The following is a 72089-nucleotide window of genomic DNA, read 5'->3' on the forward strand; positions in this document are numbered from 1 at the left end:
GCGTCTCCTGGCAAGCTCTGGAGCCCTGAAGTACCTGAAATAACCGTAAGTTAAGGAAAAGAATAAAGCTCAATGATAAAGAAAATCTCTATCATTTTATTCATCGAATAATGTTTTTTATGTTTAGATATAAAATATGCATATCTGTGTGCATATGCATGACTATATTTTGAGTTTTTATGTAATAAAATTACATATTAACATTTTATTTCTTTAAAACATTGAAGCATTGTGGCAAAATGTTAGCATTTAAAATCTTTCTTTTAAGAAATCAAATCATATACAAATGCTTGAAGTTTCTTTTTCACCTTTCCTTTATCCCATTCCCTTCCTTCCATCCAAAGACGTAACCGTTATCGTGAAGTCAGTGTTGTTTTACTTTCCCAGCTGTTTTTTTTTTTTTTTTTTTTTTTTTTTTTTTGCCAGTCCCGCGGCCTGGGGAGGGTGGGGCTCCGGCGAAAGGATGAGGGGCGGGTTCCCCTCCCGATCTCAGAGAAGCTCCCAAAAGGGCAGCGGCGTGCCCACCTGCCGCCACCTCAGGCGGCCGCGAACCATTCAAATCGCCCGCGCCAAGAGGTACCCGGCGCTCGCGATTGGCTGAGCCGGACCAGCGCCCCTGGGCGGGGCGGGGCCGGCCCCCACGCAGCGGCCGCGGGTCCCGCCCCGCTGGTGCGCATGCGCGCAGTCCCCAGAGGAAAGAGTCTGCGCACACCCCCGCCCGGCCTCCGACTCGCGCCGCGGCTCCCTCCCCTGTCCGCGGAGGCTTGTCGGCTCGGCGAGACAGCAAGAGCTGCGGCCGGCAGGGGGCTGTGCGGACCCAAGGCGGCTGCGGTGGCGCCGGCCTGTGGAAAATGCCACCAGGCGGCGCTTCGGTTCGTTGCTCGTGTGACGGCCGTTCCCCGCCCCCGCACCCCTGAACCCCCTGCGACCGCCGGGGAAGAAGCCGCCCGCGCAGGGAGTACCGCACCGAGACGCTTCGGCGGGAACGAGGCCGACGGCCGGCTGTGCCGGTTGCGCCCCTGAGGTGAGCTCGGTCGGCGGCGGCGGCGGCGGCGGCGGCGGCGGCGGAGGGGCGCGGGCCCCGGGAAGGATGGGGGTTGCGGCGGCTGCCACCCCGGGTCCCCGCGGCGGAGGGAGGCCGCGCGGGCCTCTGCGGGGCGGGGAGGGCCGGCGCCGTCAGTGTTTAGTCTCAGCTATTCTGATGTCTAGTTTTGTGCCCTTTGCTATGTCAAATCCTATATGAATTTCTGTTTTTATCTGATCGAATGGGACTAGCCCAGTGGTTCTCCAATTGGCTGGACATTAAAATTGCTTGGAAAACTTTTGAAAAACATAGGGGCCTGCAGTCTTCCCCAGACAAGTTAATTCAGAATTTCTGAAGGTGGGGCTGAGGCATTAGTATTTTCTTAAGCTCCCTGTGTGATTAGAATGAGTCCGACAATCACTCCCAACTCTAAAACGTTCTGACATTTTATAAAACTTGCCGATTGAGAACCTCAGCATGTGTTTCAAATGAGTTCAGAGGAGAGAATTTCCAGTGTTAGGTGTTGGTGTTTGTTCTATCAGTTGCATTCACAGTGTAGGCTGACAAGTGGGAAAAAAAACAAGAAAAAAAAATTAACAGGGAAGGTAGACAGGCCGTGCAAACGAGAGCTCAGTCACAGAAGAGCTGTCTCCAGGAGACCAAAGTCATGCTCTTTAACATTCTAAGTGATTGGTTTGTGCAGTGAACCAAATCTGAGCAGTTCCAATGTTTGAAAATGTAACGACTGAAATAGAAATACTAATATGCCCTTCAAGGTCACGAAACAGTTCCTTGGCCTTAGGAAACGTGTAACTTCTGTGAGCTCATGTAGGTCAATTTGATGGGCCTCTTATAACCTTAAGATTCATCTTGCTCCTTATCTTTCCTCTGCATTAAAAAATGTTAATACCAGCTTTGGAATCAAATCAATTCTTTTCTTTTTAAATCTGCCTTTTTAAAACGTCCTTTTTATTTGCAGAATTACCAAGGAGTTGTTAAAAATTACCATGTTTTCTACCTCTGAATGAAATTAAGCAAAGACCGAAGTACGAAAAGGTCATCGAAACAAGAGACTATAAAAGAAACCTGAGAATAGCGGTACATTGCTAATGATAGCCTAAAATTGAATTTAAAGTCAGTCCTGAAAATGGGTAATGGTTAAGGATTGAGTTTCTATCCTCATCCACGTGTTTAAAGAATCTTCTGTATTGGCTATCTCTAACCAAATTAGTGGGAATGGGAGAGGGCGGGGAACAACTCACTAAGAATCTACCCATCTATAGTCCTTTTATCTTTTCATTTACAAGGGTAAGCTACTGAATATCATATATATAGTGCGGTACATAAAATGTGATAAATGCTGCACCTAACACACAAAGTCTACAATAGACCATAGATCTACAAAGGACTATGATCTATGGATCAGAACTAGCAGAGTTAACATCAACCCAGCTCCTAGCAAACGTTGCTAACTTATGGCCATAGCTATCATTTCAGACCCAATACCCCCTTTATAAAAGCAGATATTCTGTAGACCCCCTTCCCTTCCAAATGAGGCACTCTATCTTCAACTATAATTTTTAAGTAAATTTAAATCAATTTACAATAATGGAATATATGTTATTGTACATTCATAACTATACTATATTCCTATTCCTACACCCCACTTAATTAGAATAAGTAAGTTAGGATCAGGGAAAGCAATATGAGAAATTATCCCACACGAGAAGTTCAGGAAAAATGAAAGAGCAAAGGCAGAGATGGACTCTAAGCTAATAGCAGACCAGTTTTATCTGTAGACGATCACAGATAAAGGGGGAAACATACTTCATTGAAGTATGTATAACATGCTAAGATAAATTACCATCTGTCAATGTTGACCAAGAAGGAGGAAGTTTGATATTCTTGTGAATAAGCTATTTATAAACGTACTTATAAAACAATTCAGTGTGTTATGACACGAGTTAAGAGTGCCAATGAAGTGCCCTGGAAACATTTCATGCCAGAGCCAGCCACATGTCCAAAGATGCATTCAGTCTGTGGTGGGAAAGAAAAGTGGGCCGGGGGCTCCAGACGAGGGGAGCCGTGTAGCAACTTGGGGCAAGGACGCAGATGCCAAAGCTGGGCCTGTCCGACAGGGAGCTCAGGAGGGACTCAGCTGCTGCTTTGGGAGGTGGCAGGAGGTGGGGGGAGGGGATACCCCGACCCTGGCGCCTGAAGCACCCCTCCCCTCCCTCCCTACTTGGGTCCCACACAGCGCCCCTCACCCCATCCTGCCTTGGCCTACCTGTGCCCCACATACACCCCGATGCTTCCCTCCCCGTTGCCTGACCCCGAGCCCCCCTGCCTGCCTTCGACCATCCCCAGTACCCCCATCCTGCCTTGACCTACCTGCACCTGGGGCTCCATCCTGCTTCCCTGCTGGGGACTGGCCTTCTTGGACATGTGCGTCTCCTGGCAAGCTCTGGAGCCCTGAAGTACCTGAAATAACCGTAAGTTAAGGAAAAGAATAAAGCTCAATGATAAAGAAAATCTCTATCATTTTATTCATCGAATAATGTTTTTTATGTTTAGATATAAAATATGCATATCTGTGTGCATATGCATGACTATATTTTGAGTTTTTATGTAATAAAATTACATATTAACATTTTATTTCTTTAAAACATTGAAGCATTGTGGCAAAATGTTAGCATTTAAAATCTTTCTTTTAAGAAATCAAATCATATACAAATGCTTGAAGTTTCTTTTTCACCTTTCCTTTATCCCATTCCCTTCCTTCCATCCAAAGACGTAACCGTTATCGTGAAGTCAGTGTTGTTTTACTTTCCCAGCTGTTTTTTTTTTTTTTTTTTTTTTTTTTTTTTTGCCAGTCCCGCGGCCTGGGGAGGGTGGGGCTCCGGCGAAAGGATGAGGGGCGGGTTCCCCTCCCGATCTCAGAGAAGCTCCCAAAAGGGCAGCGGCGTGCCCACCTGCCGCCACCTCAGGCGGCCGCGAACCATTCAAATCGCCCGCGCCAAGAGGTACCCGGCGCTCGCGATTGGCTGAGCCGGACCAGCGCCCCTGGGCGGGGCGGGGCCGGCCCCCACGCAGCGGCCGCGGGTCCCGCCCCGCTGGTGCGCATGCGCGCAGTCCCCAGAGGAAAGAGTCTGCGCACACCCCCGCCCGGCCTCCGACTCGCGCCGCGGCTCCCTCCCCTGTCCGCGGAGGCTTGTCGGCTCGGCGAGACAGCAAGAGCTGCGGCCGGCAGGGGGCTGTGCGGACCCAAGGCGGCTGCGGTGGCGCCGGCCTGTGGAAAATGCCACCAGGCGGCGCTTCGGTTCGTTGCTCGTGTGACGGCCGTTCCCCGCCCCCGCACCCCTGAACCCCCTGCGACCGCCGGGGAAGAAGCCGCCCGCGCAGGGAGTACCGCACCGAGACGCTTCGGCGGGAACGAGGCCGACGGCCGGCTGTGCCGGTTGCGCCCCTGAGGTGAGCTCGGTCGGCGGCGGCGGCGGCGGCGGCGGCGGCGGCGGAGGGGCGCGGGCCCCGGGAAGGATGGGGGTTGCGGCGGCTGCCACCCCGGGTCCCCGCGGCGGAGGGAGGCCGCGCGGGCCTCTGCGGGGCGGGGAGGGCCGGCGCCGTCAGTGTTTAGTCTCAGCTATTCTGATGTCTAGTTTTGTGCCCTTTGCTATGTCAAATCCTATATGAATTTCTGTTTTTATCTGATCGAATGGGACTAGCCCAGTGGTTCTCCAATTGGCTGGACATTAAAATTGCTTGGAAAACTTTTGAAAAACATAGGGGCCTGCAGTCTTCCCCAGACAAGTTAATTCAGAATTTCTGAAGGTGGGGCTGAGGCATTAGTATTTTCTTAAGCTCCCTGTGTGATTAGAATGAGTCCGACAATCACTCCCAACTCTAAAACGTTCTGACATTTTATAAAACTTGCCGATTGAGAACCTCAGCATGTGTTTCAAATGAGTTCAGAGGAGAGAATTTCCAGTGTTAGGTGTTGGTGTTTGTTCTATCAGTTGCATTCACAGTGTAGGCTGACAAGTGGGAAAAAAAACAAGAAAAAAAAATTAACAGGGAAGGTAGACAGGCCGTGCAAACGAGAGCTCAGTCACAGAAGAGCTGTCTCCAGGAGACCAAAGTCATGCTCTTTAACATTCTAAGTGATTGGTTTGTGCAGTGAACCAAATCTGAGCAGTTCCAATGTTTGAAAATGTAACGACTGAAATAGAAATACTAATATGCCCTTCAAGGTCACGAAACAGTTCCTTGGCCTTAGGAAACGTGTAACTTCTGTGAGCTCATGTAGGTCAATTTGATGGGCCTCTTATAACCTTAAGATTCATCTTGCTCCTTATCTTTCCTCTGCATTAAAAAATGTTAATACCAGCTTTGGAATCAAATCAATTCTTTTCTTTTTAAATCTGCCTTTTTAAAACGTCCTTTTTATTTGCAGAATTACCAAGGAGTTGTTAAAAATTACCATGTTTTCTACCTCTGAATGAAATTAAGCAAAGACCGAAGTACGAAAAGGTCATCGAAACAAGAGACTATAAAAGAAACCTGAGAATAGCGGTACATTGCTAATGATAGCCTAAAATTGAATTTAAAGTCAGTCCTGAAAATGGGTAATGGTTAAGGATTGAGTTTCTATCCTCATCCACATGTTTAAAGAATCTTCTGTATTGGCTATCTCTAACCAAATTAGTGGGAATGGGAGAGGGCGGGGAACAACTCACTAAGAATCTACCCATCTATAGTCCTTTTATCTTTTCATTTACAAGGGTAAGCTACTGAATATCATATATATAGTGCGGTACATAAAATGTGATAAATGCTGCACCTAACACACAAAGTCTACAATAGACCATAGATCTACAAAGGACTATGATCTATGGATCAGAACTAGCAGAGTTAACATCAACCCAGCTCCTAGCAAACGATGCTAACTTATGGCCATAGCTATCATTTCAGACCCAATACCCCCTTTATAAAAGCAGATATTCTGTAGACCCCCTTCCCTTCCAAATGAGGCACTCTATCTTCAACTATAATTTTTAAGTAAATTTAAATCAATTTAGAATAATGGAATATATGTTATTGTACATTCATAACTATACTATATTCCTATTCCTACACCCCACTTAATTAGAATAAGTAAGTTAGGATCAGGGAAAGCAATATGAGAAATTATCCCACACGAGAAGTTCAGGAAAAATGAAAGAGCAAAGGCAGAGATGGACTCTAAGCTAATAGCAGACCAGTTTTATCTGTAGACGATCACAGATAAAGGGGGAAACGTACTTCATTGAAGTATGTATAACATGCTAAGATAAATTACCATCTGTCAATGTTGACCAAGAAGGAGGAAGTTTGATATTCTTGTGAATAAGCTATTTATAAATGTACTTATAAAACAATTCAGTGTGTTATGACACGAGTTAAGAGTGCCAATGAAGTGCCCTGGAAACATTTCATGCCAGAGCCAGCCACATGTCCAAAGATGCATTCAGTCTGTGGTGGGAAAGAAAAGTGGGCCGGGGGCTCCAGACGAGGGGAGCCGTGTAGCAACTTGGGGCAAGGACGCAGATGCCAAAGCTGGGCCTGTCCGACAGGGAGCTCAGGAGGGACTCAGCTGCTGCTTTGGGAGGTGGCAGGAGGTGGGGGGAGGGGATACCCCGACCCTGGCGCCTGAAGCACCCCTCCCCTCCCTTCCTACTTGGGTCCCACACAGCGCCCCTCACCCCATCCTGCCTTGGCCTACCTGTGCCCCACATACACCCCGATGCTTCCCTCCCCGTTGCCTGACCCCGAGCTCCCCTGCCTGCCTTCGACCATCCCCAGTACCCCCATCCTGCCTTGACCTACCTGCACCTGGGGCTCCATCCTGCTTCCCTGCTGGGGACTGGCCTTCTTGGACATGTGCGTCTCCTGGCAAGCTCTGGAGCCCTGAAGTACCTGAAATAACCGTAAGTTAAGGAAAAGAATAAAGCTCAATGATAAAGAAAATCTCTATCATTTTATTCATCGAATAATGTTTTTTATGTTTAGATATAAAATATGCATATCTGTGTGCATATGCATGACTATATTTTGAGTTTTTATGTAATAAAATTACATATTAACATTTTATTTCTTTAAAACATTGAAGCATTGTGGCAAAATGTTAGCATTTAAAATCTTTCTTTTAAGAAATCAAATCATATACAAATGCTTGAAGTTTCTTTTTCACCTTTCCTTTATCCCATTCCCTTCCTTCCATCCAAAGACGTAACCGTTATCGTGAAGTCAGTGTTGTTTTACTTTCCCAGCTGTTTTTTTTTTTTTTTTTTTTTTTTTTTTTTTGCCAGTCCCGCGGCCTGGGGAGGGTGGGGCTCCGGCGAAAGGATGAGGGGCGGGTTCCCCTCCCGATCTCAGAGAAGCTCCCAAAAGGGCAGCGGCGTGCCCACCTGCCGCCACCTCAGGCGGCCGCGAACCATTCAAATCGCCCGCGCCAAGAGGTACCCGGCGCTCGCGATTGGCTGAGCCGGACCAGCGCCCCTGGGCGGGGCGGGGCCGGCCCCCACGCAGCGGCCGCGGGTCCCGCCCCGCTGGTGCGCATGCGCGCAGTCCCCAGAGGAAAGAGTCTGCGCACACCCCCGCCCGGCCTCCGACTCGCGCCGCGGCTCCCTCCCCTGTCCGCGGAGGCTTGTCGGCTCGGCGAGACAGCAAGAGCTGCGGCCGGCAGGGGGCTGTGCGGACCCAAGGCGGCTGCGGTGGCGCCGGCCTGTGGAAAATGCCACCAGGCGGCGCTTCGGTTCGTTGCTCGTGTGACGGCCGTTCCCCGCCCCCGCACCCCTGAACCCCCTGCGACCGCCGGGGAAGAAGCCGCCCGCGCAGGGAGTACCGCACCGAGACGCTTCGGCGGGAACGAGGCCGACGGCCGGCTGTGCCGGTTGCGCCCCTGAGGTGAGCTCGGTCGGCGGCGGCGGCGGCGGCGGCGGCGGCGGCGGAGGGGCGCGGGCCCCGGGAAGGATGGGGGTTGCGGCGGCTGCCACCCCGGGTCCCCGCGGCGGAGGGAGGCCGCGCGGGCCTCTGCGGGGCGGGGAGGGCCGGCGCCGTCAGTGTTTAGTCTCAGCTATTCTGATGTCTAGTTTTGTGCCCTTTGCTATGTCAAATCCTATATGAATTTCTGTTTTTATCTGATCGAATGGGACTAGCCCAGTGGTTCTCCAATTGGCTGGACATTAAAATTGCTTGGAAAACTTTTGAAAAACATAGGGGCCTGCAGTCTTCCCCAGACAAGTTAATTCAGAATTTCTGAAGGTGGGGCTGAGGCATTAGTATTTTCTTAAGCTCCCTGTGTGATTAGAATGAGTCCGACAATCACTCCCAACTCTAAAACGTTCTGACATTTTATAAAACTTGCCGATTGAGAACCTCAGCATGTGTTTCAAATGAGTTCAGAGGAGAGAATTTCCAGTGTTAGGTGTTGGTGTTTGTTCTATCAGTTGCATTCACAGTGTAGGCTGACAAGTGGGAAAAAAAACAAGAAAAAAAAATTAACAGGGAAGGTAGACAGGCCGTGCAAACGAGAGCTCAGTCACAGAAGAGCTGTCTCCAGGAGACCAAAGTCATGCTCTTTAACATTCTAAGTGATTGGTTTGTGCAGTGAACCAAATCTGAGCAGTTCCAATGTTTGAAAATGTAACGACTGAAATAGAAATACTAATATGCCCTTCAAGGTCACGAAACAGTTCCTTGGCCTTAGGAAACGTGTAACTTCTGTGAGCTCATGTAGGTCAATTTGATGGGCCTCTTATAACCTTAAGATTCATCTTGCTCCTTATCTTTCCTCTGCATTAAAAAATGTTAATACCAGCTTTGGAATCAAATCAATTCTTTTCTTTTTAAATCTGCCTTTTTAAAACGTCCTTTTTATTTGCAGAATTACCAAGGAGTTGTTAAAAATTACCATGTTTTCTACCTCTGAATGAAATTAAGCAAAGACCGAAGTACGAAAAGGTCATCGAAACAAGAGACTATAAAAGAAACCTGAGAATAGCGGTACATTGCTAATGATAGCCTAAAATTGAATTTAAAGTCAGTCCTGAAAATGGGTAATGGTTAAGGATTGAGTTTCTATCCTCATCCACATGTTTAAAGAATCTTCTGTATTGGCTATCTCTAACCAAATTAGTGGGAATGGGAGAGGGCGGGGAACAACTCACTAAGAATCTACCCATCTATAGTCCTTTTATCTTTTCATTTACAAGGGTAAGCTACTGAATATCATATATATAGTGCGGTACATAAAATGTGATAAATGCTGCACCTAACACACAAAGTCTACAATAGACCATAGATCTACAAAGGACTATGATCTATGGATCAGAACTAGCAGAGTTAACATCAACCCAGCTCCTAGCAAACGATGCTAACTTATGGCCATAGCTATCATTTCAGACCCAATACCCCCTTTATAAAAGCAGATATTCTGTAGACCCCCTTCCCTTCCAAATGAGGCACTCTATCTTCAACTATAATTTTTAAGTAAATTTAAATCAATTTAGAATAATGGAATATATGTTATTGTACATTCATAACTATACTATATTCCTATTCCTACACCCCACTTAATTAGAATAAGTAAGTTAGGATCAGGGAAAGCAATATGAGAAATTATCCCACACGAGAAGTTCAGGAAAAATGAAAGAGCAAAGGCAGAGATGGACTCTAAGCTAATAGCAGACCAGTTTTATCTGTAGACGATCACAGATAAAGGGGGAAACGTACTTCATTGAAGTATGTATAACATGCTAAGATAAATTACCATCTGTCAATGTTGACCAAGAAGGAGGAAGTTTGATATTCTTGTGAATAAGCTATTTATAAATGTACTTATAAAACAATTCAGTGTGTTATGACACGAGTTAAGAGTGCCAATGAAGTGCCCTGGAAACATTTCATGCCAGAGCCAGCCACATGTCCAAAGATGCATTCAGTCTGTGGTGGGAAAGAAAAGTGGGCCGGGGGCTCCAGACGAGGGGAGCCGTGTAGCAACTTGGGGCAAGGACGCAGATGCCAAAGCTGGGCCTGTCCGACAGGGAGCTCAGGAGGGACTCAGCTGCTGCTTTGGGAGGTGGCAGGAGGTGGGGGGAGGGGATACCCCGACCCTGGCGCCTGAAGCACCCCTCCCCTCCCTTCCTACTTGGGTCCCACACAGCGCCCCTCACCCCATCCTGCCTTGGCCTACCTGTGCCCCACATACACCCCGATGCTTCCCTCCCCGTTGCCTGACCCCGAGCTCCCCTGCCTGCCTTCGACCATCCCCAGTACCCCCATCCTGCCTTGACCTACCTGCACCTGGGGCTCCATCCTGCTTCCCTGCTGGGGACTGGCCTTCTTGGACATGTGCGTCTCCTGGCAAGCTCTGGAGCCCTGAAGTACCTGAAATAACCGTAAGTTAAGGAAAAGAATAAAGCTCAATGATAAAGAAAATCTCTATCATTTTATTCATCGAATAATGTTTTTTATGTTTAGATATAAAATATGCATATCTGTGTGCATATGCATGACTATATTTTGAGTTTTTATGTAATAAAATTACATATTAACATTTTATTTCTTTAAAACATTGAAGCATTGTGGCAAAATGTTAGCATTTAAAATCTTTCTTTTAAGAAATCAAATCATATACAAATGCTTGAAGTTTCTTTTTCACCTTTCCTTTATCCCATTCCCTTCCTTCCATCCAAAGACGTAACCGTTATCGTGAAGTCAGTGTTGTTTTACTTTCCCCGCTGTTTTTTTTTTTTGTTTTTTTTTTTTTGCCAGTCCCGCGGCCTGGGGAGGGTGGGGCTCCGGCGAAAGGATGAGGGGCGGGTTCCACTCCCGATCTCAGAGAAGCTCCCAAAAGGGCAGCGGCGTGCCCACCTGCCGCCACCTCAGGCGGCCGCGAACCATTTAAATCGCCCGCGCCAAGAGGTACCCGGCGCTCGCGATTGGCTGAGCCGGACCAGCGCCCCTGGGCGGGGCGGGGCCGGCCCCCACGCAGCGGCCGCGGGTCCCGCCCCGCTGGTGCGCATGCGCGCAGTCCCCAGAGGAAAGAGTCTGCGCACACCCCCGCCCGGCCTCCGACTCGCGCCGCGGCTCCCTCCCCTGTCCGCGGAGGCTTGTCGGCCTGGCGAGACAGCAAGAGCTGCGGCCGGCAGGGGGCTGTGCGGACCCAAGGCGGCTGCGGTGGCGCCGGCCTGTGGAAAATGCCACCAGGCGGCGCTTCGGTTCGTTGCTCGTGTGACGGCCGTTCCCCGCCCCCGCACCCCTGAACCCCCTGCGACCGCCGGGGAAGAAGCCGCCCGCGCAGGGAGTACCGCACCGAGACGCTTCGGCGGGAACGAGGCCGACGGCCGGCTGTGCCGGTTGCGCCCCTGAGGTGAGCTCGGTCGGCGGCGGCGGCGGCGGCGGCGGAGGGGCGCGGGGCCCGGGAAGGATGGGGGTTGCGGCGGCTGCCACCCCGGGTCCCCGCGGCGGAGGGAGGCCGCGCGGGACTCTGCGGGGCGGGGAGGGCCGGCGCCGTCAGTGTTTAGTCTCAGCTATTCTGATGTCTAGTTTTGTGCCCTTTGCTATGTCAAATCCTATATGAATTTCTGTTTTTATCTGATCGAATGGGACTAGCCCAGTGGTTCTCCAATTGGCTGGACATTAAAATTGCTTGGAAAACTTTTGAAAAACATAGGGGCCTGCAGTCTTCCCCAGACAAGTTAATTCAGAATTTCTGAAGGTGGGGCTGAGGCATTAGTATTTTCTTAAGCTCCCTGTGTGATTAGAATGAGTCCAACAATCACTCCCAACTCTAAAACGTTCTGACATTTTATAAAACTTGCCGATTGAGAACCTCAGCATGTGTCTCAAATGAGTTCAGAGGAGAGAATTTCCAGTGTTAGGTGTTGGTGTTTGTTCTATCAGTTGCATTCACAGTGTAGGCTGACAAGTGGGAAAAAAAACAAGAAAAAAAAATTAACAGGGAAGGTAGACAGGCCGTGCAAACGAGAGCTCAGTCACAGAAGAGCTGTCTCCAGGAGACCAAAGTCATGCTCTTTAACATTCTAAGTGATTGGTTTGTGCAGTGAACCAAATCTGAGCAGTTCCAATGTTTGAAAATGTAACGACTGAAATAGAAATACTAATATGCCCTTCAAGGTCACGAAACAGTTCCTTGGCCTTAGGAAACGTGTAACTTCTGTGAGCTCATGTAGGTCAATTTGATGGGCCTCTTATAACCTTAAGATTCATCTTGCTCCTTATCTTTCCTCTGCATTAAAAAATGTTAATACCAGCTTTGGAATCAAATCAATTCTTTTCTTTTTAAATCTGCCTTTTTAAAACGTCCTTTTTATTTGCAGAATTACCAAGGAGTTGTTAAAAATTACCATGTTTTCTACCTCTGAATGAAATTAAGCAAAGACCGAAGTACGAAAAGGTCATCGAAACAAGAGACTATAAAAGAAACCTGAGAATAGCGGTACATTGCTAATGATAGCCTAAAATTGAATTTAAAGTCAGTCCTGAAAATGGGTAATGGTTAAGGATTGAGTTTCTATCCTCATCCACATGTTTAAAGAATCTTCTGTATTGGCTATCTCTAACCAAATTAGTGGGAATGGGAGAGGGCGGGGAACAACTCACTAAGAATCTACTCATCTATAGTCCTTTTATCTTTTCATTTAGAAGGGTAAGCTACTGAATATCATATATATAGTGCGGTACATAAAATGTGATAAATGCTGCACCTAACACACAAAGTCTACAATAGACCATAGATCTACAAAGGACTATGATCTATGGATCAGAACTAGCAGAGTTAACATCAACCCAGCTCCTAGCAAACGTTGCTAACTTATGGCCATAGCTATCATTTCAGACCCAATACCCCCCTTTATAAAAGCAAATATTCTGTAGACCCCCTTCCCTTCCAAATGAGGCACTCTATCTTCAACTATAATTTTTAAGTAAATTTAAATCAATTTAGAATAATGGAATATATGTTATTGGACATTCATAACTATACTATATTCCTATTCCTACACCCCACTTAATTAGAATAAGTAAGATAGGATCAGGGAAAGCAATATGAGAAATTATCCCACACGAGAAGTTCAGGAAAAATGAAAGAGCAAAGGCAGAGATGGACTCTAAGCTAATAGCAGACCAGTTTTATCTGTAGACGATCACAGATAAAGGGGGAAACATACTTCATTGAAGTATGCATAACATGCTAAGATAAATTACCATCTGTCAATGTTGACCAAGAAGGAGGAGGTTTGATATTCTTGTGAATAAGCTATTTATAAACGTACTTATAAAACAATTCAGTGTGTTATGACACGAGTTAAGAGTGCCAATGAAGTGCCCTGGAAACGTTTCATGCCAGAGCCAGCCACATGTCCAAAGATGCGTTCAGTCTGTGGTGGGAAAGAAAAGTGGGCCGGCGGCTCCAGATGAGGGGAGCCGTGTAGCAACTTGGGGCAAGGACGCAGATGCCAAAGCTGGGCCTGTCCGACAGGGAGCTCAGGAGGGACTCAGCTGCTGCTTTGGGAGGTGGCAGGAGGTGGGGGGAGGGGATGCCCCGACCCTGGCGCCTGAAGCACCCCTCCCCTCCCTTCCTACTTGGGTCCCACACAGCGCCCCTCACCCCATCCTGCCTTGGCCTACCTGTGCCCCACATACACCCCGATGCTTCCCTCCCCGTTACCTGACCCCGAGCCTCCCTGCCTGCCTTCGACCATCCCCAGTACCCCCATCCTGCCTTGACCTACCTGCACCTGGGGCTCCATCCTGCTTCCCTGCTGGGCACTGGCCTTCTTGGACATGTGCGTCTCCTGGCAAGCTCTGGAGCCCTGAAGTACCTGAAATAACCGTAAGTTAAGGAAAAGAATACAGCTCAATGATAAAGAAAATCTCTATCATTTTATTCATTGAATAATGTTTTTTATGTTTACATAGAAAATATGCATATCTGTGTGCATATGCATGACTATATTTTGGGTTTTTATGTAATAAAGTTACATATTAACATTTTATTTCTTTAAAACATTGAAGCATTGTGGCAAAATGTTAGCATTTAAAAATCTTTCTTTTAAGAAATCAAATCATATACAAATGCTTGAAGTTTCTTTTTCACCTTTCCTTTATCCCATTCCCTTCTTTCCATCCAAAGACGTAACCGTTATCGTGAAGTCAGTGTTGTTTTACTTTCCCAGCTGTTTTGTTTTTTTTTTTTTTTTTTTTTTGCCAGTCCCGCGGCCTGGGGAGGGTGGGGCTCCGGCGAAAGGATGAGGGGCGGGTTCCCCTCCCGATCTCAGAGAAGCTCCCAAAAGGGCAGCGGCGTGCCCACCTGCCGCCACCTCAGGCGGCCGCGAACCATTCAAATCGCCCGCGCCAAGAGGTACCCGGCGCTCGCGATTGGCTGAGCCGGACCAGCGCCCCTGGGCGGGGCGGGGCCGGCCCCCACGCAGCGGCCGCGGGTCCCGCCCCGCTGGTGCGCATGCGCGCAGTCCCCAGAGGAAAGAGTCTGCGCACACCCCCGCCCGGCCTCCGACTCGCGCCGCGGCTCCCTCCCCTGTCCGCGGAGGCTTGTCGGCTCGGCGAGACAGCAAGAGCTGCGGCCGGCAGGGGGCTGTGCGGACCCAAGGCGGCTGCGGTGGCGCCGGCCTGTGGAAAATGCCACCAGGCGGCGCTTCGGTTCGTTGCTCGTGTGACGGCCGTTCCCCGCCCCCGCACCCCTGAACCCCCTGCGACCGCCGGGGAAGAAGCCGCCCGCGCAGGGAGTACCGCACCGAGACGCTTCGGCGGGAACGAGGCCGACGGCCGGCTGTGCCGGTTGCGCCCCTGAGGTGAGCTCGGTCGGCGGCGGCGGCGGCGGCGGCGGCGGCGGCGGCGGCGGCGGAGGGGCGCGGGGCCCGGGAAGGACGGGGGTTGCGGCGGCTGCCACCCCGGGTCCCCGCGGCGGAGGGAGGCCGCGCGGGCCTCTGCGGGGCGGGGAGGGCCGGCGCCGTCAGTGTTTAGTCTCAGCTATTCTGATGTCTAGTTTTGTGCCCTTTGCTATGTCAAATCCTATATGAATTTCTGGTTTTATCTGATCGAATGGGACTAGCCCAGTGGTTCTCCAATTGGCTGGACATTAAAATTGCTTGGAAAACTTTTGAAAAACATAGGGGCCTGCAGTCTTCCCCAGACAAGTTAATTCAGAATTTCTGAAGGTTGGGCTGAGGCATTAGTATTTTCTTAAGCTCCCTGTGTGATTTCAATGAGTCCAACAATCACTCCCAACTCTAAAACGTTCTGACATTTTATAAAACTTGCCGATTGAGAACCTCAGCATGTGTTTCAAATGAGTTCAGAGGAGAGAATTTCCAGTGTTAGGTGTTGGTGTTTGTTCTATCAGGTGCATTCACAATGTAGGCTGACAAGGGGGGGGGGGAGAAAAAAAAATTAACAGGGAAGGTAGACAGGCCGTGCAAACGAGAGCTCAATCACAGAAGAGCTGTCTCCAGGAGACCAAAGGCATGCTCTTTAACATTCTAAGTGATTGGTTTGTGCAGTGAACCAAATCTGAGCAGTTCCAATGTTTGAAAATGTAATGACTTAAATAGAAATACTAATATACCCTTCAAGGTCATGAAACAGTTCCTTGGCCTTAGGAAACGTGTAACTTCTGTGAGCTCATGTAGGTCAATTTGATGGGCCTCTTATAACCTTAAGATTCATCTTGCTCCTTATCTTTCCTCTGCATTGAAATATGTTAATACCAGCTTTGGAATCAAGTCAATTCTTTTCTTTTTAAATCTGCCTTTTTAAAGCCTCCTTTTTATTTGCAGAATTACCAAGGAGTTGTTAAAAATTACCATATTTTCTGCCTCTGAATGAAATTAAGCAAAGACCGAAGTACGAAAAGGTCATCGAAACAAGAGACTATAAAAGAAATCTGAGAATAGCGGTACATTGCTAATGATAGCCTAAAATTTAATTTAAAGTCAGTCCTGAAAATGTGTAATGGTTAAGGATTGAGTTTCTATCCTCATGCACGTGTTTAAAGAATCTTCTGTATTGGCTATCTCTAACCAAATTAGTGGGAATGGGAGAGGGCGGGGAACAACTCACTAAGAATCTACTCATCTATAGTCCTTTTATCTTTTCATTTAGAAGGGTAAGCTACTGAATATCATATATATAGTGCGGTACATAAAATGTGATAAATGCTGCACCTAACACACAAAGTCTACAATAGACCATAGATCTACAAAGGACTATGGTCTATGGATCAGAACTAGCAGAGTTAACATCAACCCAGCTCCTAGCAAACGTTGCTAACTTATGGCCATAGCTATCATTTCAGACCCAATACCCCCCTTTATAAAAGCAAATATTCTGTAGACCCCCTTCCCTTCCAAATGAGGCACTCTATCTTCAACTATAATTTTTAAGTAAATTTAAATCAATTTAGAATAATGGAATATATGTTATTGGACATTCATAACTATACTATATTCCTATTCCTACACCCCACTTAATTAGAATAAGTAAGTTAGGATCAGGGAAAGCAATATGAGAAATTATCCCACACGAGAAGTTCAGGAAAAATGAAAGAGCAAAGGCAGAGATGGACTCTAAGCTAATAGCAGACCAGTTTTATCTGTAGACGATCACAGATAAAGGGGGAAACATACTTCATTGAAGTATGCATAACATGCTAAGATAAATTACCATCTGTCAATGTTGACCAAGAAGGAGGAGGTTTGATATTCTTGTGAATAAGCTATTTATAAACGTACTTATAAAACAATTCAGTGTGTTATGACACGAGTTAAGAGTGCCAATGAAGTGCCCTGGAAACGTTTCATGCCAGAGCCAGCCACATGTCCAAAGATGCGTTCAGTCTGTGGTGGGAAAGAAAAGTGGGCCGGCGGCTCCAGATGAGGGGAGCCGTGTAGCAACTTGGGGCAAGGACGCAGATGCCAAAGCTGGGCCTGTCCGACAGGGAGCTCAGGAGGGACTCAGCTGCTGCTTTGGGAGGTGGCAGGAGGTGGGGGGAGGGGATGCCCCGACCCTGGCGCCTGAAGCACCCCTCCCCTCCCTTCCTACTTGGGTCCCACACAGCGCCCCTCACCCCATCCTGCCTTGGCCTACCTGTGCCCCACATACACCCCGATGCTTCCCTCCCCGTTACCTGACCCCGAGCCTCCCTGCCTGCCTTCGACCATCCCCAGTACCCCCATCCTGCCTTGACCTACCTGCACCTGGGGCTCCATCCTGCTTCCCTGCTGGGCACTGGCCTTCTTGGACATGTGCGTCTCCTGGCAAGCTCTGGAGCCCTGAAGTACCTGAAATAACCGTAAGTTAAGGAAAAGAATACAGCTCAATGATAAAGAAAATCTCTATCATTTTATTCATCGAATAATGTTTTTTATGTTTACATAGAAAATATGCATATCTGTGTGCATATGCATGACTATATTTTGGGTTTTTATGTAATAAAGTTACATATTAACATTTTATTTCTTTAAAACATTGAAGCATTGTGGCAAAATGTTAGCATTTAAAAATCTTTCTTTTAGGAAATCAAATCATATACAAAACAGAGTGTCTGGCCCATAGCATACATTCAGTAATTGTCTGCTGGGAAAAAAAAATGCATGACATGATGAAATCTGCAGTATAGATGTGTCAATCTGGTTCCACAAACATGTGTTAACCATGTTCATACAATAGGTATCTGAATACTAGATTTGAATAACGTGCTTTGACCTAAAGTTTACACGTTAAGAGCCTAATATAGAAATTTCTGTAAAACTAAATTTTAATTACAGTTCTGTTTAAAGGTTAAAAGTTGTACCTGCAGAATTACATGCTTTAAACAGCACTAGCTCTGGCGCTTAGTAAGAGCAATAACTTTCTCTAATGTTAAAGCAATTTGGCACTGGTTTTACTGAATCTTACTTTAATGTGTCTTTTAATTCCACCCTATTTTTATCCATTACACCCTGATACTGCCTTATTCATACTGTCCTCACTTCTCATTTGCACTGTTTCACCCAATATTTCTAGACTAGAATTCCCCCTATGATATCATCATATTGACTTGTTATCAGAACATCTGCACCTGAGTTTTCTATTTGTATCACAAACTTGACATGGCTTTGTTCTCATTTTCCCTGCCTCATTCCCTTGCATCTTCTCTTCCTCTCTTGGATTCCCCCATTTTGGTAAATATCATCAATTATTGCTAATCTACCCTGCCAGAAACATGGAAGTCTTTGTCAGTCTGTCTGCTAAATGGTTCTCAAATATGCTTCCTGTTCTCTCTTCTCTTTCATGACCTATGTTTCTTTCTTTTTTTAAATTGAAGTACAGTTAGTTACAATGTGTCAGTTTCTGGTGCACAGCACAATGTCCCAGGCATGCATATATATACATATACTCATTTTCATATTCTTTTTCATTAAAAGTTATTACAAGATATTGAATATAGTTCCCTGTGCTGTACAGAATAAATTTGTTTTTTATCTATTTTTATATAGAGAGGTTATCATTCGCAGATCTCAAACTCCCAAATGTATCCCTTCCCACCCCCACCATAAGATTATTTACTATGCCTTCAAGTCTACTTCTGTTCTGTAGATAAGTTCATTATTTACATTTATTTCTTGCCTAGATGAATGCAATAGTTCAGTCATAAGTACCTACAGAGTTCACATCTCTGCACTAATTCACCATTTACATACACTCTTTCAGAGTGACCTTTGTAAGATTTAAATCTGAGTGTTTTCCTGTAGCAGAAACTACCCCATAGGATAAAGCCCCAAGTCCGTAGCTCTGCATCCCCCAGAGCTCTGTCATCTCATCCCACCATCCTCTCACTTTGCTGTGTATTCTGACTACATCAGTGATTTGCAGCAAACTGAACAGGAAATGCATTCTTCCAACATGTACACTCTCTTCTGTCTATAATACCCTTCCCCTTCTTTCTTCTAACTTTAACTTGTCCTTCCAGAATTTTAAAATATAAGCAGTCTGAAATGGAATAGAATGTGGCACAAATAATACGTTCTTTTCCACTTGAAGCATTTTAGTAACTACTGGAAGATCAAGCTACCTAAGATATATCCTTGATTTTGTCAATTGGAAGAACTTATTAATCTCTCAAAACACAGTAACAGTTGTCATAATTATTATTCATTCTTAAATATTTTCTAAGAAAGTTTTTGTCTGAACCCAGAATTGTTTTTAAACATTTAGCTGAAATTAAATGCTATCAGTAATAAGGTCATTCATAGTTGAGGCCAACATAAATTGATAACAAGAATGATGATTAACTATGTATATACCTGTATATGACTTCAATCTCCATCAGCCTGGACAGAGGGAGGTAAAAGAAACATTTTCCAGTAAACATCAATTCTGCTTAAAGCTGCAGAAATAGATTTGTTCCAGGTCAAAAATGAGATAAGAGGAAAAAGAAAAAATACTTAAACAAGGTAAACACTAATAGAATGAAGTGATCAGGCTCTTTTAATTACCCTAATTGTATGTGTGTATATACACATAAATATAATCAGTTCAATTCAATAAATGTGTACTGGTCACTAGATGAAGTATAGAAAATATCCAGAGGCAGAACTTTGCGAATTTGGCTGGTAGACAGATTGTATACTCTTTAAGGATAATGTCATTGGTTTCCTGTGTCAGAGTGCCTGGGGTGAGTTGGACAGAGGCCTATTTACTCCCTAAAGATGGGAGGGTAGCCAGTCCACTTGCCTATGTAAAGAATGGAGACTAATGCATATTGAATATATCACATTACACTTTAATTAAAGCATGTTTATACTGCTTATATTTTCGTTCTTAGTATTCATGCACCACAGTGTCCAATATTTATGCCAGTGTGTTTATTTACTTTTCTTAACATCTTATAACACTATACCTCATTGTATCCAATGACGATATTCCTGAGAAAGCAGTGCATAAATCAAACCACATTTTCACTTTGACTTCCACTGTAAATTTAGTGATGCTTAATCTTGATTTCTAACAGATTTTAGTTAGAAGTAACTCCTCGCATGACATTGCTGTTTTCCTGCCAACTTGCATTTAACCATGGCTTTCAGCAGTGTTTGAAAACTAAATGTTTATACCCCTCATTTTTTTGTTTTTTTTTGTTGTTGTTTTGGGGTTTTTTTGTATAAATATTTTTTATTGAAGTATATAGTCAGTGTACAGTGTTGTATCAATTTCTAGTGTACAGCATAATTCTTCAGTCATACATGAACATACATATATTTGCTTTCATATTCTTTTTCACCATAAGTTACTACAAGATATTGAATGTAGTTCCCTGTGCTATACAGTATAAACTTGTTGTTTATCTATCTTATATATTGTAGTTAATATCTGCAAATCTCAAAACTCTCAATTTATCCCTCCCCATTCCCTTCCCTCCCTGGCAACCATAAGTTTGTTTTCTATGTCTATGAGTCTGTTTCTGTTTTGTATTTATGTTCTTTTTTAGATTCCACATATGAGTGATCTCATATAGTATTTTTCTTTTTCTTTCTGGCTTACTTCACTTAGAATGACAATCTCCAGGTCCATTCATGTTGCTGCAAATGGTGTCATTTTATTCCTTTTTTATGACCGAGTAATATTCCATTGTATAAATATACCACCACTTCTTTATCCAGTCATTTGTTATTGGACATTTAGGTTGTTTCCATGTCTTGGCTACTGTAAATAGTGCTACTATGAACATTGGGGTGCATATACCTTTTTGAATTAAGGTTCCCTCTGGATATATGCCCAGGAGTGGGACTGCTGGATCAGATGGTAACTTTTATTTTCAGTCTTTTGAGGAATCTCCATACTGTTTTCCATAACAGCTGCACCAAACTACATTCCCACCAATGTAGGAGGGTTCCTTTTACACCCTTCATTTTTATTACAAGTAATCAATGACATCACCATCAATTGTTCAAACCATGACATAGAAATAATATTCCTTGTAAAGGAGAATCTATATTTTCTCACTATTTTACAAATGTCGATAAGGACATTTTTAGATTACTGTGTTATCTGTAAAATGCAATCTAAGTTGTATTATTATTATTATTATTATTATTGAAACACAGCTTCAAGTTGCCTTCTTCTGTTCAGATTGTTGTGCTCTAAGCCTGTCCCGTCTAGAAATTTTAGCATTATCAGAACAATTTTAATGATCACTCATATCATAAATTTGTTTTGAAATACCTGGTTTGCAGGCTCAGTTTTCCTATGTAATGTTTTCCATTTCCTCATGAATTTTCATCTACCCTGAAGCTATGCAGTTGTCTCCTACCTGGCAGCAAAAGGTTTCCTGTTCTCATTCTAGGTCTCTCCTCTCTGTTGCTGGATCCCCTGGAAAAGACAGTATCTAAAGGTCAGATAAATGAAGAGTTTTACCTCCTCCCTCTCCTTTGGCATAAAGGGTAACTCCTGGGAAACTCTGTCAAGGCAGCCACGGTGTTCTGAAAACTGGAAATGTTTTGTTCTCTCTCTCAGCCGAGTCCATTCTTTAACTCTTCAAAAGGCTCCTCGCTGGCTGACGTCATCCTGACATCAGGACTCTCCCCAGACAGCCCTTTCTGCCTGGCAGGGCCACTCCCCACTCCAAGTCCACCGTGCCTGAGGTGCCCTATACCACCTAAGTTGCTACAAGTGGCTGAAATCTCTCTACTCAGGGTTCTCTGCCTCCTTTCCTTTTTTTTTCTTTTCTTTTCTTTTCTTTTTTAACTTGTAGGAAGATGTAGAAACCTACAGAAGAAAAAATGTCTATTGTTTTTCTGCCTTCAAGAGAGTGTGGCAAACTGTCCTGTAATGGTGCACTTACCCCTGAGCTTTTTCTCAGGGATCTTTCCAGCTGAGAAGACAGGTGGCTTAGAGACAATGAATTCTTAGCAACTTCATTTATTTCCTTTCCTTTTCTTTCTCAGAGCAGTGGGAATGGCACTTGGTTTCATTTTCTTCCAGTCAATGACTCAACTAATATTTCTTGAATAATGACTGTAGATGTGGAGAAAATTCAGGCTCTGGTGAACAAAAGAGACCAGGTCTCTGCCTTTGTAAATCTTACAGCCTCAAAACAAGCAGAGGAGCAGATCAGTGTAATCATCTCTCCTGATCGCTGAACAGTGACCTCACTCCTCCTAGATCTCCAGTTCTGGTCAAGAAGGCCAGGAGGAGGTGTAGGACCCAAATGTCCCTTCGTGTACTGATGGTGCCTTGGTCTGCAGGTGCTTCTTATATCAGAAAACTTGTCCAGACACCCCTAAAATAATTGTCAGTCACTTCTATTTCCTGTAATTATATGCAAATCATATTGAAAATATCAGGTCATGATCTGATTTCCTACTCAAATTCACTGCTATCAGTGAGGAGGCTTTACAAAACTCATGAAAATATATATAGAGACACAAAAATACAAATCTAAATATCTGCAGTAGAGATATGCAAATTAACTTAACCACCATATTATTTTCTTAGCAGGAGATTCTAGCTAATAGGAAATTTTATGAGGCGTCACAGCACCCATAAAGTGTGGAGAATAAATGAATGAATTCCTGAACAATGTGGTATAAATTTAACGTTACCTTTAAATATGAAAAAGAAGCCTATAATATATATCTCCATTAGGATCTTGAATTTGTCTAACTGGTTATCACCAATGCCCTATTGAAATGCAATTGAAAATTAATATAGCTGGCAGTAAAAAATATGACCATTAGGGAAAGTTCATGCATGATATTTTTATAGACTTGCCAAGTCTCTTGAATTCAGAATGTGGGACAGATGGTCACATGGTGAATTGTTCTCACTCACTAATGCTTTCTGCTGCTTCACTGATTTTTGCTCTTCAGATGACTTCAGTCTCGTTCAGAACGTGTGGCAAATGAAAGATCCCCAATTGTCTTCACTCAAGGTAAAAAATCTTAGTATGTCTGTGATAGAAAATTATATAAATTCTATAGCTCTAAGCTACATCAGAGCCTTCTTAAATTTCTAGGTCCTTTACAGGGAAATTTTAAGTTTAAGTTTATATCTAAGCATGAAAACGATTTTTCTTAGAGTGTAATATGCTCAGATCCTAATTTTTCTCATTTTTTCCATTTATTCAGTTATTCATTAAGTTCATAGTCAATAAAGATGACTTTTTTCAGTTATTTAGTCATCACTTTGGATGTATCTGTCTGCTCAGGCTACCATGCTAAACTACCACAAACCACGTGGCTTAAATAGTAGACATTTATTTATCACAGTCTGAAGACTAGACATCTCAGATCAAGGTCTGGCAGGTTCAGTTTCTGGTGGGAATTCTCTTCCTAACTTGCAGACAGTCTCCTTCTTGCTGAATCTTCACATGCCCTTTCCTCCATGGTGTGCGGAAAGAAAGTCTGGTGTCTCTTCCTCTTCTGAAAGGGACATAAGTTCTATCAGATTAGGGCCCCACCCTCATGACCTCATTATACCTGTATCACCTCCTGTTGCAAAGCCCCGATCTCCAAATACAGCCACACTGGGGATTAGGGCTTCCACCTACGACTTTCAGGGTGACATGAGTCAGTTGATGACACTAGGATACCCATGTTTCATCATTATTAAATAAAATGAATGTCACCTTAGACATTTCATGGTAGGCCATACACTTTCCAATTCTTCTCATTGCAAACAATTATTAAAAGGTAGATATGCCTACTGCGTGGCAAAATAATTTTCAGTCCTGAATTGGCACAATTCAGAATCTCTGTGGCAAACCTAGGTTGTAAAAATCACATATACAAGGTTCAAAGCCAAATGGTCCACAGCGTGGCCATGAAGCAAAAGCACATGTTTTCTTATGTGGCCAAGGAAATCAAACTACTCCTTACTATCAGTTTTAAATTTAGATGCTGTTCATACTAGGTCCTTCATACATGACACCGATACATCAGATATTTCATGACAGGCGTGCATTTTATTATACAAATGGTGACATTTAAAACAGTTACTTATGAGGGTTGCATTGGTTAAACACCAATGATCCATTGTTCTTGGTCACAGCTGACTGCATGAGGCTTGTGATCTGATCCAAGGCCAGTCACACTCAGTGTTAGTTGGGTTAGTCAGAAGCCCACAAAGGAGCCAGTAATGAATCTTTACACCCACACAGACTATGGTGATAAAATGGACTAATTCTTTCTCTTAGAAACTTGAGCTGACGTTTCTGATCCAAGTGTACCAGTTGGTAGGGGCACCAAAAGATCAAGACACAGGGAGAAGTAGTGAGTGTGTGGGGTGGGGGGTGATGGGTGGGAGGGGGAACAGCAGAGCTCGGTCAGTGTGGAGTCCTGAAGCAGATCTCAGGAAGTCTTCTGTAGCGGTGTGCAATAAAGAATTAACCCTGCCCAAGAGAGGCTAGGCCTTTGCTTCTGCTCCTGCAAGGTCATCTCTAAGCTTTTGAGTGCCTTGCCTCATAAGAGTGTCTTTGTTTACCTTGATTGGACTTACGCCATCATTCTACATAGTCTTAGGATGTAGTTTATGGTGGAATATCTTATGCCACATGGTACCAGCTAGACTTCCAGAGCAGCCAGAGACTGAGATCAGTCATATGGTCAATCAACCGTGTCTATATGATGGGACCCCAAAAAACTCTGGGCTCAAAGCTCAGGTGAGCTTCCCTGGTTGGCAGTACTCCATGTATATTGTCCTACTTTGTTTCTAGGAGAGTCTATGCTGTCTATGATCCCACAGGGACAGGGCAACTAAAAGGAACCACTCTCCTGGTTCCAAACTTTTCTGACACATCTGCCAGGCATCTTGCACAAGGCCTGCTTACAGGGAGCTTTTGTTCTTGTGAAACCAGATTGCAAGACCTTTTCCAGGTGAGCCCAGCCATGTCGATGCCTCCCTTCTGTGTTTCCACAGGTGTCCCTACAGTGAACTTTCTCCCTCAAACATCTCTAAGGGAGTTTATGAGAACATAACAAACCCAGCATTGCGGTCAAAGACGTAGCATATGCTTTAGATCCCTTTAGTTTCTTTAATTCACACTTGCAAATATGTTGCAGTGAAATTCGAGTATCTGTAGGAGAGATTTGTCAGGACTGCCACTATGGAACTGTAAGATGAGAACAAGAAACAACAGGAAGAGCGGTAGGACAACAGTGAAAGAACAATTGCTGTAGAAATTTTGTTCTTTGTGTTTAAAGAAAGGTTATTCTAAGGTAGCTGGTGCTTTCTAAGAGGAGAAATGGCTTTCTGGATACCCTGGTGTTTAGCCTGCTGCTCCTGTGGTGAGTGCCGGAAAGAAGGCATCTCCTTTCACATGGATGCTCTCACAGAAAAATGTCTGTCCTATGACTCATTTCCTTGGAATCTTGTTTCTTGCTTTCCAAGGAAATAGGTTGCTAATATGATAAATTTATCCTTGCTGAGTTATCTGGTGTCGTGTGCTTAATCTATAACCACTGAGTACTACCATTTATAATTTTGGGAATATCTTTTGTAATGTGGATCCACAGATCAAAGAAAGCTCTCTAAGGGTCAGCCTTTAGGTAGACCAGTAGTGAGGTTCTTCGGCTGTAGTATGTTTGGAAGAGCATTAGGAGACCTGTGTTCTATTCTGCCAGTAATAAAAAGTGAGACTTTGAACAAAGGATTTGATCCTTATCTGTATCCTCAACTGTAGAATGAGAGAAATAGTCCTACAATCTTATCCACAGGGAGACCCTGCCAATGACCAACAGCGTTTTCTCTGTGTAGGGTGACCATGTATCTGGGTCTGCCAGGGACAGTGACAATTTATGCCTACTGCCCCAGCATAATTATTAATTAATTATTAGGTGTGCTCCCTTCATGCTCAAAAGCAGCCTGGTCTGGATGATATCCAGGCTGATTTTGTGCCAAATTCTCAGTTTATCAGAAACTTCCTCATTATTATTGTCCTGATGGCCCCATAGTGATGAGCATAGGTAAGACTTACCTGCTCAAGGATCTGTGGCTAAACCTCACCCCAAATTAAAAGCCAAAATCTCCAGTGCCTGACGGAGGTAGTAATATCTTTTTAAAATTTTACAGAGACTGAGCCATTTTACCCAAAAGCTCTTTATATAAAAACCCTAAGTCAGAAAATAATTAGATTGTTTTTTAGGAAACCAACATTATCTTTTCCTTTCGTTCTTTACTCTTTTCTACCCCCTACCCTTCACCCCTGCCAACACTATAAATCAAAAAGGAGCAAAAGTTATCTAATGCTAATTATCTAGGTTTACATTTTCCTCAATTCATTGAAATCCTCCATTTCTGAAAATCCCCTCCATCCAGGAGACTTCAGTGAGCATATTCATGTTTCAAACAAACCTGCCTTTGTTAATCATCAAAAGGTATTTTCTTTAATAAATGAAGCTCGGCAGGCCCTGCAGCTGTGTTGTTTATTTTACCGCAAGCACAAAGGCAATTTATTTTTTTAAATACTATAATTAGATTAGTGTTCTCTTTACTGAAGCATCTGTAGGAAAGTGAGAGTATGTTTCTTTGAATGAATGAGCAGTCACATTTATTTTTATTAAACCTGAACTTGCCCTCCGAGATAGCTGAGTTTAATTTTATGTTCTAATACAACACGTAATATTCCAACTTTTTTTCAGGTAAAGCTCTGGTCTCCCAAAAAGGAGGTTGGACTAAATTGAATCTTCTGATTCCAATTTTATGAACTGCATTAAAATCTCTCTAGGGTGCAGGATTATGTTTGTGTTGAAGAATGACTGCATTAAGGTATGTATTTGCATACATAAATAAATATATCCAATGGTTATCTATGACCTGTCATTGACACAGGGAGTATCATAGAACATAATGACATTATACCTTTGTTATGACTCTCTAGGTCTTTACTGAAAAGTTTTCAAAGTGGTGTTTATAAATCAAAAAGATTAATTTCCAAAATAGAGCCACTTTTAAAGTTTTGGAAACTGGTTTATCAATGCTGCATCTATAAAATGGTCCCTTAGGACTGTCTAGACAGCAGTTCAGTCACTCAGGGAATAAGGCGTCACCTCTTGACTAGCCAGCCCCCTTTCCTTCTTTCTTTGGTATCGCCAATAAATAAAACATTTTCCTTTCTCTATATTCTTTTCATCTTAGTTGAGAAAATGCAGTTTTTTTGCTGATACTATACCTGTAACAAGAGAAAGCTCTTCTAGTTCTCTATTGCTGTGTAACAAAAACCACACATTAGTAGCTTAAGGCAATGATTTGTTATTACCTCTCGGGGTCCGTGGGTTGACTGGGTTCCGCTAGTCTGTCTTGCTTGGTGTGTCTCAAGCAGAACAGAGAAATGGTGACTGGGGCCGGGGTTCCTGAAGACTCAGCAGGGCTAGACATCCACGTGGGCCTCGCATCGCACGCAACTGACTTTTCGGCTGAGACGACTTGGCCAGCAGCAGGGATCTGGCCAGTTAACCTCTCTCTCTCCCCTTCCTCCTCTTGCCCTCCCCTCCTTCCTTTTCTACATGACCTATTCAAATGGCTAGTCTGGGCTTCCTCACACCATGTCCGGCTCAGAGTGAATGGTCTTCTTAAACGGGGACTGGCTTTGCCCAAAGCAAGTATTCTAAAAGCCCAGCGCAAAGCTGCATGGCTTCTTGTAGCCTCACCTGGGAAGTCACGCCGCATCACTTCCATCGCCTTCTATTTTCTATACCAGGATCACCGCAGGCTCCTGTGTGGTGACGGGAGCTCCGGAAGGCATGGTTCCCTGAAATGAGGCAAGAGGAGTCCAGCATTTTTTCAGACAAACTACCACAAGACAAAACAAGACACAATGTTAAAATAAATTTAGTTATAATAAAGAATAAATACCACCCACCCGCAAGCCTATAATTTTTCTAAAAAGTTTCCCTCATAACTTAATGTCTGTATTTATCTCCTTAAATACTAGTAGCCACTTTTTCTACTTATTTTTAATGTTATGATTTTTCTCTTTTAAGTATAGTGTTATAATTATTTTCTGCAATATTCTTTTATAAAACATTTTTATTTTAATAACGTGTTAAACGGGATTTATGAGCTCTGCTAAGGATGTATCACAGCCTCTGACAGAATTATTAATCAACTTTGGGGACATGATTTTATTTGAATCATGAAGAATTCACATAAGCAAACATCCAAACAGTAAGATAACTTGCTGCAAAAAAAAAAATTATTTTTGAGAAAATATCTTTCAGATTGTGGTAAGATCTAACAAAGGAACATATCACTTTCTCAGTGACAGCAATAAGTTCTAGAATTTTACCTTAACTTTGAGCTACAATTGTTAATATCTACAAAAAGAAAATATAAGTTAAATCGTTTTCAAATCACATTTTTGACATTGGAATATCTAATCTCTATTCACTAATTTCTTTTTCAATATCTACTTCTTTTCATATTTAAAAGTATTAAGGGCCTAAGGAAATAAATTATTTGTATTATACTTTCCCAGTAATACATGAAGTCTTCTTATGTAGGTGAAAAAAGTATAAATTCTACTGAATGTAAATTTATGAATTTTAGAAAAAGAACATGGAAGCCTTACAAACTACACAAATTATTCAGTAAAGTTTTTCAAAAGTAGTTGTATTTTGTTTTCTCTACTCTGAAACATTTTCTTACTATTTCAATCAATATATTTAAAATGCATACAATCATCATTTCATTGCAACTTCCTCCAAACCACTTGAGTTATAAACACTAAAGATTACCATTTCCATAAAAGGTTAGAGAAAGTTCTCAAAGCAACAGTAAAAGCAAGACAAAATGTTGGAATCTGTATTCTTCCACAGTGAAATTGATCACAAAACTGTTCTGATTGAGATTTATTATTTTAAAATAGATGTTATACCCAAGAGAAAGTTCACTTAAGGTATTCTTTGGAAATTAGGAATAGAAAATTTATTATAAACCTTTTAGATTATGGGCCATCAATTTAAAAATAGATTATGTAGTGAAACACTAGACCCAAGGGGAAATAAAAAGAAGTAGCAAGTTAAGTAGAGAAAAAAAAAAAAAAAAAACAACCCCTTGGAATATTGAAAAATAAAAAGAAAAAGCCGGAATAACAATTCAAAGGAAAGGTAGAGGAAACCACTTGGGAATGTTTTAATGAACTGAGTAAGGTAGAAAATAGTTTTTCCAATAAAGGAATGTCATTTTAAGAAGTTCTGATAAAAGGGAAAAAAAGAAACTTTTTACGAGCCATTGTAACACAGAGAAAGTGTTGCAGAAAAGTGGAACCATAAGTTGTAACCCAATTTTAACCTTAAAGTAAATCACAGTATTCTAGATTAGATCTACCAAGCAAAGTTGGCTATTATTCCTTTGTTTTATATTCTATTCTTCTGCAGCTATATTCCAGTATCTTCTTTGCCTGTTTAGAGAGCTGATTTGTACTGCCTGATGGCCTCAATAATTTTTTTCTCTAAAATAATTTTAAAAATCTATTTGTTGACAGATGTGTGAGATGACAATTTCACTTAGTTTAACATTTTCTTTGTTTTCCATTCCTAGATGAATTCATACCAGATTTGCCCTGAACACTGTATGCAATGAACAGTATTATCTTTTTCTACTTTCTGGCATAGTTTTAATTTCTTACGAGAGTGATCAATTTTAACAGATTTTTTTATGGGCAAAATGGAGATGAAGATGATGGTGATGGTAGGGGTTTATAGAGTGATTAGATAAAATTAGCAAAAAACAAAAAATGATAATTCATATAGAAAAAGGTTTAGGAAAAAATTTAAAAATTATTATTAAAGGGAATAAAGTGTTAATAACATGACAGCAGGCCCAAAATTGAGTTGCTTATGCTAAGCCCTACTCCCATGTCACCAAATTGACTTAATTAGTTTGGGCTTTCCCAGACATGGAATCTTAAACCAGTCAATCAGAAGTCACCTGATGTGTACTAGGTTAGATAATTTTCCTACTAGGTCCCTAGCAGCCCCTAAAGGAAAGTAACCTCGCAATAACCAACCTGCTTTCTTACCTAGCATATAACTTCCGAGCTCCTGCTCCCTTCTGTCTATGTAGTGTTTTATTTTGTACAGGTCTTGGAAGATCCTTTCCATCTGCCAGATGGGATGCTGCCCAATTCAAATTATTTTTTTTTTTCAAATAAACTCTTAAAAATGTTAACATGCTCAGTTTGCCTTTTAACAGGATATTTTCAGTGTTAAGACACATAATTCAGAGATGATAATGAGTGTTCTGTATTCTGGTACAAAAGGAGATAGAGGTTTATGTGGGAACCATATTTCTCAGATAACAAATACCTAAAAGTATGTCACTTCGGCCTACAGTTGCTTTGTGTTGAGCCTGACACTGTTCACGATTCAGCCCATTTTCTTGTTAAAGAGACTCACCCACCTCTGCTTGTGGACTTGCTGCTCTTTGCTTAGCTCTACCTCTGGGCATCCTTGATATGTGTCTTTTTCCAGTTGGTCCACTATAACTCAGGATACAAAAACTGCTTAGGTTTCCTGATCTTTTCTTTCCCATCGCAGCCTCACCCTGTAGGGTGTTTTACCATCATAAACATTGATTTAAGTTGGTGACGTCACTCTCATTCTTGTTGGCTGTGATCTTGCCTTGCTCTTGGGCAATTCTGAACCCATTTTGCCCACTCTGATATCCTCCTATTTCTTCAAAGAAGGCTGAGAATCCCTGAGGGAAATATGTAATAATTATTTTTGGCAAAATGTGTATATATATATACATTTTTTTTCTTTTAGTTACATTCTGAACTGGAGACCAACTGAGTATTGTCTCTGTCTAGTTAGATATGCTTCAATAAAATACTGATAGCTATAAAATAATCTATTTTATTAGATTATAAAATAATTGTCTAATTAACTTAGCACCTGGATAATATAATACCTTATAAACAATAAATATAGACAAATGTTGAATAAATAAGTATCTTTATACTTTAAATTATTGCCTTAAACAAACTTATTTTCACTGCTTTTGAAGACCTTTAAAGCCATATGCTTAACTGACTGACAATTACGGAGTTATTTTTTTTTTATCACCATTCATTTCTCATTTATATTTCTATTAAATTCTCACTGTTATTGCTTAGTACTGTTTTTATTCAAGTTATTTTATTATAGAAAACAATGCAAGCACATTGGACAAAATGTTTATTTAGTACAGAAGTCTCTTGGAGAGGGTGTGGAGAAAAAGGAACCTTCCTACATTGTTGGTGGGAATGTAAATGGGTGCTGCCACTATGGAGGACAGTATAGAAGTTTCTTAAAAAACTAAAAATAGACTTACTGTCTGATCTAGCAATCCCACTCCTAGGCATATACCCAGAGAAAAGTACAATTTGAAAAGACACATGCACTCCAATGTTCACAGCTGCACTATTTATGATACCCAAGAATGGAAACAACTTAAATGCCCATCAACAGATGACTGGATAAAGAAGATGTGGTATACATATGCAATGGAATATTACTCAGCCATAATAAAGAATGAAATAATGTCATTTGCAGCAACATGGATGGACCTAGAGATTATTATATTGAGTGAAGTAAGTCAGACAGGGAAAGACAAATACCATATGCTATCACTAATATGTGGTATCTTAAAAAAATGATAACATATTCTATTTAAAAATCAAAAATAGACTCATGGACATAGAAAACAAACTATGGTTACCAAAGGGAAAAAGGCAGGGAAGGGAAATTTAGGGGTTGGGGACTACTAGATACACATTAGTACATATAAAATAGATAAACAACAAGGGCCTACTGTATAGTACAGGGAACTATATTCAATTTCTTGTAATACCATATAATGGAAAAGAAGATGAAAAGAAAAAATATGTATGTTTGTATATGTATACCTGAATCGCTTTGCTGTACACCTGAACCTAACATTGTAAATCAATGACATTTAAAAAAAAATTTTTTTTTAAAGTCCATTGATATCTGCAGGAGGACTGATTCCAGGACCCCTGTGGATACCAAACTCTGCAGATGCTCAAGTGCCTTATACAAAGGGTCACAGTATTGGCATGTAACTTACTCACACCCTCCCAAACACTTAGGTTAATTATAATACAAAATACAATATAAATGTTATGTAAATAGTTATAAATACAATGTAAATGATACATAAATAGTTGCCAGGATGAGGCAAATTAAAGTTTTGCTTTTTGAAACTTTCTAAAATTTTCTTCAAACATTTTTGATCTGCAGTTGGTTGAATACAGGGGTATCAAAACCACAGATATGGAGAGTTACTTTATCAAATAATACAGGAGAAAAAAAATTTAGGTTACCCATAGTCTCAGACTTAACCCCAGATATAACTACCTTGAATATTCTAATCTTTTTTTTTTTCCCCAAAACTATGTTTGGGTGTGTACACGTGTGTGTGTGTGTGTGTGTTGCTGTTAATGCTGGATTCCAATTGCATGCCCCTTTTTTTTCCTACTAGAGTTTTAGAGATTTTTAAAGATTCATTAATAATAGTTTTTAAAGTTTGCCTTATCCCTCCTGGATCACAAAGCATACTTTCCACATTATTAAATACTCTTCAAAAATATGGTTTTCCTTGACTGCCTAATATTGTCTCCTACAGACTGCCATAATTTACTTAACAATTCACTGCTTATTGACCATTGCTACTTTCAAAGTTTTGCTCTCTAAATAATGCTATGATGAAGATCCATTAAAGCAAATCTTTTAGTGTCTTTCTGACTATGTCTTTAGGAAAAGATTCTTAAAAGTGGAATTAGAGGGTGAGTCACTCTTCAGACTCTTGTCACATGCTGTCAAAGTGTTTTCCAGAAAGCCTGTATCCAGCTGCACTTCCACCAATGGCAATGTATGAGAATTCCTATCTCACTGCATCTCAGCATCCTGACATCCATAGATAATGATTTCCACCACGCCAGGGCTATGTCTGTGTTGTTCTCTCCTATATCTAAGAACCAGCACAATTAGACGTTCAAAAAATCACTCAATAATTATTTGAGGAGAAAATTAATAAATATTTAAATCTTTATAAGGTAAAAAGGCAGAATGCTCATTCTTTTGAAAAATTGATTGATGGCTGATACATAACAAACACAGACATAAAAGTCTGTGACTGCTGCTCTTACAGGGCTTTCAATCTGATGTTGAAATATTTACAGTTTTAACTTGAATTACTGTATTACTAGGAAGGTTTATTTTTCTATTTTTCTTCTGTATCGACTTCTTATGCATTATTTCTTTTGTGAATTACCTATTCATGGATTTTATTCATTTTTCCATTGGTATTTTTGAGTGCTTTTCTAAACATCCAGTGAGAACTCTTTATGTATTATTAACTGTTTGCCATATTTACATACAGAATTATACTATATTTTAACACCTGGGTTAATATACCAGCTAGCTATACCATCTTGGGAAAGTTAATTACTCTACATCTCAGTTGAGATTGAAACAAAACCTATCTCAAAAGATCTTTGTGATAAAGAAATGGGATAGTTCACATAAAACTTTAAGCCCAGGATCTTAAATAGTAAGTACTTGATACATAAGTATTAGTTTTACTATTAACGTTATCACTGCTATTTCTATTGCTCAAATAATCCTTCCATTTCAAAGATCAACTAAAAAGTAACCCATACTTTCTTCTGCTTATAAGTTATATAAACTCTCTCAGGTCACAGCTCCCTTAATGTCTAAGTAATTTTTTCAGGGTATTTGGCATCAAAAAAATACCTACTACCACTAAGTAATTAGGTACAAACAATTTAAGAAATATTTATGTCCTACTAATAGCTGTTTGAAAAAAGATTCGCATAAATTGAAAACATTTAAAAATTGTATTCTTATATAACCTCAATTATTAACGGGCCTGTCTGTCTAATGAGTACTGTACACCTTCTCAAATCTCAGACTGAAATCCACCACACTCCCTGACACACAGTGAATTTTACACTGTATTTGCTTCTATCATAGCTATTCTTACGATTAAAAAAAAAGGATGCCAATGAAACAAATGTAGCTAATCAATCTAATGACAAAACTGTGTGTCTGGAACTAGCAGCTTGTGACATGTCTAATATATGTCAAAAATTGTTATGCTTCCCCTGAAATTGTAAAACATCCCATGATGCCCCTGAATTGACCCTTTGCACCTAGGGCGATTTGATGCAACATTTGGGGCCATGGGGTTATGTTTTACGTTAGCTTTTATTTTCTCCTTTATATGTAACTCTTTAATTCATTAGTATTTTACTTTTAATAATTTAAGACTGTAATTTTTCATAGCAATACTTACCAACATTATTGAAATGTTTCCTCTGTTGGGGTTTAGTATTTGCTTTATCACACATCAAAGTAATACATGGACTATATGCATCAGAATTTCGTTGTGTGCTTGTACGTAAATAGTGCCAGACGTAGTCAGGATGCTTTTGGATAGGATCCCAGAAACTGGATATTTTAAGCAACATTGATAGGTGACCCTTGGGGACCCTAAACTTGAGAAAAATTTTCCTGGGATCTGTTTCTGGGTTATCTATTCTATTCCACTAACTTTCTGTTGAGTTTAAGTTGATTTTAATTGCGCTAGCTTTGTAACATGTTTCCTTATCAGAAAAAAAAAAAGCCTGTTCTATTCCTCTCATTTTTAATGCCTATATGCACTTATTTATTTTTAAAATGAACTTGAGAGTCTTTCTTTCAACTCAAAAATGATCATAGCTTTCTTCACATAGATCCTAGACATTTTTTTTTAAGTACCAAAAATTTACTATATGTGATTGAGGTATTGTCATCACTGTTACTGTGGATAAATACAAAATGTTTATTTTTAGACATCTGTTTTAGCAAGTTAACATGCATTCTCTAGGTGTTTAACTACAATGACTTTAAATAATCATATTTCCCCTCTATTTCAAATATTTGTAGTCATTTTTTTTACACCTTATTTCTATAAGGGAACTTTAGAAATTAGATAGCATAACTCTGTCTTGAATTTCATGCTGGTGTTTCCCTCTAAGAAAGATATTACTCTTATTTTGAGATATTTCAATCATGTTAGAGGCATACATTTGTTTCATTTAATTAATTAATGTTAAAACATTTTCATTTAATTAATGTTCAAATATTTCCAAATGTCTTTTATACTGACATGATATGCTTTTTTCTTATGTTCATGTTTTAATATTTACTCACTTACCAGTTGTCTCATCTGTAAAATGGAGATAATACAGCATACATGGTTTGTTGTTTGGAATAAATGATCTGATGTATGTAAAATGCTTGAAACAATGCATGGAACATTGTAAATGCTCAGTAAGTTTTAGCTATCCTCAGCATCACTGTAATTATCACTTTCATCATTATGTGTCCTGAATTAAAAACTACTTTATCCTGATGAATGATTCTTTTATAAATGATTGGAATTTATTTGCCATATTTCACTTAGAGTTCCTACATCTGTACATTGGTGCCATCATTCTATAATTTTACTTCCTTAGTTTTCATGAGTTTTAATATCAAAGTTTTGTTATTTTCATGAGACAGTAACTACCTTGGTATCTTACTCTATCTCTGGATAGATTTTATAGCATAGCAACTAGTTTGGGGGTGAGTAGTTCATAAATAAAACCAGTTGGCCCAGAAGCCTTCTTCAAAGGTCAATCTTATATCATTCTCTGTCTGTTGAAGCTATATACACCTTCTTAACCAAATCTTAGTACTACTCTATTTTAAAACAGATCATTTGTTTCATCAGTATTTTCTACTAGCTTGGAATTTATTCACTTAGAATAGTATTTATATCTGTTAACTACTTTCTGTATTTGCTATCTTATAACTTAGATAGATTCAATTTTCTCCTCCCATTCCTGCAAAGGGGAGAAAGGTGCTTCCCCTCCACTTCACGCCACTTGAAATCACCTCAAGAGGAACTGCAAGGAGACAAGTCAGAAAGTGTGATATGTTCACCTAAGAGTTTGGGAAACCTTAAACTGATGTCTGACTCATGCCCAGGAAAGCTGAAGGGTGAGTGATTGGTCTATATTCCGGGAAACAGTCTATGAAGAGAGAAAAATACACTGAAAAAGAGCTGCTTTTCCACTGCCAGCAGGACTTCCCATGGTCCACTTGTGGGCCACACAGGAGGGAACCAACTGGGACTCATTTTAAAACAGACCTCTCAAAGATGGCTTCTTGACATGCGTGAGGTGACTCAGTTGACCTTGGAGTACACTGGATGCATAAACTGAGAGTGGACTGTCAGAAGTGCTGTGTGTACCTGATAAAGGCATGACTGCTCTCAGAGAAAAGGAAAACTGTATGCCTTATACATGTGTTTAATACAAATTTTATCACTACGAAGAATGTATAAGAGACAGTATGCAAATAATCATGAAGCATACAATAGTCCATGTTGTAAATTCCATACAGCCAAGGCATTCTCTGAGAAGCCTTTTTCTATTGATTTTTTGATGAATTATTGAATCCCTAAGCAAACTAGGATTGCAAATCAGTGTAGATAAACAGTAGATTCAACATGAATGTTGGCTGATAGTTTTGTGTACATTAATGACTAAAATGAAAAGTAAAACAACAAAAACATGTTGGAACATCATCATTATCCATAACATGAGTGGCTTCTTTGCTAATTGGATAATGTTTTTCAACTACTGGAAGAAAATAGTTCCTTGGTTTTTGTGCTATTCACAGTGTAATGGCTACAAATGTAAGCTTGGTCTATATTATTAGTATTTTTTTCCATTACTTTCTTAAGTCTATGTGATCACTCACACAAGAAATAAAAACCTAATTTGCAATATTTGCCAGTTTCACTGTTGTATATAATTCCACCATGCACAGTTTAAAACTACCACCTTGACATCCTTGAACGCAGAGCGGGGAAGCATTTTACATGACTCAGCTCATCACTATACAGTTGATCCTATGATTTGCCAATTTCGTGTCTGTGAATTAGCCCACTTGCTAAAACCTGTATGTAATCTTCAGATCAACACTCACATTCTTTTCATAGACAGTCATGAATATGCACAGAATGGCAAAAATGTGAGTCACCTGATACTCATGTTCCCAGCTGAGGTTGAACACGGAGACGTTTTTGCCTTCTTATTTCAGCTCTTGTACTACAAATAAATGCCCTTTTTGTGCTCTACTGCCACATGTTTGGGGGTTTTTGTTTTCTTGTGCTTTTTGTTAGTGATTTTGCTGTTGAAAATGTCCCCCAGGGTTAGTGCTGAAGTGCTGTCTAGTGTCTAGTGCAAAAAGGCCGTGATGTGCCTTACGGAGAACATACGTGTGTTAGATACGCTCTGTCCAGGCACGAGTTACAGTGCTGGTGGCTGTAAACGTAACGTTAATGGACAACAATATATTTTAAATAGGTGTACTTAAACAAAAACGTGCATAAAACAAGGTTATGTATTGATTAGTCGATGAAAATGTCAGGACCAGAGACTCACAGGACCCTAACCCTATATTTGTCCTGGTAGCAATAGTTCAGTAGTCACTAATTTGGGGCTTATTATGACTTTATAAAACATAATTACTGTGAATAATGAGATTTGATGGTAGAATATTTCCACAATATAGATAAAATAGACTAAAGTAACTTCAAGATCATAGAAATTGCTAAAATATAGTAAAATTCTTAGGAAGCAGTTAGAGTACTTAATACTTCTGTTTTTAAAATGATTAATTGTAAGTGTATAGTATTTATTATTTATCTATTTATAGTACTGGCTGCGCTGGCTCATAACACTTCTGAAAACCTAACAACAGGCTCTTGTGAGCTTGGATGAGCTAACTCTTGCACACCATTAATTAGGATCAACTGATAGGGACCTATATCTGGGGAACTTAGTAGACAATAAACTGACTAAACAAATAAACCAATATTTAAATAAAATATAGGATGTTAGATAATATGAAGTGCTAAGATGAAAAAACTGAAGTGGCAAGAGAGTGATATTATGTCAAAGAGAAGCCGAATTGTTAACCTAGACTGGCCAGGGAATACTTTGATGAAAAGACAACTGATGGGTTAGGCCTGAGGGAAGTGAGAGAGCTAGCTCTTTTGATATTTGGGGAAAGATCATTCCATAGAGAGGGAAGACTGAATACAAAGACACTGATTTGAAGACCACGGGTGTCTCTGAGGAGGCCAGAATGGCTAGAGCAGAGTGGACAACAGGGTCAATGACAGATAGCGTCAGAGTTATATCAAAGGAGGCAGGAAAGGATGGCCTTCATCCAGCATTTCAAGTTACAATTTCATTGTATGACTTCTACTTTTACTCTGAGATGAAAGGCCTTTGGAGGGTTGTTAGCAGGGGGTGGTGAAATTTTTTTTTTTTTTTTTTTTTTTTACCAAGACCACACTGTCCTCTGTGTTGAAAATAAACTGTAGCCAGGCAAGTACAGAATCAGGGAAACCAGTTAAGCCACTGTTGTTATTTTCCAGGCAAGAAATTATGATGATTTATTCAACGATGATGACAGTGCAAACGGGAAGAAGTACTCAGACTCTAGACTTGAACTGAAAATATAACTCATAAGAACAGCTTCTGGATTGATTTGGTGATGAGATAAAAAGAGGAATCAAGGGTGATTTCAACTGTTTTAGTCTAAGCAACCGGAAAATGGAGTTGCCATTAAATGGGAAAGGGAATTTTCAGAGAATCCAGATACAACGTGAAAATAACAGAAACTCAGTTTTGAAGATGTTAAGTTTGTGATTCCTATTAAACATTTAAGTAGAGATGTCAAGTGGCCATTAGATATGTAGTCTTTTCTTGAAAGAAGCATTTTAAGCTAAGTTTGGGAGTTACTAGCATACACTCTGGATGAAATAATCTATAAAAATAAGCACAGATAGTAAAGAGAAGGACCTTAGGGTACTCTTACATTTACAGATTACGGAAATGAAAAGGAACCAGCAGAAAAAAACTAAGAAGATAAAACTAGAGATATAGGTGGTAAGCATGGAGGGTGTTGTGTTGTGGAAACCAAGATAAGAAGCTGTTTCAAGGAGAAAAGACTGATCAATGATATCATTTGTTCCTATTAGTTCAATGAAGGTTGAGAATTCATCATGGGGTTTAGAAATGTAGGATGCCATTGGTTAAGAGCATTTTCTCTGACACATTGAAACTGAGTGAAAACTTTTTGAGACAGGTCCAAGAGAGAATGAGAGGAGGGATACTGGAGAGTGTATATGTTGAAAATTCTTTCCAGGGGTTTTGCTATAAGAGGAGTGACATGGGGCAGCATTTGAGGGAAATGTGGGACGTAACTGTTTTCTTTTATATGCTGAAATTGTCTAGCATGGGGATTGCGTAGAGTGGGAAAAAAAAGTGATGATGTGGGAAATCAGGAGCAGAATTATTCCAGCACTGTCTGTGTGTAGCTGACAGAGCATGAGAGCTGGCACCCAGGATGAGGCACCAGCCTCACTGTGCACGGCATGTTCATGTCCCCTGCAACAGGAAAGAGGGCGGAGTATAAGGTAGTGGTGACGCTGGGAGAGAAGTATTGGCAGGTGCTTCTGAGTGTTCTCTTCAAAATTCTCAGCTACTAAACTTGCAAGGCCATCAACAGAGTTTATTAGTATTATGTCCTCATGTGTACTGCATCTTTAATTAAAGTAATAATCTTTTATCCCATTTAATTTTCTTTTACCTCTGCAAACAGAATTTCTACCTTTGATATTTTGTTATTTTATTGTTTACAACCACCTGATAAATCATTGCTTATTCTGTTTTTTTTAAGCTTGTTTGTGCCATTTTGTTTGGATATGCATTTTCCAAATAACCTTTAATTGGATTTACATTGAACTTAAACACTTTTACTTTTGAATAGGAAAGCTAAACCAATCATATCTAACATGATTTTATAGTTTGTTTTACCCCTACCATTTTATAATTTATGTGAATAATTATTATGTATATATTTCCATCAGTTATATAGACAGACTATATGTTAACTTTACCCTACTGATGGTTATGTTTAAGTTCCCCCCAAAATCCTTCAACAAAATTTTATAAATCAATTAATTAAGATTAAAACTGAAGCATTTGAGAAAAAGGGAATTTTTACACTTTCATTTCTTCCTCCACCCACAGGAGCCTAAATTCCTAACCTGGAATTTTAGGCCTAGCTAATTATTAATATACTATATTTATATTACATATATTTTCTTTAAGGCATGTTAATTCACATCTATTTATTATCAAAACTGGATTTGCAGTTGTGACTTAGAAGCTTATATTTACCTCTACTTGATTTTAATACTTAAATCCCACCTTTTCTCCCTCCATTCAGCAATGTGGTGTACTTTCCTATTCTCTAGTCTGGTTTCATCCTCTTCAGTTTCTTTCTAATATGACAATATTCCCATTCTTTCCTTTCTAGTTATGATTAATCTTTACTCAGTTGAAATGCATTTTTAAATGACTTCTTTTAAAAGGGTAATACTGGATGTTAGTTGTAGCAGTATTTTATGTTCTTGCTCTTTTAAAAACTTAATTTTTGCCTTCACAATTAAAAATAGACTACACTGTTTACAAAATTCAATGGCCTCAATTTCTTTCCATGAAGACTTTGAGGATGGTTTCTCAATTTCTTTGATCATTTAAAGTGCAGAAAAGTCTGTTCAGTCCTTTTTTCCTCCTCTCATACATTTTCCTTCTTCCCCTGCTCTTTATCATTTTCTCTCTCTCCCTTCCCCACTTCCTTCCTCCAACTTCTCTCTTTGTTGGATCATTCCCTGCTGATGGGAGGTTTCTGACACTTTCATTTACCTGTCAATTTCAGAGTTTTACAAAAATGTATTTCTGCTAAAATTCTATTCTATTTACTTTTTCTTAAAGTGTATTTAGACTAATTCTATTGTTTAATCTCATTAAGTTACATAAAAAATTCGTAAAAATGAATTATGTCTTTTATTTTTTATTATTCCAGTTGTCCTAGTTTCTTCCTTAAGAGTACCTGTAACTTCTAAATGTTATCTTTGTTCTTTTTCTTTCAAGTTCTCTTCACCATTTTAACCAATGTATTTATTTATTTCCACTTCTCTGATAGAGCTTTTCAAATTCTCCAAATTGCTAGCCTAATTTTTCTTTTTCATCTATGTTCTTTAGAAATGACAGTAAAGAGTTATATCGACACAGTGTCATCCTTCACAATTCCTACTTCTCCATCTCATCTCCTTGGAATCTTACCTGTGCTTGTTCTCCTGTTAACTTTCTGTTCCTGCTTCTTTGACTGGGTTAAGTTTGGCTCACAGCTATCCAAGAACATATTCTGGTGTTCAGAGTAAATAATTTTTTAGCTTTACTCTTCTTGTAAGTCTTCAATGTAGATTCCTTTTCTTTCTTTTGAAATTTATTTTGGTGATTCTTCAATTTTTTACTTTCTTTTTTCTGTTTCCTATTCTTCAAAAAAAAAGAAGACTAATTTTCTCAGGACATTTCATATTTTACAATATGTAGAATTCTCTTACCTCTACTCCAAAGCTTCAATATTGCTCTTCTCAAATATGAGGCTGTCTCGTATGCTTATATACATAATTTATAACTCAATTCCAGAAATCAAGCAGACTTCAATCCATCACAGTCTTATTGGCCTCATATGAGCATAACTGGCTCTCCGACAGTTACAAGAAGAGAGATGATTAAAAAATAAAATCCTCCAAACCTTCTAATGCCAGGCATTACTTCCCCTTCCCTTTCCCACTATGTGCAAAACAGTGATCTCCAACATTGATTACTTCTAGGATATTTTCTTTATCTTCTCCTAGAATGCATCTTACCCTACCCCCCATGCAGGTAATGCATTACTATTAATAAATCCACTTATTTCTTATCAGTTATTTTAGTTCAGCTAATGTTAGACATCACTCTGATAGTATTTTGCTACAAAACAAAGGTACTGATCTGATCAGGAGTGAGTGACACTTTAGCTTTCTCAACGAACAGTTGCCATGGAGAAGCTAAATAAATGGAGGTCTACCCATTGTCTACATTGCATGGAACTTGTGTTTTTAAAACAGGCAGCAATGCACAGGGTATGTTTTGAGTAAGGCAAATGGTAAGAGAAAGCTATTTTCCTACCAGTTTTAAGGAAAGCAATTTTATATAGGCCCCCTTCATTTAGACATGTAATGAACACAGATTGGAACATTTTTTGAACCGTTTCCAAAAGTAAGAGGCCTCTTGGAGAAATCTGTACCATCAAAGCATGAGAGGACCATGGTATAGGGAACCTGAGATGTAAAAGGTACATGGTCCTCCTTTTCAGCTCTTCATAGCCCTTAGACAACATAGAAGAGACAACGACAGTGCCCTTTCCTCCAAGTGAAGGATCATGGAATTTAGTTCAGGATTCAGAAGACTGAACAGAGGGTTACCAGACCCAGCAAGGCAGACTCACAACTAGACAGAGAGTGTGTGTTTGTTTGTTTGTTTGTCTTGCGTGACTTCTGAAGCGGTCAGACTGTTTAAACTTCTACTGCAGAATCTTCTGATGGAGAAACAGAGGTGAAGTGAGCACTTCTTCAAGGAAACTGCACCTCACCTCCTCTGTGAAAGCATGAGCATCAGACTGAACCCAGTCAAACAGGAGTGGTGATTAGGGACACTTCCTATGCCACATACACCTGGTTAAATGAGATCTCTCCTTTCTCTCTGCCCCCAACTCTTGAAGACTTAGGTTCAAAAAAGGACATGACCCCAAATCTGGCTGAGATCTCTCTATTCTTCAAGGTACTGAAGTGGGAAGTGGAGAGAAAGAGTAGATCCCACTCCGTGTCCAATTCCAAACACCCCCAGCCTGTGCTGGAGTAAAACATCTATCACCTAGGAGGCATAATTTAATATGCATTCAATTAATTTTAATGATAGAAAAATATTAGAAAGTTTTGGGATCTTCCAAATATATACTTAAAATATTCTAAAGGGAAAATCTATATAACACACACAGTTAAATACAATATCAGGGAAAAAGTGAAAGAAATTCGTGTAAATAATCAATCTGAGACTTCTCAGTTACCACTTATACACAGTTTTGGAAAGCTCACATATTTTATATTGACTCACAAAACATATTTTTCAAATATTTTCTTTAAATTATTAGTATATTCTTTATGTTGAATATATGTATGTTTTAGTCTTACATATACATAGATATCTTTCCGCCTCACTGCTTCCACACATTATTTCAGAAATTCTTCTATAGATTCTTACTAACATGTACAAGTTCAACTTTTCTTTTCTAAAGGTAAAGGTTATTTCTTTCTCTTCTTTCAAAATAGACAAAAAAGAGGCAAAGCACCTGGCATATGAACTTACTTAAGCATCGTATGAGAAGGAGGATACAGGTTTATGAATACAGGAGAAAAGGTCACTGCCTGGGTGAAACACCTGTGAGAATTAGACATGGCACTGTAACATTTTCAAAGCAAGTACAGTAGATGGGCCAAGAAAGTGCAAACACGAAAGTCAAAAAATAACTTATATTCAGGACCACAAAAAATCCTGAAGTGCATATAAATGTCTATCCAGGAAAACAAATGATCTTTTTCCTTTATGAACCAACATGTATCAGTTACCCACTCTGTTTTGAGGATGAAACTCATTATCACAGCACATCCTTCAGGCCCCAGTCCTCTTCCCAGGCTCTCTTTTCCCTGTGGGGAGTGATTCAGCAGAGAAGGTCCAGAGCAGGGCTCGCCCTGCAGGCTAAGGGCAGTACTGCCCTGGGCCAGGTCCTCAGTGCAGTCCAAACAAAGGCCATGTTTTGTGCAAAGCCTCATGCTACTATTCAGAGCAAGAGTCATGGATTGGGCAACTTTCGTCAAAGGACCTATTAGGTATGCGGGTACCATGACGAAAATACCAAGTCCATAATTCTTATCAAGTCAGTCCCTTTAGGTGGTGAGAACAGAAATGGACTGGGAGTCCAGGGAACATTTCCCTGCATGAACCAACTCCACGACCTAAGGCTGCTCCATTGAACTCTTTGGTATTCAATCTCTGGGTAACTGAGGACAAATGACACTGTCCTGCAAGATCACTTCCAATAATTTTTAAAGGAGAGTAGAACCCAGTGGGAGGAGAAAGTATAATATTTTCCTGGGTATTTTTGGTTTAGATTTTTACAGAAATCTATTTTTTAATGAAGGATGTTGAAGTCCAGGATTTCCCAAAAGTTTTAGTGCAGTTTTAAACTTTAATAACTTCAGAAGTTTAATGCTATAGATTTATTTTGAAAACAGTATTTGTAAGTTTAATTAGGTATAATTATTATATCCTTTGAAATTTTGAATTTTAAATAAAATAATTTTTCATTTAAAAATTTCACCTTCGTTAATGTTTGTCCTCTTCAGTTGGAGAGACTAAAACCAAATGTCAGTATTAAAAATTTCGTTGAAATACTTAAAAACAAGTGGCTGCTTATTAACTGTAAATAATGGTGCTTTCAAGTGAACTTTCATATTAGACTGAGCATTTATACATAGGAACTTACTTAAGCCAGACTTGCACGAAAGCTTCTGGGAAAGTGTGTGCATGGTCTGAGTAGCCTTTTTCTTTCTTTTAATGGACTCAAAGCTTTGCAGCCTTTCTTGAAATACTTCTTGATTTAATAAATTTGTAACATCTTTTGCAACATTTATGGCAAAAGCTCTCCATTTTTGTGAATTCTGAAAACGTAGTTTTTGTTAGTGGCTAAAACCAAGTCAGGCTGAAGGTAGAAGGGTGAAGTTGGGGCAGATGGATGTTAGGACCCAGGGCATGAGGGGCAGAGAGGGTTCCTGGGAGAGGTGAAGAGGAAGGAATAGAGCAGTTCAGCACAGGACAGATAGCTGAGGGGATCAGGCAAAATCACCAATAAACAAAAGGCAAGAGGGAGAGACAGAGGAACCTGATAGTCCTCTGGTCCATGTCAGGAGAACATGATTTTGACTGATAAACACTTTCTTTGTGATGTGATTTGTGTTTTTAAATTAATCTCTCTCTATGTTTCTCAGAAGCACAAATTCTTATCATTTTCTCATAATGACATTTTAAATGTTGATTGAATTTTTGAAAAGCAAATAAGAGTGGAACATCTGATCCCCTATACAGAGGATACATGATACCCTTAAAATGATAATTTTATATATATATATATACACACACACACACACACATATACATAAACTTTCATAGGGATTAATGCACATATATGTAACATTGAAGCCATATCATATATAATTTAACTAAAGCAATTATACAATGACTGAAACAGAAAACTGTAAGTCCTACAGACTTGTATGATGTGACATGAATCTTATATTAAAATTAACAACCAAATGTTAAGAAAATAATTTTCTTCCTCTGAAGTATTTTACCTAAGCCATCTTGATGCATTTCCATAATGTTTACAATATTTTTCATTTGAAACATATTTACGTATTCCTCCTTTGTAGATGATACTATGTCCTTTTAAATCTTAACAAGCATATAGGGGTTTTAGAGAATGTGTTGGATTCAGAAGATGAGACTATGAATTCTCCTATAGAATAAAAAAATACACTAAGCACAAGGCAGTCCAAACTTCTGATAAATGACCCTACTGAAGATGGCTTACCTGTCACTTCCACGTCCTCTTCTCTGACTATCACATAGCTGATACTGACATTTCCAGGGCAAATTCTCTGACTCAATATGCCCTGGGTTTTATTTATTTTTTTAAGGAGAAAAAACGGCATATCCCTGATACCGTTTGTGGTGGGTAGCTTTTAAAATCAACCGCCTGAAGACTTCTAGGTGTATCCCACTGCAGTGGGTACCTGCATCAATTAGTAAAGAGCTGAAGGAAAGTGAATTATTGAGGAGCAGTTCATCACTCTCATTTTTGAAATAAGTCAGTCAAAAAGTATTTATGAAGGACTATATCATGTCTAGAACTCTGCTAGATGCTATGGGGGAAAAAAGTTCCAGAACACAAGGCACCTACTAAGAACTGCGGATGTTTCCAAGAGAAGTATTGCCCCACTTACTTTCAGCTAGTCAGCTCTGATGCAGTTACAAGGACTGAAATTACTTGAACTGAGAGTCCGTTTGAAGTGAGAAATGACAACCCTAGCTCAAAACTTACGAAAGTGAGCTTCTGGGCAAGACTGGGTCGAACGATGCAATATATGTAGTGTTTTATCCTTAAATCTTGACGTAATTCTTAGAGAAAAGTGAGTCCCAGACATCTAGTGTTTCATGACTAAGATAGTCTGGTATTTCTGTTTTCCTTTTTTATTTTCTATGTATTTTAAAATTATATAAATAATATACATTTATGCCAAAAACAGAAATTATGAAGAGAAAAAGTATCTAAAGACTACTATTTTTAAAAATTAACTACTACCTATCTGTGTTAATTTTCTACAGATGCCGTAAACAAAGTAGCACAGACTGGGCAGTGCAAACAACAGAGATGTATTTTCTTATAACTTTGGAGGCCAAAAGCCCAAGATCAAGGTGTCCACGGGTGTGGTTTCTTCTGAGCGCTCTCCTGGGCATGCAGAAAGCGCTCTTCTTTCTGTTCTCACAAGGTCTTACCTCAGTACTTATATGTGTCCTACTCTCTTCTTATAAGAACACCATCATACTGGATTAGAACCCACTCATTTGACCTTAATTACCTCCTTAAAGGCCCCACCTCCAAATACAGTTGCATTCTGAGGAACTAGGGGGTTAGAACTTCAACATACGACTTTTTGAGGACTCAATTCAGCCCATAAAATCTGTTATATAAATAAACAGTTGATAAAGCTAACCACACACACATCTGTATCATCCTTTCACTTAATATATGGTTTTTATTTAAACATAAATTTTTAAACATCTATAAATATTTTCCTGATGGCTAAATATTATACAGTTATATGATTTAGCACAATATATTTAATCAGTTTCCCACTATTAATCCTTTGAGTTGTTTCCAGTATTGTTTCTATCTAAATACTGTTGTATGGCATTCTTACATATATACCTTAACACAATTTCCTATTAATTTTCTTTTGATAAATGTCTAGGAGTAGATTCTCTTTGTCAAAAAGTGTGCTTTCTTTTTCCCCTTGGGGATGTTTATACTTACTACAACCTTTGCATCCATTTTCGCTTCAGCAAGAATGAGCTACAAATACCTGTTTACTACAGCCATGCTGGCTGTTCTTTCTAACATTCCTTTCTTTTCTAATAAGTGATAACTTACTGTATTTACATTTGTATTTATTGGAATTACTTTGACCAGGGAGGGCACAGACTTTTTTTTTCATGCTTTATGCTCATTCACACTCTTCCTCTTGTGAATGCAGACCTCACCTGAACCCTCCCACCTCCTATCATGGCTAAATCTAATTAAAGCTTATTATTTCCTTCAATGAACCACTGAGCAGGACATGTCATCTCAGTAGCCACCATGAAAAGTTTTGTAAAGTTAAAGAACCTGTCACTTTCCTTGCGTTATGTGCCCTCCTAGTGACGACTGTAAGTTCTGGCTCACCTAGGATGTTGTACTCAGCATGGACACAGTGCCCTAAGAAAAATCCGACCAGAGCTGTGATTTGGTGAGTGTTGTGTTTCCCTACATTTTCCAAATATTAATCATTACTGTTATTTTTAGATAGAACCCTTTCCCGTGTGGTTTTCTGCATCCAGACACTCGAAATATTCCAACTCTAGTACTTGTATGCACCACTGATTGCATACTGCGTGGCAGTGTTTGGCATTACCTAGTTTCAGGTTAATGTGGCAAATAAAACAAAGTTTTAAATATTTTACTGTCAGTTCTTTTTTCTGCCCTACTCATTTTCCTGCAGTCCTGCATTTAAATTTTAAATGGAGATTTGCTCCTTGGAGACTTGGAAAAATGGTCTAAAAATGATATCACAGATACTTGGTATGTCTCTCAGCAGTGGTTTCTCAGAAATAAAAGAAAAATAATCGATTTCCTCAGAGATACTGACACTTCAGTTCACAGGCTGTTCTGGGTTTGTTTCTATTCCATATTGAATTCATCTAGGTGTTCTGTATGATCAATTTAAGTGTTCCAGACTGCTGACACCATATGCCTTATGAGAGTCTTTTTTCCAAACTATTTTTCATAGATTCTGAATGAGATAAATTGTACAGCACATTAAACAAAGTGCAAGATTGAAAAAAAAAAAGAGAGAGAGAGATTGAATGCAAGATGATTCCTCTGCTTTAGAAAATTTAACTTTACTTACCAAACTATCCAATTAGCTTTTCAAGAACACCAGTGCCCTCATCACCATCATTGTCACACCCCACATTTATCACAGCTCATCACTACAGGATGAGTCAAGATCTATGTCTGTAGCCAAGGTCTCTCTGAAGCAATCAAATCTCCTTCACAAAAAAAGACACAGTTTTGAGAAAAGGCCTAAACACTTTCTAGAAGCATACAGATTACTCAGTCTTTCTCTTTTTTCTGTATTTTTGGTTTTGGTTTTTTTCTATCTCATTCTACTCCTGGACACATATCAATTTCAATTTCATTTTCTTACCTTTGGGTCTACAAATAGATATCGACTTACAGATGCAAAAAGTAGCATCTTCCTCCAACTCTAATGGCAACACAGGTGCTCATTTCTGCTCAGGATGAAGAAAACATTCTTTAAATACTTAGTGAATATGTCTTTCATTCAACAGAGCTTAGTTTCAGTTACTTAAGCTAAGCAACTATTTGCTTCAAGGAAGATATTACATTTGCTTAATTGCATTTAAGTGCTAAGCACTGTAAAGGATAATGTTTCCTGAGAATGGAATAGTTTCCTCCTAACTAGTTAGAGGACAGTTTATAAACCAAGGGTCAGGAGAAATTTACAACCAGTTTGAATGACAGCATTTCCTGATTGTTCATATGAACTACTTACCCTCCAAAGATCAAATATTCCATATCAATTTAATCAAATTTGATCTTTAATTGAGCATGGTTAATTGCTTAGTCCAAAGTGGGTCTTGGTAAGCAAAATGACAGTAACCACGCTTTTTCTGGATGTTTGAATGGAGTCATTCTATTACTCAACAGTGTTAGGTTGTAATTAAGACACAGACCCAGCAAATCACTCTTAGTAAGAGTGGTATTGTTTCATCAGACCAAAATGAATTACCCAGCAATAAATAAATAAAACAAAAATGAAATAAAACAAAACCAATTATTTTTGTTTTAATTTTCAGCAAAACGAATAAATAAGCCAACAATGGAAACAACTGATGGCTAGAATTTGATAGTATCAATCCATCACCCTCTAAAAACTGCTTCCCTTTGGTATAAGAAGCTTTATCTCTGACTCCAAATGAAGTGACGGCAAGATACCAAGTTTAAAATTCTCTAACTGTCAATGGCTGTTTTACTAATTATCCAGATTCCAAGGCAATCATACAGCCGTAATCATTCACCTCACGCCTGGAAACATAAGTCTTGTTCTTTTGATGAATATTTATAAGACAGTGTAAAGCAGTCTACTTTCTTTTCGCTTCAGGCAAGACAATTTGGAGTTCATCAATATGCATTACCAAGGACTTTTATAAAAGGCATTTCAAAGAAAATTCATCAGGCATTCCTTTTGTCTTGATTTCTGTTAGACTGATACTTCCTTTTGACAAGTATCAATAAATTATCCTCTGATGGCTAGAAACTTGATGTCTTATTCAGAAACTTCCTCACACAGCAAAATCTGGGCTTTGAGTTTCAAGTGAAATTATTAGGATCCTGCATCTAATTTAAGGACAGACAGAAGATATGCAAATTAAAAACAATAAAACAAACATGGAGACAGTAACCCTACAGCACACAGGATGGAGTTTTACCAATGTTGAGTATTTTCTCGTTGTATACAACTTGCGACTTTCCTATCTGCCATGCAAACACATTTAGAATTCCCTCACAAGTCAAAAAAGAAAAAAAAAAAATTACACGCCTCAGTTCCTAGGTAGATGGAAGAACCACACCAAATTAAAACCAAATTAATGTAGATATGGAAGGAGGAGAGTGACAAGCTGTCTCTCTCCATAAGGCTGATTAGTGTTTTAATATTATTGGTTAGATTCACATTTCTGTAAGAGGAGGGTGAATAAATGCAAAAAAGAATGTCTAAAAAAATGTCTTTTTTTGTCTAAAAAAAGAATGAAAAAAATCACTGCTGTATTTAATGAGCTTTGAAAAAGGATGTAAAAATCCTTTTATTTGCATCCTTTCTGAAGAAAAAGCTTAGTTATCTTGTTTTATTATTCTGGAAGAAGGTATTTGGAATATGGGACTACGATTGAAATCTATTTCTATAAATAAACACATAAAATAGCATGTTGACTAAGGAGTTCATCTTATTTTATGGCTCTACTCACTCTTTACAAAGTTATTGTGGTAATTATAAAAGTGTTTCCATATTATAAGAAATTGTTTTGTTGTTACCTGGTACAATATAAAATAAAATATAATACCTAATTTAAGCTCAGTTTTAAAAGGGAGCAAAAGCATTTGAGCTTGAATACATGCTTTGCAAACCAATTATAATATGAATCAAATAGCCATTCTATGAGTCCATATGCACTAGTAAAACATGTCTTGTTGGTGAAAATGTAATCCACAATGAATAAATATTTTGGAATTTAGTTTATTTTATAAAAATTAAGGAAAGAAAGAAGGAATACCTGTGGCAAACAGAATGCTATATATAGTCTCTGAGTGCCTAGGTGCTGGGATATATTATTTAATGGCTTAACGAAAGTCATTGACTACAAGAATACTATTTGCCAATAGTTTATTTTTAATATTATTTTGTAAGAATGATGATGATATAAGTCTAAGGTATATTTTCTATCTTTGCACTACATATACACCATGGAAAATATTGCTGTGTTCTTGACAAAATGGTTATTAACTTCTGTATGTAAAAGAAAAAGAGAGAGAGAGGATATGAGATTATTTCTGCTTGTAACTCCTTATATCTCCTGCACACTCATTTAAAAATAAAATCTGCCCTGAGTGTTTTATTATTGATTGTTATATGAGAAATGATTCCAGAATGTAATGGCTTAAACTAATAAACATGTATTTTCATATTATTCCCATGTTCTTTTTTTTTTTTAAGGAGCAGCTTAGCTGGATGGTTCTGTGGTAGGACCTCTCATGACATTGCAGTGAAGATACTGGGTGGGGCTGCAGTCATCTGAAAGCTTACCTACACTGGGAAATCTGCTTCCAAACTCATTCAACAAGGATGTTGTCAGGTGGCCTCTGCTCTTCACAGGCTGTTGCCTGGAGAGCTCAGTTTCCCACCACATGGTACTTTCCATGAATGTCTTCATGGCATGGCACATGAGTGAATTACCAGAGGAAGGAGGAAACCACAAAGCCTTTTATGTTCTTTTCTCAGAAGTCACCCACTATCACCTTCACCATATTCTACTCATTAGAACAGGAGAAAAATCACAAAGTCCAATGCACTCATAAAAGGAGGTGAATTAAGCTCCACTTTTGCAAGGGATCCTTAACAAAGATTTGTAGGTGTAGTTTAAAACCTCCACAAGTGTGCTCATGGTATGTGAATCTCATAATTGTAGGTTATAACAGTGCCCACATAGCATGAAAATACATAATAAACTCAAATTTTATCCACTAGGGAGACTTGAATTGATTCCCTCAAATTAGTCACAACAGTATTTGAAAAATGTTAAAGGACACTAAAATACCACATGTACTTGATATGTGATGTTCTTACCATATAAGACACTTTATTCACTCATTCATTAATTCATTTGTTAATTTAAAAAATACATGTACAAGGACAAGCATGGAAATGCTCCTATATTTTTTGTCTGGATAGAAAAATAAATGCTAAATGTTCTTTACCCTCCAGGAGGAGATAATAAGGACTCATGCAAATCTGGGGAGAGGAGGTGGTGTGATAAACTGTTTAAGAAGTCTTGGCTGGTGTCATACATACAAAATACCGAAGGAAGACGAAAGACGGAAGACCAATTAAGAGGCAGTGAAATAGTCTGGATAACAGATGAGAATTAAAACTTACAATGGTGGTCATGGGAAAATAAAAAAAGAAAGTGAATTTAAGAAATATAATGAAGAAAGAACAATTGTCCCTTAGTTAAGGAAGACTTACACTATATTGTTTTCCTGATCGGTTCTTGAGAAGAACTTATATATCCATTTCACAGCGAAAGCACCTTTGTTTTCAAGAACAATGGGAAAGTAGTCAATTCCAGATCCATGTTCAAGCATTCAGTTGACTCGAGACCTCTGGGGGAAAATGCGCAACCGTACCAATGCTCAGAGAAGTAGAGGGAGCATGAAAGAATAGTAAGAGAAAGTGAGAAATCATTATAATTAGCACACTCCTAGTCTTTGTCATCTTATGTAGTTAAATAAAACGTAATCTGGGGTAAACCTTTCTGAAGAGACAGGTGATATCGAAACATTAGAGTTTTTGTTGCTGGTGTTGTTAAGGGAGTAACTGCTATATATATATTTTATATATTTTCCATCATATTCCCTGATGCATTTTGGAACAAACTGAATGACAAGATGGAAATATAGAGAGAAAGTAATGTGGCAGAGGAGGGCTTTGGAACTTGACACACAGATTCCTATCTTGGTACCTCCCTCCCTAGATTTGTGATCTTGGACATGTTCCTTAAAGTTTCTAAAAGTTATTTCTTTAAAGATAATAACTGGAATTCACTTGAAGACTAAGAGGATACAGTAAAATAATTTATGTAAATAGGAAGTCCAGTGCCTGATACTTAGTAAGCTCTAATGAATATCTATGACTTATCTTGTAAATAATGTTACTAGGAATGATTTGATAATATGGACCTAGCTGAGCTGAACTAGGGAAAGGAGTTGTGAGATTGTTCCCTGAAGGTAAGATGTTGACAGTCCTGATTAGGTGGCAGCAAAACAGTCTTCTTCTAATTGCCTTTTGGGATTCATATCATTAATTCACAGAGATGGGAGCCATGTTAGCAAAAGACCAGGATATTCAAGTCCACTGGTGTCCTGGAGCCTTCACAAAATTGCTAAAAGACTTGAAACCAGCCCTCCCGAGAGCAGATGGAACAAGGAGAAGAGACAGATCATTTCATCAGTGGGAGATATTTCTGCCGTTACCCAGGGATCTGAACCCTTTGAAGGTCTTGATAATTTGGCCTTTATCTCAGTGAGAATTTTGGACACTATCTTATAGATACTGAAATCTGCATTTACATGGTTCTGAGCCAGGAGTCATACGGTCAGCAGTGGTCTGATGCAGGATGACTGAGGTACTGGCTGCATATGGGCGACCCACAGTGAGGGAAACTCTGAGCTCAATGATGCTGCCAGTAACAGGAGACAGAATGAACAAAAGAGGGCAGGAATCTGTATTTGAAGACTGTGTTTCTGGAAGTTAACATAATTAACAGAAATAGATGAGTTCAGATGAGGCGGTGTTATGAAACAATTTAAAACTAATGACTTTGGTTATTAAAATACTGATTTTTTTTTTTTGGAAGAATGGTGGACAATCAACCCTCAAAGTAGCTTTGAGTTTATCAGAAAAATCTTAGTAATTGATTCCAAGACAGAAGGACTTTTACTAAGAAATATTTCGTTATGTAGAATCTTTTTAATAAAATATATCACCTATATTTCCTATTAAATGATAACAGATCCTATTTTAACAATCTTCAAGAATTAGCATTCTGTCTTCCTTTTATAGCCAAAGAAAGATCAAATGCTTTTACCTGTGAGTCACCTATATTACTTTTAATTTTTTAAATATCTTGTTGACAGCTGATTGATTCTCAAGCATATAATGCATCAGATCAGAGTGTTAAACACTATTTTGAGAGCAGTTATATAGTATTCTTTTTTGACATGTCAAATAAATTTAATAATAAAATTAATGTTTTTTTATACTGCCTAAAGCAGGCTGTCCTGCTGTATTGTATGTGGGTACACATGCATGCTGTCCCCAAAGGAGACATCTGTCTAAGAAAATGCATGCCCAAGAGCTATGAGTGCCCTCAGGGAATTCCATCATCTTCTCCTTTCCATGATAGTATTATTCTCAACATTTAAATTTTGCAGGAATCCATCAAACAATATACACTGAAAAGCTGCCATGGTCGGGGATCTTGGGAAGGTTCAAGGTTACAAAATCCAAAGAGTCACAGTTGCCCACAGGTTAGTGGAAAATTAAAGATTTTAGGGTCTTCTATAATAAAAAGTATATGCTCTACCTCTAAGACACATTTATTCTTTCTGATATGTATATTATTTTTTACATGTAGAAAAACGTGTGGAGGGTGCTACAGTATTAGAACTGAAAGGGATGTCTCAGAAGTCAACCTAGCTGTAGTTCACTTACACCAGATCCATATTCAACAAATATTTATTGAGAGTCTATTGAGGGTCTATTTCTAAGTACTCTTGCTGCATTTAATTCTCCCCACAAATGTATGATATAAATCGTTTTAATCTTTATTTAATGGTTAAAATGGAAAAAAAAAAAACTGTTCAGGTCAGCAAAGAAAAATGCCTTGCCCAAAATCACAGACCAAGATTCCTAGACTAGTAATTTTATAGTCACAGGCTAAATGATATTAAATATGTATATATACATATTTATATTATTTATATTTATATTTATATTTATATTTATAAATAAAAACAGGTTTCTGTATCCAGCCCCCTAGCTAGGGTCGCCTGAGCCAACCCTAAAGCCCCCCACGTGGGGAGAAACTGCAAATGCCTTACCTGCAGTGTTTGAGCTTAGCCTGCCGGTGGAATTCCCGAGCCCGGCCACAAGGCCGAGGGAGGGAGTGGAAGGGGCTTCACCGGTGCGCCGAGGCCTTTTTTAATCCTTGCGACTCTGCTGCTCCATGCCTCTAGGGACAAGTCACGTTCGTTGGTCGTCCTGTAGTTCAATCCGTACTTGGTGAGGCTGGCGTGAAGGGAGCGTTCTGGGATGTAAGAAGAGCGTTAAAGGACAAATTTGACCCTGGCCTCCAAGGGCTTCTTTAGGGAGACCTTGTCCTTCGCTCATGTCCACCTGGACGTGTGCCCTCGCCTTAAGCCTGGTTGTGAACAGCAGTAAGAGTGCGTCTGCGCCGTGTTTTCATGTTCTGTGCTCCCCTATTCCAAACCTTCCACTGTGACCTTTGTGATCTGAATCCATGGGGAGAAGAATCTCCTCTGTTCCAGGGGACCGTGACCCACCTGACCCGCTCCACGTGGCCGAGCGCGCGCCGCAGGAAGGAACCCGACGGGGTGACGTCACCGCGGCCTCCAGCCCGACGTCGTGAAAGGGGCGGCTCCTGCGCCGGCGCCAGCAGCCCAGCTGGACCACCTCAGACGGTCTTCCCGCTTGGATGTGGACGGCCCGGGCTGGCTAGGCTCAGGGGCTGGGGACCGGAGGAGGCCTGAGGACCTGTTTCCTTCTAGAACCAGGGATGGAGGCGGGGCTCCAGGCAGGTGTCAGGGCCCGTACTTTGGGGCAGCAGTGGAGGTGGGAGCCGACTTGCTTGTTTGGACCCTGGAAGGACCAGCAGGGTATGGGGTCTCACCCCAGAGCCCACACAAAGAAAGATTTTCCAACCGCCTGTCCCACGGTTCTAGAGCCTCTGTAGTGATTGTGCCGGGTTACAAGCCCGGGAATCCGTGAGACAGCCCATTTCCTCCATTCACTCAGAGGTCTTTAGATCTTTATTTGGACACCATGCTAAACTCTAATCTTTGATTCCTTTGTGTTTTCAGTGTAATGACATGTTCTGTAATTTTTTTGTTTGTTTCAAATATTTATTTTTGTGGGGTTTTTTTTTTCTCTGAAATAGCACTGATTCCAGGCATTCTTCCCTTATTCAGAATGGTTCTAAAGTTACTCTGGCAATTATGCTTGCTGTAGTTTTCAGTGGATGGCCTTTGTGGGGTTAATAAAGATCTTTTAAAGCACCGATTTAGTAACACAGTTTTACCGAGAGTGTTCAGGTGCATCATCGAATGTATTTTATGTATCTATTTTGCTATGTTAATATTTCTTTTTTCTTATTGTACAAAACATTTCATTTTTATGTAGCCAGAGTAGCTGGTTTTTTTTCAACCTGGATTTCCCATCTTGCCTAAAAATAAATCTTCAAATCCTAAGTTATAGGTAGATTTTATAATTTTCTTTTGAAATATATTATATTTAAAGACATTTAAATCTGTAATCCTCATGGAATGTATTTGGACATGTGGTGTGGGGCAGTGGATCCAATCACTTTGTTCCTCCAAAAAGATGGCTATTTGTTTTAGTACCACTTATTGATAAACTCTTCTTGACCTACTGATTTGAAATTCCACTTCTATTAAACAATAAGTTATTGTATACACCTATAAAAATAAATAAAAATAATTTCACTTGATGCTGTAAAACTTAGGTTTAAAATGTTTTATCTATAAATATATATAGTAAATTTCTGTATATTCTTGTACATATTGATATGAACAGTATTTGAAATAAAAATTATAGCAATAACTGCACAGTGTTTTAAAGTTTTCAGAGTATTTACACATGTATTATATTAAGTGTCAATACAAATAATACTATTAATAATGATTTTTTTATTGTCAAAAATTTTGCTAGGTAATTAGCATATGAGCTTAATCCAGGCAGATTTTATTTTCACATTTTACAGATGAAGAAACTAAGAATGTGAGACCTAAAAGAACTTGCCCAAGATGACAAGGGAAATAAGCAGCAGAACTAGCCAGGGCTCAAATCCAAATTTTCTGGCTCCAAAGCACATGTGCACTGGAATATATGTGTAGGTAGACATTTAACATGTTATGGACTTTGTATTTTGATCACTTTTCTCAGCTACTTGGAAATGTATGAGAAGTTATTATATGCCTGAAAAATAGCTTGTACCACTGAAACGTAGAAAATGTTTAAAACCCAACATAGGCCCTAGAAATTTCAGTTTCTGCTGCACAGATGTTAGTCATGAATTCTCTGTTCAGGAGTGGAAACCATAACATTCTGAGTCACGTCAGCTGTCTGCACGTAAAGCCAACCCCGAACCACCGCCCCCACCCCTCCACCATGCCACCTCCACAAACAGTTAGAAATGAAATGTGTTTTTGTACATCATTTCTTTGATTACATTAAATCACAAATTATTGCACAAACAAGCAATCGAGAACATAACATGCTATTACTTTAGATTTAGAATACTTCAGTATATAAACATCAGAATATAAGTACTATCTAACGAAGCCAGGTTGTATTCACCTTTTACTGGCTAACAAAAACATGAGATGCTCCAATACTGGAAACCATGATTTCGGCTTCATAGTTATTTTCCTAGAATTGAATAACTCCCTAACAGGGTCAGGTAACTGGTTTGATCATGGCATAATCATTGCAAAATTAAAATGTTGATTAACAAAACATCTGTCATACGAGAAGTCATATGAATCACATTCACAGTCTGCGTTGAGCTGTTTTGACATACAGGTTATTTGAACAAATATTTTAAAGGAACATTCTAAAATCAAGGAAGAAAAAAAATGAAATAACATTTTGATAAATACCTGGCCTGTCCTGGTGTGTACATTAAGCAGGGATAGAGTAGTTGCACAGACTGCTTTCTGTAATCTGGCTATGGTCTGCTTGGAAGTGCATCCGTATTCTGATGGCAAATTCAGAGGAAGAGAAGACAGAGTAACTGCAAGCTTGACTTTTCTTTTCTAATAACCTTTGCTCTGCTCTGGGATGCCTGACGTCTGTGATGTTGGTAAGGTTTTATATTTTACAGAGTGAGATCTTTTTAAAAATACTGTTATGCAGGCAATTAAGATTAAAGTCAACTTCCCCTTCACACTCCCTAGTAATATGCTTCTGTATCCAAAAGATAAGAACTTGAAAAAGGGCTCCCTGGGACAGGCCAATGGGCCCGGAGTCCAGGACTCCATTCCTGACAGTGATGGCAAAGGGTTTTATAGGGGATTGCATGGCTGCCCTCCATGTCGTTAGCCTGAAGAAGGAGAAGATGGGTATTAAGAACACGTGATGACCTTTACTCATCTGTTATGTGTCTGACATCTAAGGATTTATCAAAATCATTTGTGAACGTCTACATTTTTTGGCCTCTAATGCCTTTGTTGTGTTAGGCAACCTTGCACCAGGAGTCAAATGCCCTTTGTTTCAGTCCAACCTCTTTCACTTACTAGGTGAATGAACTTGGCAAATCTTTTGCTTCTCAGAGCCTCAGTTTTTTGGTTTTTTTTAAATCTGTTATAAAACAACTGTTGTCCTGCCAGGATCATCAAATTTCAAACAGTTATTCTAAAGAAAGGACAAATGAGAAAATTAACCTGAACATGCAAAGATCCCAATGTAGCAGTAAGGTTCTAATTACCTTGCAGAACCCAGAGGTTTGTCCCCAGAGGCTAGCTGCTGACTACTTGGAGGAGATTATCAGCATCTAAACTGTGGAGTTCTCACTAGGCTGTCCCTCTTTCAGATCATTAAAAATGCAAAATAAGAACAGCAGTATTTATTCTTGAAATAGACAGTTGTTAATTTTTTCTCACCCAGGGAAGTACCCATTCATCCTTGCCTTTAGTTTCTAAAATCAGAAATAATTTGTTCAAAAACAATTATTAAGTACTTACTATGTCCACAGGCTGCTCCTGTGATGACAAGTAATTTTATATTGTTTTATACACCTATACATACAGCTATTTTTTTTAAAAGTAGAACTAAGTTTTCTTCAGTATTTACAAACTGTTTCTTCCCTCATGTATCTATTTACCCCTCAAAAAAATTCCAGTAATTAAGTGAACAATAACTACTCCTTCCAGAAACCATACTGTTTTTCTACAAAGAGAAAATGAGAATTTTACTGTATAAAAGAAATCTGAGGAAGGGAACGAATCAGTTTGTGACAAAGAAGGAATAAAGAGGTAGAAGCAGCAGCCCCACAAAGAGGAATAGGTGATTTTATCAGTTTCCAAAAGATTCGCAGTGATTCATGTCATTAATCAAATTTTCAGAAATTCAAATATATTGAACCAGCCAAGGTGTATTTTACCTTCCTCAAAGCAGTTCCCAATTTGTAATTTTCTATCAGTTATCCACACTTTACCATTTCTGACATGTACTGACCTTTCCATATTAATATGTTCTGTACTAGATTTACAATTTTGCTAATACTGCTGTCAGGAGAGTGTTGTTGTGAGATGGGGATGGGAGAGGTCAGCAGTTTCAGTAACATCCTTTTTAGTAAGATCATGAATTTATAAAGATGGTACAGAGCTGTAGCCAACTCTCCCAGACAATTTAAATGGGGATATACGCTAGGAGAGAGTGGAACATTGCAAATAGTGTTATCTCAAAGAACTCAAAGAGCAGATTTAAAGAAAAGAGGTAATTAACAAATTCCTGGAATGATGAAGCCTTTTCTCCTTCAAAAAATAGTTCCTTTTAAAAGAGCAGCTCCAGAAATTCCCTTTTTCATCTTCACCTTTACCAAGACCGTTACTCTTTTACAAGACAAGTACAGTATTTTGCCCCCAAGTGATTTACTCTGTAATTCCGCTTTGCTAATGATCATCCCTCTTCACGTTCATTGAAACATTTATGAAGTAAACTTAGGAAGATAACAGGGGATTCCTTTGAAATCTGCACAGTACCTACTATGTTTTAAGTGCCATTCTTTTAAGCCATCCTGTGTGATGAGTCGACACATGATATCTGAGGCAATTAGATTTAAAACATGCTAACTGCTGCTTTTTCTCATGTTGTAATCATTATCCAAGTAGCATTTGGCATCATCATTTTGGTTTGTTCATTCGTTTGAAGACCAAGTCACAAGAACAATGTTATTTGTTTTTAATTGTTCTGCCCAGTCTCTAAAATATCTGCAATTGTTTTACATTTGAATCAAATTTATTAACAGACATATGGTTATAACAGAGAAAGAACTCCAGCTGGTGAAGCCCTAAGCTAAGCCCACAATAATTTGATCATTTGCAAATTATTGTCACTTGAATGTTTTCTTAGTACAGCTTAATTATGACTCAACTAAGTCCAGAGTACAATGCACTTCCTGGAAAAAGAAGAAATTGAGAGCTCTCAGTGCAAATAAGGCAAGCTTTGTTATTCATGTAGGTTTGTCCTGCACAACCGAACATCTGCTAATAAATGTGTTTCCAGTCTCAATGATAGTTTTTGCCTTCATCACTCAAACCTGGCATAAAATTTACATCAACTAAGAATTCATGTTATTTACTCATTGCTAACTATTACAATCCCATTAAAATTTTAGCCCATCATACCCTCTGGAAAATTAGAAATGTTTATAAAAATAAATGCACAAATAAGACAGAGAGGAGTTTTGCCTTTTTTTTCCCGGAAGCTCTTTGACAGGTGGTCACCTTGAAATTATGCTGCAATCATATAGCTGATTTTTAAAAAATGATCTTGATACAGAAGGTAATCAAGAGCTCTTGGGAGTCACCTCTGCATTTTCCAAGCAATCTTTTCTGCAGTTTAAATATGTTCATACAAATCCTAAATGACATATAAAGCAATTTTTGCCTTCAAACTATGTAGATTAGTCATAACATTGTAATTAAATGTCACAGAATGGCAAATAATTATCTTACTTAAATGGTTAATATAGGAAAAGAACAGTAACTATCAGTCTGAATATGTACACATGGTGCTTGTGGCTTTATTGATATAATTAAACTTAAAAACATTTTATTTGTGTGGCCCTACCTGCCACTGACAAATCAAGTTTGAGAATTAGTATTTGACTAGAGGGCGCAAAGTGCAATGATTTTAGCTCCACTTCAACCCACCCTACTTAGAAGAGTATTCAAATATTTAAACCCTCATAGTCTCTACTTGCCAGAAAAAATATCAGGGTCAACTCTTTCCATGTGAGGGACCTAGGAAATTTATGATAGTAACAGCCTCCTTGCCATGGCCTGTCTTTCTCTTCCAACTGTTTCCTACCGCCTTGGCAGATTTTTGGAATTTACTCTGCTAATGGAGGACATGTCCTGTTCACCTCTTCCAAGGGATAAGGGCTAAACTAAGCTCACAGCTCACTCCTTGGGGAGGGGGGGGAAGCACAGTTCCTATCTTTCAGAATGTTTCTTAATTCTGTAAATCTTCTGAAAAATCCAGTAGTTGTAATGCATCATGTGGTACCACATTGTCAAATCCATCTCTTAGCATCCTTTCCCCCTTCGTTAAGACAGAAGACCATTATCATCCAACTGTCCTGCTCAGGGTGGTTGCTTTACTCCCCAAGAGCATACACTTCTAGGAAGAAATAAGGAGTTTGAGAGCAAGTCCCTAAAGTCTTGCTCATCTCCATTTCTTCTCTGACAGGGACAGGGCCTAAGGCCTTTCTGCAAACTTGATGCTCAGATCATGCCAGAGGCATCCAATGTAAGTGCAGGGCAGGTATGTCAATTAGACAATAGGACCCTGGTGAAGAGGATATGATACAAATGGCCCATATCAGTCCATCCTTCTGACCTCAGTGCTACTGTATTCATTGGGGCAAAGGATCAGCAATTAAAAACCAAAAGAACACAAACAAAAATACTGCTCAGTATCACAAAAAAAAAAAAAAAAAAAACACCACACACTGTCTTTTGCCTGAGTCATTCCTGTTGAAGAGTTTCTGTCATCCCATAGGGGAGGAAAGATTGGAAGTTAAAACCTGAACCATCGTCTTAACAAACATCTATAGGCTAGACTCCTGGGTGTCAGAGTAAAACAATGTGGGGTTTTTTTTTTGTTGTTGTTACTTTTATTTTTTGTTTTTTTCTCTCAACAACTGTCTGGAACATATTTAGTGAGAAAAGTTTCTTACCTGCCCCTGGATGAAAACTTCCATGTACTAAACTTTTTTGATCAATCTTAGGCAACTAAAAGTTCTATGGTTTAATCACAATTCAGTTTCAATACAGTTATTGAAAATATCTAGTCTGAAAGTCAACAGAAAATCAACAGAAGTTAAGTCTTCTCTGATGTACCCTCCCTGGGCCTGTATCCAGCAGCAGGTCAGGGAAGAGGGCTATGATTCTCCTCTCTTTTCCTGCCTTATGCTTCAGACCTCTCCTCATCTCACCCATCAGGGTTTCTGATCACATTCCATCAGGACAGATGGGAAGGGAGGAAATGTAAAGCAGAAAAAACCTTGCTTGATGGGCATTTTGCTAAATTGACTTTGTACTCCCCAGACTCGTCATGGATTTAAATTTTACTGTGTATTTGGTGGGGTTTTTCAGAGATCTCTTACTGAAGTCCCTTTAGTCCAGTTAAGGCAAGCTTCTCAGTTTGGTCTATTAGAAATTGTATATAATTTTCTCCTTTGCTAAAGTTTCCTTGTTCCTATGTGCAGCCCTCCCAGACAGGACTCAGAAAACCCCATGCTGCCTCTGCCTCTCTCCCTCTATGTGTCTCTCTGTCTCTCTCTCACTCTGTGTGTGTGTGTCTGTCTGTCTGTCTGTCTGTCTGTCTGTCTGTCTGGGTGGCTGAGTGGCATGGCCCATATTGTATACAGAAAGCACACACGCACTGTTACTTCCAACAAACTTGGAGCGTACAGGTCAAGCTTTGCACAGCACAACCTTCACTATCACTCCCACCACCAGGGCCGGTAACCAGATCATGTCTCCCAAGAGGGAGACAAGCACTGATCCACTAGGACAGCCACGTTTTAGGAGATACATATGAAGTTCCCCTAGGAATCCTGGTAAAGTCTTCTCACTAGACTTGAGTGAGTGGATGTCACAGCACAGCTCTTGCTAAACAAATCCTCCTCACATCTTTGATACTACTCTCCCAAATCCCAATCCTTTTATACCCTTGTTGTAGATATCTTGTTCTGCTTCAGGGCCCCCAAGATCATCTTCGTGTTGTCTGATTCACTTGAAGGACTTTTAGGACTCTGAAATGGTGTTACAATCATGGTTACAGTTAATTACAGTAAAATGATGCAGATTGTGTATGAAAAATGTCTCCTGTCATATCTGTAAACAAAGGATGTTGAGGCCATCAAGCCATCAGCCACTGCAGCTACCTCCAGCTATGTACCCTGAGGGGATTCAGGATAGAGAAAAACAGGATACTGGCCTTAGATAGTTATATCAAAGGAATGATTTCATTGAGTCCAGACTCTTGCATCTTCCCATATACAGAAAAGCACTATATTCATTAACTTAAGATGTCTGGTTTTCTTCAATTAACAGTAATCTTTTGATATTCCCACTACCTGGTTTTTGCAAAAACTTCTATATATCCTGGCTCCTCCCCTACCTCTTCAAAGCAGTCTCTCAGAGTGATCTGAGAGCTGTCTCCCAGGCTTAAGTCCTCGGTATGTCCACTGAATGAAACATAATTCTCAACTTTTAGGTTGTGCATTTTTTTTCAATTGACAAGATCCATCTCAGCAATGTGAAAAGGCACATAGACAAAGTCCAGGAAAAACCAGATATAAATGTGCAGAATTTAAGCAACCCAAGCCTTCTGAGTTAACCTTAACTCTTTAGTTCAAAGTTCCCATTAAGATTGAAAATTAATTTGGGCTGCTGACTCCTTCCTCAAGATTAAACCTGAGGAAACTATGGAAACCAGAGAGAATCATAGATTATAATAACGAACAACAAATTTTTGTAAAAAAAAAAAAAAAAAACAATCCCTAAGGAACCTGAATTCCACCATAAAGTTACCATAAACTGGTAGAAACATAGAGAATTGAGAGGTTGGTGGAAGAAGAGGACTCAAAGTCAAAGCCATAGGTGGCCAGAAGAAGCAGGGAGAATATAGGTCAGAAGAAATATTTCTATTTAGCCCTTTCCTCTCCCCGCACTCTAAACATAGTTGACCCTTCATGCTTGAGACCAGGAGGAATGGCCCAAGGTCAGCCTCAGAAGGATGAAATCTAGTAGCACCAGCGCCCTGCTGATGTGGGGACTTAAGGAAAACAGGTGAAGATTAAATAGCCTCCCTCTGAGTCTATCAAGAAAATGAAGACTGAGAATTGACTCCTGAATTTAGCAACAAGAAAGTCACAAGTGACCTTCTCAAGAGCAGTTGTTTTGGGGGAATGTGGAAGTAGAGCTAAATATGGAGGAAGAGAGGCAACTAAAATGATTAAATTCTATTTAAGAAAGAAGAGAGGGAGAATTCAAGACAAATGTTTTTCAAAAGCCCTTCCCCTGAGTGTGACTCTAAGAGAAGGAAGAAACCAAACACTAGGTAGAAAGAAAAATGGAAATATCTATTAGCAGAGAAGAGGGAGACTGATGAAGGAAATAAGGGCGAATCACTGCAGCGATGTCCCTGAGTAGACAAGGGGAATGTGTCCTGGTGCCCAAGTGGAGGGGTTGACTTTCACTAGAAGTAAAGACAGTTCATTCATAGTTGGTTAATTTGGATTCCCTAAAGACGGAGACAGAGACAAGAATTTCATGCAAGTAGTTTAGTTGTTAGGGAATCCTAGAAAGCAGAAGTGGGGAATTAAGAACAGTGAAACAAGGAAGGTTAAAACAAGTAAGTAAATTTAAAAAAATATTATGTTTTTAAGCCATTTTCCAGTCTAGGAAACTGGAGCCCAGTCTCTCTAAGGGACCCTCTGAAGATCTATGGAAAATGGATGTCAGATCTGACCCACTGAAGGACAAGGAAGCTGGGATAGCCTACACCCTGTTGGTTGAGGGTTAGTCCTTTAAGAATTATCTCCTCTGCACAACCCATACTGCAGGGAGAGGGGCTAGAAATTTAAAGTTGAAGAAGGAAGACAAACGAAGGATAGTTCAAAAGTAGTATGATTGGACACAATTGTTATAAGGAGTTGGAAACATAGGTCATAGTTATGAGAGTGGGATGCTTGAAATTAAGATTATGGACATGTCACCATTGCTAGTAAATGAAAAGGACTAGTGGAGCCATCCATCCATGGAATTGGATGGCTAAAGTGACAGGAGACAAGATCGCTGAAGTAGAGGTCAAACTGAGAAGTCAATGTATGGAAAGATGACCCACTTGAAGGATATAATCTTGAAAAATTAACACAAGAGATCATGTTGGAGAGACTGACAGTGAGCCTAGAGCTAAAACCTTCAAATAAATGAATGGAGCAGCCTAGGAGTTGGTAGATACCTTCAACAAGAAAGAGTAGTACGCATTGATGTACCCAAGGGTGTAAATATTATTTAGAATTGCAGGAGCATGGTGGTAATAAAAAACATACTGGCATTCTTTGTTTGTTTTATTATAGCTTTTCAATTCTCTGCAGACAGTGAACACTTTAATTACCTTGACCTGGAGAAGACTGCACCCTCACTCATTTTTAGACATCTCAAAGTGTGCAGTATATATTGAGGATATGTGATCTCTAAAACTTTAGCGATATTGGGGGTAGGGGGCATTTTCTAGAAGCAGCAATAAGGACTGAGAAGTACCCCTATATCCCGTCTAGGTACAGCAGTGTAAGGAGTGTGAGAGAAATCATTTGAGAGAGGGAGTATTCCAGGGGCCAGCCAGGAAGAAGAGCTGAAGTACTCACTACTGACTGTGCCTTCCAGAGAGAGCAGTGGGTTATTTAAGGGTCTGAGATTGTGGAGAAGGTATTGGGAGGACCTGAGAGGGTTGAGTAGGGGCCAAGCAGGTATTAGAACAAGAATGTGAAGGGAATGTTCAGAGAAGTAGTTGGAGATTTTGCTAATTACTGACTGACTTTCAGAGGGTACAGTGGGATTGTTTTAGGAGCTGGAAAGGGTGAAAATGGTATTAGTAAAGTAGCTGCCAAGAGTCACCTTGGAATTAAAGTCAGGGAGATGTGGAACCATCTAAAACCATTAACATTAAAGAAATCTAAAGCCACTAATGAAATAGAATCAGTAACTTGAAATCTACTTACAAAACAATAGTAATAAATCAGATCCAGGTTTTATAGGTGAGTTCTACCAGTCTTTGAAAGACCAAAAGTTCGCTGATTGATAAGTGCCATTCCAGAGAGCTGAAAAAGAAGGAAGTTCCCCGCAAAGTCTATGTGAATTCCATGCTAGAAAGAAAAATATAGGCAAATCTCATTTCCCAAACTGGCTAAAAAAAAAATCCTGTAATAAAATTAGTAAACTATATCTATCAATTATTTTTAAAATTAAAAGACAGCAGAATGCATCAAAGAAATGCAAGAGAGGTTAATGACATACAACTAATCATTTAAACTCCACGTTAATAAAGGAGAAAAATAAAAAGCTTATAGTCATCTCTGTAGATTCCTAACATTTTGATAAAATTCAACACTCTTTTATGCTTAAAAACTAGCAAACTAGGAATAGAATGGAATTTCTTTAATCTGAAAAAGGTTATCAAAAGCCTACAGAAATTTTTATTCTTAATGATACATCATTACGTGCATAATAAGCACAATTCTTTGGATACAATCACCAAGCGATTTAATTTTGTTTTACAATCATCTCTTGGCCCTTTACTCTTTCAGCTGAGTATTAGACTCTGTATTTTGAGTTTAGATTTTTTTTAATTCACATTAGACATTTTAAATGAAACTGCATTGATTATATAGATTTGTTTGAGAATTATGTTTGAAATATTGATTCTGCCTAAACATGAAGAGAAACTATCTCCTCTTTTTCTAGATCTTCTGTTAAGTCCTATAATGTTCTATTTCAGAGTTTTTAAACATTTGTTAGATTTATTCTTTTGTATTTAATTGTTTTGGTTCTAGTGTAAATGGCATATTAAAACTCCATCATTGATTTACTGTTTCTGGGTATAGAAAAACTATTGATTTTTTTGTATACCAATTTGTTTCCAGCAAAGCTTCTAAACTTCATTAATTCAAATGATTGTCTATAGATTTTCTTAGATTCTCTGTTCATACAACCGTAACTTCTGTATATAAGGAAGGTTTTATTTCTTCCTTCCCAATCCATTTAGCTGTCATTTCTTGTCCTGATCTTACCGTATCCATCTGGTAAATGTGGAATAGAAGCAGAGATAAAGGTCCTCTTTATTGTTCTTGTTTGTCATGGACATTTGCCATTCTTTTGGTCAACTAGCACCCTTCCTATTAGAAATCTTAGTGGGAGACAAAGACCACCTTTAAAAGTGTTATAAATATTGTTTTTCCAACCCTCTGCACTAGAGCAAGTCCACACGACCTAGGTTCCGCAATCAGATGCACTCTGTGATTAATTTAATTAGTCACCTAATTACAAGCATCAGTAGGGGCAGCAGAGAACTCTTTCTGTGGCTATGGTCATGGTAAGAGCAGCTGCAAAATCGAGTTTGTAGTTGTAGGGGAGCAAAAGTTGCCACCCTAAACTGTCTCTTTGGGATATGGATTATCTTGAGCTGAAAAGAATCAAGGCCCAAGAGACTCAGGAAAAAAAACTGACCTCATTGCAACTGCCTAAAAGAATTTAAATGGAGGTCCTTTTCCTGGAATAGAGCTGTCAGCAGAGATAGCTGCAAAGAATATGGGCTAGGTTGTAGTGGTGGGGAAACTGTGATCTCCCCAGCCCTCTCCCCATTGGTAACCACTAATTTGTTCTCTGTTTCTGTAGGTATGTCTCTGTTTTGTTTTGTTCCTTTTATACTTTACATTCCACATATAAGTGAAAACATAACAGTATTTGTCTTTTTCTGTCTAACTTTTTTCACTAAGCATAATACCCTCCAGATCCATGCATGTTGTTTAAAATGGCAAATACTCATTCTTTTGATGGCTGAGTAATATTCCATTGTGTGTGTGTGTGTGTGTATGCAGTTTATCCATTTCTGTATCCATTCATCTGTTGATGGAACTTAGATTGCTTTCATATCTTGGCTATTGTAAATAATGCCCTTGTGAACATTGTGGTAAACATATCTCTTCAAATTAGAGTTTTCATTATATTTAGCTATGTACCCAGCAGTGAAATTGTTGGATATGTGGTATTTCTATTTTCAATTTTTTGAGAAACCTTCAAAATGTTTTCCACAGTGGCTGCATCAGTTTACGTTCTCACCGACCGTGTACCCTTTTCTCCACATCCTTGCCAACATTTGTTATTTGTAGACTTTTTGATGGTGGTCTTCCTGCAGATGTGAGGTAGTATCTCATTGTGGTTTTGATTTGCATTTCTCTGATGATTAACAATGTGGAGCATCTTTCCATATGCCTGTTAGTCATCTGTGTATTTTCTTTAGAAAAATGTTTATTCAGGTATTCTACCAATTTTTAATCAGGTTATTTATTTTTATAATACACAATTATATGAGCTATTTATATATTTTGGATATTAACCCCTTGTCAGTCATAACATTTGCAAATAATTTCTCCCATTCAGTAGGTTGTCTTTTTGTTATATGGATGATTTCCTTTGCTGTGCAAAAGTTTTTAGATTTAAGTAAGTCCCACTTGTTTATTTTTGCTTTTGTTTCCTTTGCCTGAGGAGAAACATCAAAAATATTGCTATGACTTAGCAAAAATTGTTCTGCTTTTATGTTTTTCTTCTAGGAGTTTTATGGTTTCCAGTCTAACACTTAGGTCTTTAATTCATTTTGTGTTTATTTTTGCATATGGTGTGGGAAAATGTTTTGATTTCATATTTTTACATGTAGCTGTCCAGTTTTCCCAGAACCACTTAGTGAAGAGACTCTTTCCTCCATTGTATATTCTTGCCTCCTTTGTCTTATGTAATTGATCGTAAGCGCATGGCTTTATTTCTGGGCTCTCTATTGCATTCTGTTGATCTCTGTTTTTATATAGTAACCATGTTGTTTTGATTACCGTAGCATTGTTTTAACATAGTCTTAGGCCAGGGAGCATGGCATCTGCAGCTTTGTTCTATTTTCTCAAGATTGCTTTAGCTACTTGGGGTCTTTTTCACTTTAAAAAAGACCCTTTAACTTTACTTGTAAGTTTGGTTTAGTAGTTATGAATTCTTTTAGGTTTCGCTTCTCTGGGAAACTATCTCTCCTTCAGATCTGAATGAAACCTTTCTAGGTAGAGTATCCTAGGTTGTAGGTGTAACTTTCTGCATTTTAAATATATCTTGCCGCTCCCTTTCAGCCTGCAAAGTCTGCAGAAAAATCAGCTGATAGCCTCATGTGGGTTCCCTCATATGTAACTCTTTGTTTGTCTCCTGCTGCCTTTAAAATTCTCTTTTTACATTTAACTTTTCCCATTTTAATTATTATATGTCTTGGTGTGGGTCTCTTTGGATTCATCTTGCCTAGGACTCTGTTCTTCCTGGACCTGGATAACTGTTTCCTGCTTCAGGTTAGGGAAATCTTCAGCTGTAATTTCATCAAATACATTTTCTACCTCTTTCTCTCTCTCTTCTCCTTCTGGAATCCCTGTAACATGAATGTTACTGGGCTTAATGTGTCAGAAGTCCTCACTTGATTTCACTTTTTTTTTTCTTTTTGCTGCTTTGATTGGGTGGTATCCAGTGTTCTGTCTTCTAGTTTGCTTATATGTTCTGCATCACAAAATATTGTTAATTCCTTCTAGCACATTTTTCATTTCAGTTACTGTATTCTTCAGCTTTGATAGTTCTTTTTATATTTTCCAGTTCTTTGTTGGAGTTCTGTGTTCCTTTATTCTTTTCCTGAATTCAGTGAGCATTTTTATTACTGTTGCTTTTAGCTCTTTATCTGGCAAATTATTTATCTCAGTAAATCCCCCTACCCCCCCCCACCTTGGGGGATTATATTATTCTTTCATCTGAAACATTTTCCTCTGTCTTCTTATTTTGTTTTACTTTCTCTATTTCTCTCAATGAAGTTAGGCAAAACAGCTACCTACGCTGGTCCTGAAATCATGTTCTTGTGTGGGAGTGTCTCTATGCAGTCTGCGTGTGCTCAGTGGCTTTGGTGGGAAAGCAGGATCTGAAGTGAGCAAGGGTCACATCTTCCCTCAGGGCATGTTGGCAGCTGCTTTCTTGGTGGACGGTAGGGCTGGAGTGGGGGCTAGAGCCAGTGCCAGGTGTGAGCTGGGGCTTCTCCTGGGCTCAGTGGTAATTGCTGTCCTATCAGAGGGTGAGACTGGATCCCCAGGGGCTGGAGCAGGTGCCCTGCAGGAGGTGATCTTCTCCCTGGTATGTGTGATGGCAGAAGGCATGGCTAGGACCTGAGATGTTGCAGCTGTGTTTTCAAGTTGGCTCCTGGTCTCTGCCTTAGTCCAAGGCTGGGTTGGGGATCTAGAGGTTGGAGTTGCACTTCTGAGTTGCCTCCAGGTCTCTACCATGGCTAGAAGCAGGGCCAGGACCCAGCTATCTCAGATCTTTCCCTGATGCCTGCTTGTGCGCTGGCAATGGTGGACTCCACCCTAGTGGGGAGCAGTGCCAGAACAGGAGACGCTGGAGAAAAGCCCCATGCAGGCCGGGGTGATGCACTGGGGCAGTCTCGACAAACTGGTCAGAGCACAGGCAGTTCTCAGTCTGCTGCCTCTGCACGGGGGCTGGGAGCAATCAAGTCTATGTAGTTCCTCTTCAAGAGTGGAGTCTCAGTTTCTTACAGTGAGTCCCACTGGTTTCCAAACAAGAGGGCTCACTTCTTGGTGTTGGACCCCAGTTCTTGGGTGCCTAATATGGGGCTCACTCCCTCTCTCCTTAGAGAAGATCTCCAAGCCTGTGATATCCCCTTTCTCTTCTTGGTCACCTGCTAAGGGGTTTGGGTCCTGACTAGATCACTTCTCTTCAACTTGCTATCAGAGTCCATTTGGGTTTTTTCTTTATAGCCTTGGTTATAGAAGAGCTGTTCTGCTGGTCTTCAGGTTGTTCAGAGTTTCTCTATATGTGGTTGTAGTTTTGATGTGTTTGTGGACATAGGTGAGTTCAGGGTCTTCTACTCTGCTGTCTTGATCCCACCACTCAAACTATATTTCTTTTCTATGATGCTACAAAATTCAAAGATATTCTTTATTTTTTCTTTCTCAGAAAAATTAGCTGCTAAGAGAATAAAAATGCCAGGCAGATTTCTTTTGAAGTTTTATGGAGTTGGAGAAACCAAAATTTGAATCCAAGACCTATCAAAATGGAATGACCATAATAAATATTCCAAAGTTTCAGTTGAGACTTCTGAAATGGGCAGATGAAGGTGATATGCTCATATTTTGTTTGCTTTCTAGAAGAAGACTGAACTGTCTCTGAAGGAATATAGTATCATCCAGAGCCTCTACAGTGTTTCACGCTCACTGTCCAGCAATCACTAAAGTGCCTGGAAGTTATAACCAGCTTCCCCCAAGGAAGATCATAGCCAAAACCTGATTGCTATAAGAAGAGTAGAATTCCTGCAAAATCTCCAGTCTCTTGCTTCAGGTATGTGTGAGGGGATTGATATACTCTGGTTTTTGTTGTTGTTGTTGTTGTTGTTGTTGTTGTTGTTGTTGTTGTTGTTGTTGTTATTTTTACATTCCAGAATTTTCCATATGATCAGGCTCATGCTGGATTTCACTTGAAGACCATCCTCACTTAGCTGCTTCCATTCCCTGTCCTATTTCCTCATTCTCTAAAGGATGCTCCCTGTAAACTGTTTGTATGGACTGCAGCATAACTCATCTTACTGTGCTTCACTTTACTGCACTTCACAAATAGCGTGCTTTTCCCAAATTGAAGGTTTGTGACAACCCTGCATTAAGCTCTTCTCCCGGTGCCATTTTCCCCACAGCATTTGCTCACTTTGTGTCTCTGTGTTACTTTTTAATAAGTCTCACAATATTTTAAACTATTATTATTATTATTATTATTATTATTATTATTATTATTATTATTATTATTATTATTATATTTGCTGCAGTGATCTGTAATCAGTGATCATTGATGTCTCTATTGCAAAAAGATTACGACTCACTGAAAACTCAGATGATAGTTAACTTTTTTTACCAATAAAGTATTTC

At 39.4% G+C, this 72089-nt stretch overlaps 2 long non-coding RNA genes across 3 annotated transcripts; one reads left to right on the forward strand and one right to left on the reverse strand.

The window, feature by feature from the left end:
- The first annotated feature begins 19608 nt into the window (after positions 1-19608).
- On the forward strand, positions 19609-36916 carry LOC141578201 (uncharacterized). Of its 2 annotated transcripts, XR_012508321.1 has the most exons (4): positions 19609-21467; positions 22945-23006; positions 26713-26839; positions 27771-36916. It is a non-coding gene; the product is annotated as an uncharacterized LOC141578201 (long non-coding RNA). The 2 variants fall into 2 exon arrangements; XR_012508320.1 differs by having other exon boundaries at positions 19609-23006.
- LOC141578202 (uncharacterized) lies at positions 23321-30602 on the reverse strand. Its single transcript, XR_012508322.1, has 3 exons — positions 30473-30602; positions 27721-27821; positions 23321-23496 (listed from the first exon to the last, which is right to left on the reverse strand). It is a non-coding gene; the product is annotated as an uncharacterized LOC141578202 (long non-coding RNA).
- Positions 36917-72089: the final 35173 nt, after the last annotated feature.

This window comes from Camelus bactrianus, chromosome 7, assembly GCF_048773025.1.
Source record: "Camelus bactrianus isolate YW-2024 breed Bactrian camel chromosome 7, ASM4877302v1, whole genome shotgun sequence".
Classification (NCBI taxonomy): Eukaryota; Metazoa; Chordata; class Mammalia; order Artiodactyla; family Camelidae; genus Camelus; species Camelus bactrianus.